The sequence below is a fragment of the Coloeus monedula genome, assembly GCF_965178545.1.
Source record: "Coloeus monedula genome assembly, chromosome: 14".
NCBI classification, from domain to species: Eukaryota; Metazoa; Chordata; class Aves; order Passeriformes; family Corvidae; genus Coloeus; species Coloeus monedula.
Genome location: NC_138794.1, coordinates 14,262,609 through 14,322,411, shown reverse-complemented (window position 1 = coordinate 14,322,411; position 59,803 = coordinate 14,262,609). Strand labels below are relative to the sequence as shown.

Genomic DNA, 59,803 nt, shown 5'->3' with positions numbered 1-59,803 from the left:
GTTGAGAGTGGCCTGCTCAGACATCTGTTTCCTGAAGTGAGCAGGGTGGACTTTGATGTTATCCAAGCATACGCAGAGTTCCTTCCTCACAATGCCTCCCCCACCACCCCTCGTGACTTTTTATAGAAGTGCTTCTCCCTGTAGCTAAATAGCACTGTCTGTGCAAAGGGCATTAAAGGAAAATCACTTGGAGCAGAGCCCTTCTGCTCATCCTCACCAAAGGTGCCAAATGGAGGTGGTGGTGGTGGTGGTGGTTGTGTTTAAATCTCTCTGTAGGAACACAGCCCAGAGGGGTGGAAATAATGCCTAAGCTGCTCAAATACAAGTTTCACCTATATTTTAAAATACAGGTGAAACAAATCAGTACATAATTTTTTTAGCTAATATTTGACATAATAATCCTTATTTGTACCTATTAATGTATTCGTCTTGCATGTCTTAATGTTTTGGGTATTAAATGTGTACATTCACCTCTGGTGTAGAAGCATATATAGCGTAGTCAGAATGGTGTGAGTATGACAAGGGCAGCAAAGTCCTCTTAAGCAATGAAACTATACCATACAGACTGTAAGTCATTGATGTAATTTGAGTTTTAATTAGTGTTCCAATATTTCTTTCAAGAAAAACACAAAAAGGAAGCTACAGGTCTTTATTTCTGAATATTGGAGGTTCATTATTACAGATAGGTGATGAAAAGGACAGCAGCCATTCTGTCATTCTGAGCTGTGCATGCTCTGACAGGAGTAGGCACCTGGTGGCTTCCAAGGTCTCAAGTCAGCTGTATGGAGTGAGAATAATTCCAATGAGCACAAAGTAAGGCACCACTACACTATAGGCACTTGAAATTTAGGTATGACTTCAATTTTATGTTCAGGCATGGTGACACTCAGAATATATTGCAGCTTGGGCTGTATTTCACTTTTATATCAGAAATTACTGTAATGGCTGTCAAAGCAGAGGGACAGAATTTGGATATTGGATTTGTGAAAATGGCATCAGAAGAAGTATCTTCATATCTGCAAGAGTTCAAATATTGAATATTCTTTTAATTTCCTACTTTTTAAAAGCTTTCAAATTGTCTTATCTGAGGATATACCAGCTTCTCTCAGTTGAACAGGAGAATGTTTTTTCACAAAAACCAGAAAAAACCTGCAGTATCCCCATTTCTTGAGTTTCAGCACACTGTAGACACCTCTGACTCTTCTTCCACCTGCTTTTCCTGAAGTAATGCCTGTTTCTCTTGAAGTTTAGGTCCCTTTATCAGCCTTCTTACCAAGTAAGTGATAGTAATTTGCAAGAAATGCCAATTCTTGCAATGAAATGCAATGTTGAAATGTTTCTAAGAGTGTCATATCTGTACTGGAGGAGAGCCCAATTCTTTTTAGCCTTTGTCTCTTGCTCTGTCATCCTTCAGTATCTTCTGAAAAAAGGTTTTTTGAGGAGTAGGGGGTAGGATTTGGTTCAGGAAGCTTACGAAATTCATAGCTTAGAAAGTTGGTGATAACTGATGTAAATGCAATTTTAGTGACAGTATTTAAATTATTCTCTAAATAGACAAGTGTTTTATAAAAAAAGAAAACCCTGAAACAGAAGTAAGTGGCAGGTCTTTAGCTTTTTGCCAAAGCAACAACTGAATTCTAGAAACAATCTGAAGAAATGCCTAATTTTGAGTTAGCCATACATGCTTCCACTGTTTACTCTCATTTTTCATTGTGCTTTGGAAAACTAAAATGCACCTGTTATCGTGCAGGACATGATCCACTGTAACTTTGTGCCCCTAAAAATGCTGTCACTGGGTCTCTCTAGCAATTGAGTCTCTCCAGTGGATTATAGCTACTACAAATGTAAAACAACCAAAAAAAGGCCTTGGTGCTTACCTAACTCTCAGATACTTTTGGTTGAAATTGCCTTCTGTGTATGCTCCTGATTTGACTCAGCTATTGTATTTAGGCAATTGATTCTTACACAAACACAGAACATACTACAGAGCTCTCATAAAATAATTATGTTGCAAACTTTAAATATTTGGGATAGCAACCTGAAGCAGGAAATTAATCATTTAAATTGTAATTTTTGACACTGAAGGTAGAAATACTTTTGTGTTTAAAAGACCAGTTTCCTTCTTTGAACAAAATCTTTCAGAGCACAAACCTTTGTTTTCAGTGAGTACCTAAGGATTCTTTTGCATGGAATTTGTATTTAAATATATAAATATTTATCTAATCAAGATGCTACTCCTAGGAGCCATTTTAAATATTGGAACAGCTTCTGGAATGTACACCTCAGGAAGTATAACAATTCTCATTTGAGATTTAAGTATGCTTCAGTTCCCATTGTAGTTTGTGAGCCTTTCTGATTCTGTATTGAATATTCCTGTTTGTTTAAAGGGATGGTAGTTGTTGAAAACAGCTTGTGAAAGTTAGAAGTTAATATTCGGAATGGTTGGCAGAGATGCCTGCATTCAACATCTGATTACTGTTCACTGCTTGCAGGATCTGCTCAACTTGTTTGTTTGTTGGGCTGTCTAAATAAATCCTACTTTATTCCTGATAACATCCAGATATTTTGATTCAAAATTCCCTGCAATATCTTGCTATGAAAATATATGCTTTGCTCCAGGTCTAAGTGCTTTCTTGCACATGTTTTTACCATTTAGAGAATATTGAACACAAATTACATTCAAAATTCCGAGTTCAAGACACTTAATTTTTAATGAATCTTGTGTTTAGCATTAAAGTGACAAATGAATACATATATATTGATTTCTGTTTCAGTATGCACAAACCATAGAATAAAACCAATCTGAGACAGTAATGTTTCTTTTTGTTGTATATTTTCTGACATAGGAAACAATGGAATTGTGTATGTTTGACCTTATAAAGTTTGGTTTTATGCTCTGAAGCTGTTTGAAGATTTCACCATTTTCATTTATTCTGGCAGTTTCAAGTCATGCCAAAATCTGGTATACAGAGGTTTAGAATCTAAAAATCTCAGATCTTACTTGAACAGATAAATATGATTTAAATGCAAAAAATTAACTGAACTTAGTTGTGCTAGAATTTTGTGTAATATATGAAGCATCATTCAAATAATTAAATTGCTAGTAATTTAAATCAGTTTTTTAATTAAAGTAGTTAAATAGCAAAACATTTTCAAAGAGAACAAAGCTTATTACAGAATTGTTAGATGATACTATTATTGGGGTTTTCATATGGTTGTTATGGCTCAAGCATTTTTTATTTTTATATCTATTTGGTAGTATTTTCTTTTATGAACTATTTAACTCCCCCTTCATTAGGAAATAATTTAGGAAAGCTTTAACTGATAATAGCAGCTATTAATATTTCAAAGTATTTACTGGGAAATGGAGTTTATTTTTTTCCCTTAAATCCAACAAAATTAACTTTTTCAAAGGCTTACAGCAATGATTTTGTTAAATAATATTTTTACTTCTGACAAGCAGATGGTTTTTTCAGACTTTAACAGTTGAAAATTGACAGTTGCCTTGATGAAGCTGCTTGTTGATCATTTTCAGAGTATGCTCCTAGATGAACAAAGTGTGTATTTCAGCTTACTGTCGGATCACAAAACCTGAATACCTCAATGTATTTTTTCACCATCTCTGAAACTGCTAGGATATTTGATGTAGCTGTGAATTTTTAAAACATTTTACTAGATGTATCATATTTTGAATATTTTGGAGAGGAGTTGTCTTTTTGTGTTCTTGCTCATTTTCTGTTTTGCTTCTGGAAGCGATCTTCACAGCTCACAAATGTCTTCTCTTGGGATGGATGAAGGTGAATGTTGTCAATGTTTTGGGGGCAAAATGTTTTTCTGGAAAGAAAAGGCAGCATGTGAATATGATATTGGTTAGACAGCATAATGTTAGTTGGAATCTCCCGTTCTTTAGCCAGTTCTTTATCCTGTCTTTTACAGGAAGGTATCTTACTGTTTTTATAGGCTTGTGAGGAAAGAGATGTATCTGCCTGCCAGACCATAGGTACAGAGGAGAGGAGGAGCAGGCAGCTCCTGGGTACTGAGTGCATTGTGCCTCTGTCTCCCTGGTGTCAACTGTGCATGATCTCCACAGTACACCCTCACAGTCACCTGGGCTTTATTGCTGTGGGGCACTGACATTGTTTCAACTCTGTTACCACTACGACTGCACTATTTGGGCTCTGGATCACTGGCATTTAGCTGGGAGGTTGCTAAAAATCAGCTATGTAGGATGCTAACATCAGCAACTACATATACTACAGAAATATTTGAACCCAAATATGTTGGAATCTGGTATTTTATTGCTCATAATGGTCTGTTTGTTAACTGCTTTTTAAGTTTATGCTGCTATATCTCAAGTGTTTGCCATTAGATAATCTAACAAAGGAATTTTCATCATGTGTACAAAGATCACAAACATCAAGAGGTAGAGATGCCTGGAGATAAAATATTGTCAGTTGTTCAAAGCACAAGAGAAGTCAAAATATATTTTGTGTTTACTACCTTTTTTAACTACTGAATTTCCAAAATTTCTAATTCTGCAATACACGATGTTTGGTCTTCTCAGGAAGGCAGACAGACCTTTTTTCTTTGAAGAAAATACTTTTCTTTGAGTGTCCTTTGTTTCTCCTTTTAGAACCACCTAATAATTTTTCATTCCCCCCCTAAACATTAAGGCAGTATTTGAGTGGTATCTGAACGTCACTGCCCAGATTGCAAAGAACAAAACCCAGCACATAATCGTGTCCACTAAAAGCTTGGCACAGACTGCTTCCACTTGCAGTAAAAAAAAACTTCTAAGGAACATTAAGTACCTGAAGATACCAATATAATTTTTTGTCAGTATAATAAGTACCCCCCTCACTTAATAATTTCCTAGGTAATGTAAGTAGTACATCAGCAGTAATTGGCTTGGTTACTGGCACAGCTGCACTGGACAAGAGCTTCCTGGTTAGGAAAATGACTTCTCACCTTCATACCTTTTTTGTCAAAGTACAGGAACCTGTACCTAAACATAGCTCCCTAGTTTGCAATGTATGCTTTGCTTTAATTTTCTTTGCCAGCTAGGTCAGTATTGATTTTGGATCGTGGCTTTTAAAATAGTAGATGTTACAGAAACTCATTTTATTTTAATGGCAGGAGCAAATGCCAGGTAAGGAAAATACCTCCAAAATGCATTTTCAGGAAGATTAAACCTGAGAGAATATGATCCTTCCTCTGCCCCTCAGCACACACAGATTGTTTTATGAAATGTCTCTTTAAATTGTCTAATTTTGTTTTTGTGTCAATATTAAGGAGATGCAGCTCTGCCAATAAGAGTTGTTCCACAGGAAGTCTGCACTAGTTGTGGTGGTAAGAAAGGGAGTGTACCAAGAGAAAATTGCCTTCTAAGACTAAACCTCAGTTAAAGGTAAGGTGTGCTTTTCTCATTAACCTTAATTAAACTTCTCAGTTAAAATTTCTCAAAGGATTAAAGCAGTGGGAATCTGGCTGAAATTTCTCTGTATGAGTAGGCATTTTCAAATGTGTTGTTAGCATTGCGGTATGTAGAGAACAAAGCTGCTCAGACTTGGTGATCCAGTTTCAAAGCAATAAACAGGAAAGAACACCAAAAAGAATCAGAAGACTGTGTAGTACAGCACATGATCCTTCTAATGAGTATTTTCAAAAATGGTGATGCTGAGTTTCTCTAGAAAGTAGGTATTGATAGTCAAATAATTAAGATTTGGCATATTTTTTGTAAGTAGGAATCTGAATATTTCATGATGTTAATGTTGGAATCAATATTTATCTTGCATAGTATCTTGTTTCATTGAAATTTATTGGTGTGACTGCTGGGACTTGGATGCTTGTATTTGAACTGGAATAACCTGTGTGCCAAACACCTGTGGTGTTGAGTGATCTCATTACACTTACTTTTGCTGTGTTTCCCCTGCTTTCACTCTTATTGCTTTCACTATAAGTCCTGGTCGACGGGTGCCTTTTGTCCATGGTATTATGGTTTGAAATGTGTCCCAGATATTTTCCCAAACTGGAGTTCCTTCCCACTTGAACTTGATCATTATTAGGTCACCAATATCAGTGTCCAGGGTGATGAGAAAGGAGTAGGTTTTATTCCCAGTAATACCTTCAACTCTACAGAAAGCAAGATAAGAGTAATGCTGTCTTAATTATCATGAATTAAAGTGAAAAAAATAGGATTTTTTCCCCTTAAAACCAGAGAAAGAGCTATGTTTCCTTCTCCAGGACAAAACATTAATGTCTCGAGGATGTCCTTCCTCCAGGTGCAAAAAAGTGGTGAAATATGACAATGTGCTAGGAAAGAAGCAGAAGTGGGAGAAGCTTGAACAGCTGATGAAGCAGTGGTGGTTTCTGACAGCAAAAGAAGAGGCGTCCCATAATAGCATCTATGTTATGACTTTTTCCTGCTAGAGCAAATGCTGACCCACACTGCTGCCTTTGCTTTCATTAATACAGTTAGTATTCATCATGATAAATACCCCAAATTCTTTATCTCAATTACAGCTGATTTTTTCATTTGTGTTTTAATTGATGACACCTCTCTGTCTTAGCAATGGGATGGACCAAAGTAAGCAGACAGAAAAAATTCCAAATTTACTGTTTGTTTTATAATGATTTTTTTCTGCACAAACTGTATGATCATTATAAGAACTTGGGACTTTCAGGGAGTATGACTGAAGAGAGGACAATTCCCAGTTCATGTTCACTTAGCTGTATAGCTAAATCATTTCACTCAAAGCATGATTATCAATGTGATATGATATTAAAGATTGGCATCTTTAGTCACTTGCACAATGACTTGATACAATACTCACAGTGGGATGTGCAGGTTTTTAGCATCCTTCTTAGTCCCTGCCAGAGACATGGTAAAAGTTGGGTCTATTGGCTTGCCTTGGATTTCGTTGATGATGTGGATCTTGAACTGATAGTGATACACTGTAGAAAGGAAGAATTTGCAAAAAGTGACAAAATGAATGGTCAACGAATCAACAGATTTCTTAGGCAAAAGAAGTTTGCCTTTCAGAGTAGAAAGTTGATGGTTATTCCATTTTAGCTTTCAAAGTAATTTGTTGAAATTAAAACATTATCATTTTTTCTGGTTCTTGTTGTGCTGTGTAGTCTGTTAAGAGTTTGAGGCCCTGTTGCTTTAAAGGATGGAGAGAAAGGTAATCAGTGTTGAGTTTCTTTTTGGGATAAAACATTCTTCCATGGCAAATACTTCAGCTTTTCTGAAGTTTAATTGTCAGAATTTCTGGCAAGCCTTCTGTCTAGTGACCAGACAAATCCTTGTGACTGGGCATGACTAGAGATGTACGATACAGATCAAAGACCTTATGCAGTGTGGTCAGGCTGTTTCTCTGATCAACTGGAAAATTGCCCTGCAAAATAGATGACTCACAAACTTTCCTTGACTGCATAATGATACGTTGTGCTTAACACACATCTGTTAACAATGTCATTAATGCTTCAAGGTCTGGTGAGTTTCTAGAACAACACTGTTTAGGAAAGTCTGAACTGAGTATTGTCAGCATGAAAAATGCCTAAGATCATTATTAGGATATATTAGGATATATATTGATATTTTGTAAATTATGAAAAAAAAACCCCAGCAACACACATTTAAAGTATGTGCATACAGATACTGTCAGCTACATTTGAATGTCCAAAACTCTTCTATTTGGTCATTCTTCCAGCCACCTTCTAGACAAAACTGATAGATTTATGTGTGAAGGAACATTGTTTCACACTAGTTTTTGAGTAGAACCTCTTTACCCACTTCATTCTTCACTACATACTGCTAACAGGATCATGTTTTCATGTATATGCACAGATAGTTTTGGGGGGGTTTTTTGTGCAGCTCAGAGTGTTCACAATGAAAGGTATTTTCTGGAAAAACAGTATCTTTTTGTCGTTTTATAGTGGTTGTATGTTAGTGAACAGTGTATTTTCTTTTGAAAACATGTCACTCAGTAGAAAACAAAATGGCTGATTCTATGCTGCAAACCTGATAAGGACAAAGGCAGAGAGGGTCGTTTACAGATCACTTTTATTATGAATCTTTCTCTGGGTTTTCTGTCTATGTAAAAACTGTTCAGTATATGATCAGACACAGCCTAAGCTTTTGCTGTGATTATGGTGCTCACTTCAAGGAAAAAACTCAGGGTACCATCACAGCTTTATTATAAATATTAACTTCTTTGTAAGAACTGAGGGCTTTGTTTGAGCTGGATTAATGTATGCTCCAGAATGTAATGTCATTAAGTTGAAAACGAAACATCAGATTTTGTGAAGACACAGAGAATTGTGAAGTGTAATGTTGGATTTCTCAAATTTCTTCTGTTTGTGCTTCTCACATGATCTTCAAACATTTTTTTAAAAAGCATTACAAAGATGACTTTGTAAGCCACTTTGTTTGGGAACTTTTGTGAAAGGAGATCATTGTCTGGGGTACTTCTATCCACGTATGTGCCAAGGATGGTTTTTTATGCAAAACCAGTTCTAAGCATAAAAATTAAACATGTTAATTGAAATCAAAGGCAACAGGACACAGATATTTTACCCCAAACTGAAACTAGCTCCGTGTCCAGAGAAGAATGCAACACAGGGATCACATCCTTGTGCCCCGGAGTGGGAGCAGCAGGCAATGCATCCCCAGAGCCTGTCAGCCCCTGATTCTGACAAGGACCTGACCCTGACTGTACTGGAGAAAGATAACATCAGGAACTAGACATAGCCTCTGGAGTTTTTAAATCTACCTCAAGTTTCTTCCTGTGCCATTTTAAACAGTATTAAGAAGAGATTCAGCAGGTTCAGCTGCTCTGAGTATCAGTCAGGGCTATGCAGATCCCTCTGGAGTCATCACTGAATGTTTCACAGCTGTGCTAGTGGAAGACTTCCAAAATTATTTTTAAAGTACCAGAATTTTTGTTGAGTTTTGGTTTGGTTTTTTTAATCTATGATAATGCAGCTGAGTAACTGGGCACTGTGGAGAGACAAGCCGTATAATGCAAGCAGCCTTTTAAAGCGTTTCTCCTCATCCCTTCAGCGTTCATGCCGGGGTGCACTGTCAATATTCGAAGTGCTCCCCAACCCCAGAGCCCAGGGCGAGGGGCAGGCGGGGACAGACCCCTCCAGCAGGACGGAGGCTCCGGCGCGGCACAGCCCCGGCAGCAGGTGCGGGGGTGCGGGACTCCTTTGGCCGGGGCTGTGCCGGGGCTGTGCCGGGGCTGTGCCGGGGACAGGCAGCGCCTCAGCCTGAGGGGAGCCTCCTCCGTGTGTGCGAGCCCTGCCCGGCCGCCCGCGCCGCTGCTCCCCACACGCCTCATGGCAGCCGGGAAGGAGGTGGTGAGGAGCAGCGCCGGGCGCCAGGAGCCCCTGCAGGAGCCCCTCGGAAGAGAACTGTCCCGCAAAGTCCTGCTTGTTCTCACTGTAAAATGTACGTAAACCTTGCCACTGGCAAGGGAATGTCTGCTCAACAGCAGCAGTGGGCTCTGGCAGCTGAGTGCAATGGAGAGTGGCAGGAAGGCCCTGCGCCCCCTGTCAGGCTGTGGCCCCTATGTCTGGTCATACAGCCAAAAAATCCATGCTGACTCGGTAAAGTAATGTAGTAGAGCTAAAGCCTGAGTGCCGGTCTTAATTTTAGTGCTACAGTTCAGCCCTGTAAAAGTCCATGCTATTCTGTTGTCTGTCCATTGTTTGAAAAGTAGTAATTTGTATGTCGTCTCATAGTCTAATTGAAGAAAAAATTTGGGCAAATTCGGAACAGGATGTTTCGGAACAGGCCTCCCAGAGTAATTGTGCTGCTTTTTTGGGGTTGGCTGTATGCCTGGATATGTTACAACAAACCTGCACAGTCCGGTTGTAGGAAAATCCTGCAGATCAGGACCCCATGCATCTGCGAGCCCTTGGCTCCACAGCTAGCCTGGGGCAAGCATGCAGTGTGCTTTTTCCCACAGAAATATGAGAGCCAGGATCTTGATGAAAGGGCATCAAGATGGCCTACTGGGATTCTCAGTTGTCTCAGCAAATTGATTATTCTCACAGATTTTAAAAGCTTTAATGAATGAATAAAATAGAATCATGAAGCTTAGGCTCAGTCTTCCACTTTGTGATCAATCTGGACACTGTAAAAAGTATTCCCACAAACCTTTGAAGGGCATATGTGCTCTTGTTTTCAGAAAGAGTCGTCTGCTTTTGGGCAGCCTTTCCTCCCTGATGTTGTAGCCCAGGGTGTTGCACCGGTTCTTCCTACAGCTGAGGCACAGTCCTTTGTTGAAAGTGTTGATGTCATTGCACCAGTAAGCTGTGCTTTGCTTGTCCACGTGCAGCAGAGAGTCGATGAATAAATGAACTGACCTCTCATGGGCACATTTCACAGTTTGAGTGATGCCTGAAAAAATGCAACAACAAAATTTTACATGCCCTTGTTTCTTTTTACCATTTCAACTGCAGAGGAGTACCGTAGCCAACTATAAACATATGTCATTGTTTCCCCCCCACACCCCTTTACTACCCTTTGCATTGTGGTTTTGCCTCAGAAATCACACATCATAGGATCATTGAAATATAGAATGGCTGAACTCCCATGATAATAAACTTGAATAATTTTCTGCTTAAACTTCTCTAGCCTGACTGTATCGGACTGTAAATATGAACCTTGATTTCATTGTTCTGGCTGCCTTGGTCAATAGAAAATAAATCTGAGTTGATAGGCAGTCTTTCAGATCATGCCACATTAAAGACAGCAGTCTCATTCTGAATTGTTGAACGCTGTTGGATTTTGGATGTTTAGGCAGCAATATCATATTTTGTCCCTATTACACTGACAAACTCTTAGGCTGAATTGAATTTTTCTTGCAGTTACTACTTGGAAAAAAGGAGAAAAATTTTATTAAACGCAAAAAAATATTGAATAGGCCTGCTATTATGAGAAGTATCTTTTGTTCTTTAGGTGTCATCAAATTACAAAAATTATTCTGTGCAATCAGGATGTATCACAATGGGCTGTTTTATATGTCCACTGATAAGCTTTTGAGCAGATGCTTGGTTTCACATTTGTCACAATTTATCTTCTAACAAGTAAGGCCCAGATTTAGGCATTGTGTGGTGACAGTTGAGAAATACTTCTGCAATGCCGTGTGCTGGGTGAGCAGGGCTCTTTTGGGGGTTTTCAGTGAGCACTTCTGGTTGTCACTGCACATCAGGACCTTTTTCAGTATGTTGCATCAGTTTCTCTATACGTTTATGTTTAGGTACATTGGAAATAAGCTTCTATAAATAAAAGCTAGCCTGGAACACTGGCCATCAGGTCCTAGAGAGAGTGTGATCTGTTCCTCTGAAGGACATGGAGTTGGGGAAAGGTGAACTATGGAGGTGAGTAGTACAGACCTGTGTTTTATTTGATTTGAAATAATTAATGGCACACTAGAAAAATCTGGCTTAATTAGAATAATTGTGCAGAAAAATTTCTCATCTTCCCTACTGGTGAAACAAATACCATTAAATTATTCAGAGGTGCTTGACAGCAGGATGCTCGTGGCCTCATTTTCAGGAGTGCTGGGCAGCTCAATTCCTTACTGGAGTCAATAAAACCAATATGAACTCAAGACACGTAAAAATCAGATAACTGATCTCTAAACAAGAAAATACCTTGCATATAAGGGGTGATAATAATAATACTTAGATGCTGTTTAAGACCACAGTTATGTAGTTTCTCAGAGTCAGTACAGCTGCCCCGCTACCTCCCACTCTGTGCCATTGGTTCTTACCAGTGATCCCAAATTCTGCAATGTGGTTGTACACATGTAGGATGTGACAGCCAGGCTGGAAGGTGCCTCCATTGGGATAAAAGTCAAAATGAGCCACAGGCTGCTTGATGCCAACACTGAGGCCCATGTGCTGTTTAGTGAAGGTATGAATTGCATCTACAAAGTTTGCATCATCTGGAGATAAACGGTCTGTTGGTGACATTCCTTCAAACAAGGGACCAGCGGGGTCAAGGCCTGCAATAAATGCAAATAATCCCATTGTCATATACTGCAGAAGGACTGTTCTGCTGCTGTAAATCTGTGATAAATGTCTGAAAATAGGCAGCACTGGTACTTTACAAGGTCTTTCTCTGATGGAAACAATAAGAATGCTTGTCCTGCAGAGGGTGGTTACACCTAAAGCAAACACGGGCACTGTAACAAACAGTAACTGGGACCTGCACAAAGACACAGGCCCAGAGACAGATGTGTACTTTCTGCCAGTGTCACTTGAGGGACCTTTACGTAATTTTGTTCTTTCAAACTATAGAGGTCATGTGTTTCAGGCCCTTTGGAAGATAACCAGACCCACAGCAAGGCTGACTTTTAGCCCACATTTGGGACCTGAAACTTTATAAAGCTCCACTTATTGCTTAAAAGGGCTAGATTTTATTTATAATAATTCTTCAACTTGAAAAATCTTCAAGGGAGATTATTACAGTATTCAGAAAAATAATACTCCACTTAGGGAGTCTTGCTGATTTTTGTTTTCTGGACTTTTTTGCATGGTGCTCTTCTTGGTTGGGAATTGATTTAGGGAGAGAACTTTGTGTTTAGTTTAAAGCTGCATTCAGCTTTGAGGACAAGCTTCCAAACTTGATATTCTTCAGTTGGTATTATGGAATCATATAGTTGCATAGATGTAACCAGACAAGACTAGTAATGCAGACCATGAGTAGGGAAGTGCCCCTGAAGGCATATATTTCTTTTTAGCTTTAATAACTTTTATCACTATGATTTTTTTGGAGCTTATTGTTACAAGTCTGAATAACTTTTGCTGAAGGATGCATATAGCTGTTACAATAAATAATGTGTTCTGAGGTTTTTTCTTATCCATTATCAAGGTTTTATGTACTAGTAAGGTTTGAACAAGCTGCACCGGGGACCTGAAGTCCTTCAGTGCTTACACTGGTGTAATATCATGACACATTTGTAAAATCAGCTTCTTGGCATGCAGGCACTGCCACAAGAGCTGTGTAAGAGGCTGTGGTATGTGGCAATGAATCCAAGATCAGAATTGTGACTTCAAAGCACAGCCATGCATATTTGCCTCACTCCTAAGTTTTCTAAATCTAATTTCTAAACCAATGAGATGAGACTTCTAAACTGTGCTGAATATTGCTATTTGACAACTAATTGTCAATACAACGTTGATATGTCAAATGTATTCATAACTTGATTCAGTTGGCTGGTTTTTTTCTTAAAGGTATAAGTCTTTTACCTGTAATTCTTCCAATCTTTTTTGTACCACTGATAAAACTTCCAGCAAATCCTGAAACATGAGCTCCTAGGCTGTACCCAATTAGATGAGCATTGCTTCTGGAAAATTGAATGGATTCCTGGAAGATAGTGGCAGCTTGATTTAAATGAAGAAATGTGAAAAGTAAACAGTGAAATATTAATTACAAGCTAGGAATAGTCTGAATTATAACACAAGAAATTTGTATGTTGATGGTGGTCAAATGAGGTGCATGAATCACTCAGTACATTTCTATTGGCTGAGTGTTATTCCTTGCTTCTTTTTCATGCAGCAGGAAAATGCCCCACATTTGGCCACTGCTCCTTATCTTCTGTGCACAGGAAAACCATCCACACAGATAATGGGATTTTTGTTGTTGTTTGTTGCAAGTGATGCAGATGTTCATTATCTTTTGTCTGCAGCATTTGGATTTCCTGTGATTATAAAATGGATATCTGTTCTTTAACTTCAGGGTAAAACAATCTTCTATAAAAAGTGCCTTAGGGTTTTTTTGCCTGAGATACCAGCACAAGCCAGACTAAAGGGATCAAAATATTGATCAGACATGTTAAACGATACAGCAGTGAACGATACAGCAGTGATATTTCTTGTACAAAGATGTGTATCTGATTTGTAACAAACCTATTGAAGCAGAATTGCCCTTCTTTCTATCTAATCAATGCTAGGTACATGTTAAGAATTTCACCTGAGCTGCAGGGCTCAAAATTTTTCTGACTTGAAAAGAAAAATGTGGCATATTTTGCTTGCAGGAAAGGCAAACCTCACTTTTAATTTCTTTGTGGATGTTGCCTGTCCCAGTGGAATGGCTGTGCAGTCTCAACACCCATTTCTTCAGAAGATAAGGTGAAACTTGGCAGACTTCTTTTGAGAGAGACAGCTCTTAGAAATCACAAGATCTGACCAATTTTCTTGTCAGATGATGCTGAAATGGAGGCTATTGAGGCTGTTACTGATCATGCCCTATTAATTCTTGGACCAAGAGCACTAATATTTACTTATTGTTTATTAAAATGTTGTGCAGCACTGCAGTTTTTGTTACATCCATGGGGAATCCTTGAAATAATCATCTGCCTGTAAGCAGACAGAAGCACAGGAGAAAGATCATTGTGGGAGTTGGAACAAAGGGGGTTTTGCTTCTCAATACTGGTTGGACACACACAATGGTGTTTTATGGTATATTTAAATTCTGGAACACATCACCGTACAAGAGAAACTACCTACAATACTGGAGCAAGGAGTCATTTATTCAAGCCTTGATTTGTTTGTTGACACTAGAGAAATCACAGAATGTCTTTATTGTTGACAATGTGATATGTCCTCCTGGGAACTGATCAAAGTCCACCATTTGATTCATTCAATAATTAAACAGCTTCAAAAAATTACTTTAGGCTCCAGAAACTTAAACTATATTTGACCAAGAGCTAAGGTTTCTTTTAATGTCGCAATGAAAAATGGTGACTCTGACTTTCCTGTCTTCTCTTTTGTGCCTGTTGTCCCTAACTGGGTGTGGTATCTGACAGCTTCCTCTAGCCCTGCCATTCCTGCTTAGACCTTCAATGGTATTTGCTACAAACATTTCAGCCTTGCAGTACATTTCTCTTCCACCTTAGGCCTCACCATATTTAAAGTAATGTATTCAAAAATTCATTGTCAGGCATAGAAGTATAATTTCAGTTCAAATTAAGTATCTTAGTATTAGAGATTGATACAGTAAGAGTTGCTTAGAGTTTCTGGTTTGTATGAGTGATTCTCATTCTACTGTTTGCTTTCTGCCTTTTCTTAAATAGTGCTGGAGACCAGTGATACCTTGAAGACTTATCTGCAGCCTTTTCAATCCAGCCATGGCCACTGCTCCCCATGTAGCAAGAGTTTTGATAAATAGTCACTGCATTAGTGTGGCTCTGTACTCACTGCAGCCTCCATGTCATCTGCTTTGTGAAGCATGTCTGTCCTCTTGAAAGGTCTCCCTTTACATTCTGGATCTCCAAGCCATTATTTTATCCTAATCTTTGGGAAATTACAGCAAAAATCAGACATGGTGTCGGGATTGAATTCTGCATTAAAAGTAGAAGTTGGGCACAGATAACATAAGCCCATTTTCCTATACTAATGATTCGCAAATGATGATATCTGCCTGATGATGAGCAACAGTGTCAGCTGTCTACACACATGCTAATGGAAAAGCCGGAGTAGCAGGAAACCATCTCACCTCTAAAGGTATATAAAAATATTTTCATAAACAAGACCACTTGCTTTTTCCTCTTGCATGATAAAAGTTTATGAAATCATGTGGAGGTTTATGGGAGAAAAAAATGTGCACTTCATTAAAGAAAAGTGAGTGACTGAAATGAAAGCATTACCAAGCATAGTATTTCAGAAAGGTTGTGGAAGTATAAGAACAAGTAAATAGGTCTTTTTCAGAGAAACGTGTGTTGATCTGGGAGTTCTTACCTCCAGCCATTCCAGGAATTGTGCTATCTCCTGTCCTACATAGCGTGTGTTCCGTACGGCGATGGGATAGTGCTGGTGAGCCAGTATAACCCAGTCTGCAATGATCACGTTCATTTGTTTATCCTGAGACTTCAGAGCTGCTGCCATTTTCCAAATCCAACTTTCTAATATCCCATCCACCTGTTGTAATTGAAGAAAACCCCCAAACGATGAGAAAACCATTGTTATGGGAAAGCAATATTTCTTGTGAAAAGCATAAGGAAACAAAAAAATGTAATATGAACAGGAAGGGATTAATGCTGGTAACTGGATTTTAGGGGCTTTGGCCTGCTTCAGTGATGAGAATCTTCAGGTTTTGGTGGACCAAAAAAATTAAGAGTCAATATAATAAGTGTATAATAGTGTATGTTTTGTAATATGAACTCTTATCAGTGAAAATGATGTCCCCAAAGACTTTAACTCATCTGGAGATAACTGGTAGTACTGGTTAAAAAGAAAGACAGAAATGCCCAAAAAAAGTCTGATAGAGCAGCTATCCCTGTAAGTATAAATTAAAATAATCGGAGAAGGGAAGCTGGAGGATTGCAGACCAGCAGACATTTGTCATCTCTAGCCATTCCATTTTGAGAGCTTTTTTTGAGCTATTATTTTTTGAATACCTGGTTACAATTTTCTTGCATCAAAGCATGTTTCTGATTCGATGGACTAGAATTATTATTTAATCTATCAGATTTAATTGTTATTCTAGTTGTATGTATTTCCTAAATTGATAAAATATCCTTATCTCTTCTAGTGTAACAGAATTTGGGAGTCTCAGGTCTGGGTTTCCACACACACTCCTCCAAGAGCCCAACACCTCTGCAAATTACATTAATATGAATGATGAACTTCAGTGGCAGCAGCTTCAGGTCTGTGGTTTGAGGAGGTTGTAGGTTTTGAACAGATTTTTCTTTGCTAGGCTTGGCTCTTATTTGCTAAGGGACTTCTGTGCATTACGGGGGGTGTTCACAGCTCCTCTGCATATTTGCAGATGTGCAAGAAAGATCCATTGTGCCACCTTATGTGATTCCATCGGTTCTATGAGAATTCAAGGATCTGTTAAAATTACTTAATTTCTTATCCTGCCTTTTCTTTTGTTTCTTTTTCAACCAAGAAGCTGATGACAAGTCACTCTTAGTATTGGTATGCTTTTGAGAAAGGTTTTTTCATGGTGAATTGGTTTTTTACAGTTTAACTGGAAGGAGTTCAGTGATAATTCATTGATGTTGAAGGCTTCGCTTTCAACTGAAGGGGCTTGTGAAGAAGTTCTTTTTAAAGGTGCATCTCTGAGAAAGATGTGGGGATATTGCGGGCACTTTTCATGAAGTCTGTAAATATCTGGCAGGGAACCTATCAGAGAAATGAAACTCTGTATTCAGCTCTCCAGGGCATAGCACATTAATTCAGCTACTTGTTCAAGCTCTGCTAGCTTTAAACCAGGGCTGAATTTAATCCTTGGCACAGGAGTCCCATGTGAAAAATTGCTCATAGACTGTTCCTTCAGAATCTGTTGGGAATATCCACTTTGTATTATTTCTAGCCATGATAGCTACCAGTGAAATCTATCATCTTTGTATCACAACCTTACTTCTGATGTTACTTCTGTAGCATAATGAGAAGGAAATAAAATCAGATTTAATTTGAATTAAAAATAAAATGTGAGTTCATACCGACCAGCCATGGACTATCATCACCAGAGGAAGAGAGGCATTGAAACTGCATTTGTCAAGAGTCTCCAACTGATTAACAAAAATCTGGCAGCTGCTTTCAGTTGTATCTGTATAGAGTCTAAATTTGGTTTCTAAGTTTTGCTGATCTTTCTTTGTCGTAGTGTGTTCACTCTGTGATCCCAGTGCCTCTGAAATGAAATTTGTGACAACAGTCATAACAGGAAGGAGTTGAAAACCTGGAGAAGTTAGTAGTGCAAAACAAAAAAAAACCGAGTAAATGAGTAAGCTTGGAACTCTTCCTATGTATAATTGTTGCCTGCTCCAGGTGGGCCTAAGCTGTACATTTTGGGTCAAAAAGTGATCTCTTTCAAAGTCTGAGATGGTTCAGATGTGCCTCTGAGTCCCTCTATGTGAACAATAGCAGTTACACAGGAATAGTGATCTGATTGCTATGGGCCTTTGTAGAATGCATAAGGATTGTAAAACCACAGTACAGGTGTTGTGCCTTCACCATGTGCATGCACAGACAGGCACATTCAGAGGCTCTTAACTCTGCAGAGCATTTCTGCTAATGTGCATTTGCTCGTAATTGCTGAGCAAGCATCATTACACTAAAATAACCATTTTATTGAGGGTTATAACTGCTTAGAGACCTGGGCAACTGCTTAAAACTATTAGACCACATCATAATTTTTTTTTTCTCTGAAAAGGAAAGATGAAATGTTGCTCTTTTAGCTGTAATATTTTTGATGATTTTGTTTTTAGGTAAAATAGCTTGGTGCATTTTAGGACAGCATTTTCAGAAATGTCTGTTAAGTAAGAAAGTGTGAACTGTGGTTTTATGACATGAGTTTAGAAGGAAAAACATAAATGTAGAGCAGCTGCTGAAAAATAGAGTAAAATAAAGCAGAAGCTTACAAAAAGCCACTTGTGACATGCAAACCTTTCTAGTGAGACTTCAGACTATTTATTTAGCTGAAAAAAACCCATGCAATAAATTATTATTTAAGCTAGAAAAAATGGGGTTTAGTAGAAGAGATGTTAAGGTGTGATGAGCTAGACAAGAGAGGTTACAGTTTCTCACATTGGAAACACTCAGAGTGCAGAGATTTTATTAATGGAATTCCTTGGGGACAGTTTTTTGGCTAATCTTGTTTTAGTATTTCCATTAAAGAAGCAGCAGGAAAGGTACAAGACTAACAAAACATGGGAGGCCCTTGCTGATACTGAGAAGACCAAACCATTGAGCGTTAAGAGCTAGATGACACCTTGAAAATACAGCAAGAGAAACAGGTAGAAATCTCCTACTGAAGTGCAAGGTCATACAGTTGATAGGAATTTGTCTATAAATGGGGCTCATAAATTGGAAGTGACACAAAGATAAAAAAACTTGACTGAAGTAATCAATAACAAAACTGACCATGAGTCACTGCTACTATTTGACTGTGAGAAAGGAAAGTATAATTCCAAGATGCATTAGGCTAGATGGTTTTGGTAGGAAGAGAGGATATCAGTTGTAAGTAAAGGCAGTTGTTAACCACATCCAGAATAGTGTGCATAGCTCTTGTTGCCAGGTGCATCTCTGAGAAAGATGTGGGGATATTGTGGGCACTTCTCAAGAAGTCTGTAAATATCTGGCAATGAATATATCAGATAAATAAAACTGGTAGTTTCATTTCAGATTAAATTGGTGGTTTAGGTGCCCCCAATTCCATCTGCAACAGCTGCTCACCAGCACCACTGAAATGGTCAGGGAGGAAGCTTTTGTTTTAGTTAGACCCAACAAGTCATGAAATATTATTGGAGGTGAAAATCAAATATTTTATTCAATGAGAAGTTAAAATTATCTGTGTTGGAACAGATCTGAAATTAGTTAAATTTTAGTTATTTTTCTTGCATGGAAGTTCCTTAATAAAACATTAATATCAGAAAGATTGTATTTTGTCTTCTAAGTCAGCTTATTTTTATTCTTTATCTTTTTTTTTATATATACATCACAACTCCTATGTCTATAGATGTTTTTAGAAAATACCTAAAATCATAGACTATTCATTTCTGTATTGTATCTGCAAATCTATCCTGGGGTTTTGTGATATTGTTGTCCTAATGAGATTTGGGTAGTTTACAAGGAACTTGTGATACATTTACAATGGAGTCTTTAACCTGCAAACATATTTTGTGACATGAAATCCCTGTGTTTAAATATTTGCAGTAGTAGCATCTTGTGATGCACAATACAAAGAACCCTAATGTGGAAGTATGCTGGATTTAGATTTTTGCCACAACAGTCTTGTTACAAACATTATTCAAGGTTTAATTTCAGTGTAATGATAAGACATGATAAAACAGCATATTTAGTTTGTTTAAGTGCATGGCAATTCTGGCAAGAAAACTCCTACAGTGACCTGCACTGGATGTGCAATGCTTTATATTTGTTGCAAATAATTGTTCATTCAAAGTAACTCCAGGCAATGTTGTTTCATAGCTGGGAAACATTTGTGAAGGAATTTGTTCAGCCTTGTACAAGAGTTGGAATTGAAAAAGCTTCAAAGTTACAGAAGGTTTGGTTGATAAAATTCGTAGCTTCAGTGTCGCACATTTTCCTCTCAGGCCACTTTTAACTCTCATAGGACTAAGTCTGATCATTTCTCTCTTACAATGTCCACTTAAGAGAATTTCTGTTGAATTTTTTTTTTTCTCTTGCAGAGGACTTAGTTTCTGAAGTAAGTAATATCAGGAAAGGGTGAATCTACATAAAGAACTGAAAATTAGAAAGAGCTTTAATGATGTTGATATTCTCAGTGTCTGGTTTATTCAGCCTTTGGTGAGTAGTCTCTACACAAAAATAAGCATTGTGTTCTATTTTTAGCACAAAAAGAAAAACAAAAAAAGAAGTAACTTGTGCCTGTTCCATTGTACACATCCTTTCTTTGTTTAATGCCTTGTTTTCATTTTCTTTTTGCTCTCTCAGTGTTTGTGCAATGTAAGGCGCTTTGTCACTCTGTACTGTTTGTACATACTACAGAAAACCACTCTGATAAAGAGCTGTTTTCTTTAGACACTGGCTGGAAAGTGCTGCAGTGCTTTAATGGCTGAGCATTGGTTTGCTGGTATATCTGGTAGAGGGGATTAAAAATACTGCTTGAACAACTTCTTGGCTGTCAAAAGTTAAAAGTTCCTGTAGGATCTGTTTCCTAGGAACTGCTTTAGTCTGTTAATCTGTGTAGTGACTTGGAGAAGGAAATAGTGTCTGAAGAGCCTGGCTTCCACAACAGACTCTTGCTGAAAGTGTCGTACTGGTGACTCAGTGACATGGCTGCAGGGAACTGGGAAGTTTCATAGGTCAGTTTGCAAAAACAACACAATTAAACTGCTAAAGATTTTTTTCATGGTAATTACAGTTAAGCATGCAGAGATCTTTCTGAGCCTCCAAAGAGTTTTGCTTTGGAAAAATACCAGGTGAGCGGGTTGCCAACTTAATATCCTTTTTCTCAGAACATCCCACTCTAACATGAATTCTTTCAGCAAAGCCACACTGATCCATGTGCTTCCACAAATTACCTTCCCACAGGGCAGTGCAGTAATCACAAGCAAGAAAAGTTATTGTGAATTCTTGACACCCCGAAGGAGGTTCAGCCCTTTCCTTTTACTTTGTATTAGTGATTTTTCTGTCAGGTGCAGTAAAGACTGAAGGCTGGGTTTGTAAATACTACTTCACTGCAACATGGCCACTTCTTGTAAAATGTTTTGGAGTTAGTTTTGGGCAGACAAACCATAGCACTTTTAGATTTGACCTGAGATAATAATTTTCTTACTGAAAAGTAAAATGAAGAGAGATTCCCAGCTGAACAAAATAAGCAGGTTAATCCAGAAGACTGACTTGGATTAAATCACCCCAAAAGATAAGAAGGTGTTCCTAACTATAGAATTTTGGAGTCGGTTCTGAAATTTCCAGATGTGATAGTAATGCTTTAAACTTGTTAATGAAAATTCTAGTGGAAACTAGACAAAGGTCTAGGTTCTGTCCAGGGTTTGAAACAGTAAATATCCTATGCTTTTCTGCAGGAGAGGTCCACAATCTAAATATGTTTCTATATTTTGTCTGATTAGGTATAAAAATACAGCTACAAAATATCTGCTTCATAGTACAAAAATTACCTAAACGTGTGACAGTAATGAGGATGGTATGAACAAAGTATGGTAGAACTATCTAATGTTAAGAGAAAAACTGTATTATTTGCCATGTCATACACTTTAAATTCATCTTACAGTATAGCATAAAGATTTTGAGTAAAATTGGCATTTCCAAGTAAGGAAAGCAGCTTAAGAAAAATAATGTTCAGTATCCTTCTTCCTGTCATGGAACCAGGAATGAAGAGGATATTTCAGTGGCACTCACCTAATCCTTAGGCAATTGAAAAATTAATGAAGTAAATCTGAACAGAAGTTAAAACTTGGGCTGCTGGTGTGTTAAGGATACATAAAAATCACACACATCAGCATGTGAACACATGCCACTATTTCCAGGTCCTGGCTGTCTTGTGACCTGAGCAGCAGCCTCCATTCGTGTTCATGAGTGGATTTGTCTGAGCCCTAAAAAACCTCCTGCATCTTTTGGATGGCTTTTCCTACTTACATGGAAATGTTTCCAAAAGAGTACTTATGTACTGTGATCATATTTTAATGTCACCAGTATCCAACACATTTCAGAAACAAGTGACACAACTATTCCCCACAACCAGAGAATTCTATTGTGAAACCGAGCAAAGACAGTGATGTGTTAATGATTTTTGTTTGTGCCATGGGAAGTGGAATATATCACAGATCCCCGCAAGATTCGTTTTTATCACTTAAAAGAAGAGCTAATGTCTCAGCAGTGTTCAAGTCTCTCAATTTAACAAATACTTCTTGTAGAGCTTTTCTTTTTAGTTGATTTTTATTGTTCCTGTCAGTTCAAGGTTTTGGGATGTCATAGACTAACAGTTGATAATTCCATCTCATGTAGTTCTTAGGGGAGAACTCTAAAACACGCATTTGGGGGGGGGTGGGGGGTGGGGGGTGGGATGGGAGTGTGGGAGAGGGGATCCTGAGCCTTTTTGGTTGCTCCAGAGTCTCAGGAAAGACAAAGCAGTGAAAACTAAGGCGTGTTGTGTTTAAATTTTTCATATCCTCATGTAGTTCCTTTGTATTTTCACTCTCCTTAACTTGCTCACCTTGCCAAATGAAAAGTAGGTAAAGTAGGTATCACTTAACAAAGAATGAATGAAAAAAAAGCAAGAAAAAGCTATGACAATTGGATTAAACATTAGCAGGTCTGTTTAGAAAAAGACCTTTTGAAAAAAGGTTCCCTTTCTCTTCAAGTTTAAATGAATTATGAGATTGGATATGAATAGGTATTGGATGAATAATATTTCTCTATCTGAAAAGTATAATAGTTTTCTGAGCTGTCATTTCTTGTTTCTTTTGTCCAATGTGCATGCAGGCATGCCAAAGGTAAGTTAAACTTACCATGAGTGTAGTTTGTACCCAAAGAGCCACAAAGGAGAGTAGAGATGATTACCTAAGTGTTGTTAGCCCTCTGATAACACACTTTTAACCCTCTGTTAAAAGGTTTTCCTCTTGGAAAGTCCAAGAGGAGAGCACATAAAATTGCACCTTTCATACTGACTGTCTTCTCTCTGTGTGTCCTGGCTTTCAAACCATCCAGACAGTGCTACTAGCAGTGGGTCTTGAAACTAGAGAAGGATGTGTCTGGAAAGAGGCCAATCCAAAATTCACTGGAGCTGGTACTGAGGTACTGAGCACGATGAAACCAGCAGTGCCCCTTGAGAGCTCAGCTGCTGCCCCAGCAGAACAATGCATCCGAATCTTTCTCCTCACTTGAAAAGTGCAGGAGGAGGCATCAGCCACACAACTCACATTGTTTGTGGAGTAATAGACACACTGTCCTCTTAATTGTCTCATCTAAAGCGAAATCCTTCTAAATATGAGCCTTTGCTCATTTGTATAATGCAGAAATGCTAAATTGAGATCAGTGCCCCAGTGCTTTAATCTGACCTAATCTGAATTTTCTTAACCAAAATCCTGGATAATGAAATGATTCTCCTTGAGACATGCAGTTAACCTGTGGAATTCCTCACTGGGTGTGATGTGGGAATGAAGCATTTATATAAGGCTAGTTGGAAACTGGGAGTGTCTAAGAGAAATTCAGTGAGGATTACTGATCACATAAACATCTCTGCTTAGTCAGGAGTTCTGGGAGCTGGAAGTGATTGTTGACTTGGGGGAAGTGCTGTGTGTCTAAACTTTGCCTGCAGAGTGTGCACCTTCTTTTGGCAACCACTCCTGGGGGTTGAACTGGAAGGGCTTGGGTTTCATCACTACAGCCACTCTTATGTTTGATGTAAGCTCTACCTGGCATTACTTTTGACTTAGATTTTGGCAGGTTCTTAAAACAGAAACAACTTGTGAAAAATAACAACTTTTGGAAAACGTGTCCGTTGAAAACTTTTCATTCCTTTTCACATCCAAATTATCAGTGTCAATAGTTGCTGTTCAGAATTATTAATTATCTGGAAATAGTTGTTAGTTGAAAGTAATTAAAAATTAAAATTTTTCCACTTCCAAGAAACCTGTGTCTTAGAGGAAATATAGGGAGAATTTTAAAGGAGATGCTCTTGGGAGCTATATTTTGCTTCAATCACCTTCTCCTCCCTTTCTTCTTGTCTCCTTTTCTCTTGATTCTCCAATACGTTCCTGTTTTTTTTCCATTGTGTCATTTGATTTTTTTAATAATTATTTTTTTAAATAGAATTGTTTTGTTTTACTGTTTTTGTCTGAAAGCCTTAGTTAAACCAAAATAACTGAGGGGAAATCCTGTTTTTGCAGCAAATAAGAGCTTTTTGCTTTGACAATCACTAGGTGTGTTCATCTAAGCAAGAGTTTGATGGTTTCACTGCTGCGGTATTAAAAGGCTTTGATCATTTTAAGTGTATCCTGAATTTCTCCAAACTGATCTTTTACAGTAGATGCCTGTAGATATTTCTTCTAAAACCTCTGCAGTGCACACTATTACAATAACAAAAATTATTTCCATGCAATTCTGTCTAGAAATTAGACTTTTTATCAAATATTGAATGAATTTGTTTTAAAATTAAACTCTTTAAGAGGAATAAGAATTTACTGGGGATGTATTTTAAGTAGATTCTGCATATAGAACTAGTCTTGAGAACTTTTGTTAATGCTGTCATGCAATTTTTGTTGCAAATTTCCTTGTTTTGATGAACTGAGCCCAGGGTATTATAACTGCCATCAGTTGAGCCATAGTTCACAAAGAATTTCTCAAGCAGATTTGTTTAGTACTCTAGTACAACCCTCTCTTTTAGTAAAAGGGGCCATGCAGCAGGATCCTACAAAGATTTGTCCATTTATGTTCGGGGTGAGCCATTTTTAAAATTGGCGAAGTTGTTGCTCAGCTCTGCACCCCTTTCCAGGAGTCCTGTGAAAACTATGACAGAAGATACTATTTTGTGGAATACTTGATACTATCTGCCTAGTACAATGCAAACTGTTACTGAAAGTGTTAACAGGATAGTAAACTTTCAATAGGAATTTTATCCCTTTTACCTGTGATGCTGGACACCTTTGCACACTGTGATTCCAATCATAGGGAAAATATGTATAAAATGATTAAAACTGCTTTTTAAAAGACATGATGCTAAGGTCCAGTGAGTTAGATGGCTAGACATGTGATTTGTGTCTCAGTCAAAGCCTTAAATCTCAATTTCAAGTGAAATAAAGCTGCCTCTTGGCAGCACTGCAAGGGCATGCAGTGCTGCAATTTTATCCTGTTACTGCAGTGACAGGGAGAATTCAGTTTCTGGGCCTCTGGCAGTATTTGAAGTTTGGGTGCAGAATTCCAAATTTGAGACAGGGAGAGAAAAAAATACTTGTTTTGTTTCCTGGTAACTTCAAAATTTGTAGGTTTTTAAGGTGTTCCAAGACCAAAACTCTGGAAACCAGTAGAAGTAAATATGTATTAGAGGGCAGCAAAGTAGTGCTATGTAATAGTATAATGATATGTTAGAGTATAATTTGGTTCATAATTGTCCATTATAGCTATGTAATTTATATAATTATCTTACATAGTGTTGTGTAAAGTGCATACACGCAGAGAAACGTGTATATTTATAAAAATATGTATACACAGTTGTTAAATACTATTTATAAATACGATGATGCTTGCATGCACTTGATAAAGCATATGACATTCCCCTCATTATTACAGCATTTAATGTGAGTGAAACATTACTTTGGGCATTTGTCTTAGAAGATTCAAGTGTTTAGTATTCAGAGACCATATACATAAAATAACAAGTTTCTAAATCTTTGCTGTGTATCTTCAGAGACCATATACATAACATAACAAGTTTCTAAATCTTTGCTGTGTATCTGGGCATTGCTGAGCATTTTTTCCAGGCCCAGAGCATGGTTCCTAATGCAGATGAAGGACATGTGAACCGAACAGCTGCAGTAGGTTGGATAATCTTCAAAATGCTTCAAGGCGTAAGTCAACCAATAGTTTTCAAGACTTTTTTTTTTCTAGATCATTCAGTATTGATATCTCTCTGACCAGATTTTTAGGGTGTCTCTAGTTAGATCTGTTATTTCAGTTCCTGTAGTCCTAGGAATCTGAATTTTGCAACAGTATGTCACATTGAAGGAAATTTTAATATTCATTTTCGGTTGAATTATTTTTTATTTATATGGGGGTTTTTTAGCAGTTGTAGACTGACATGAACCAAACTGGGAAGATTTAAGTTGATTTCCATATTTTGAACACAAAGAAATTGATGATGAAAATCACTGTGTTCCAAAGTGAACAACAGTATGATTGTTATGTATTTGATTTCTAGGACACCTGAAAGCACACAACTAAACTTATTGTGCTAAACCTATTGCAAAGCAATTGGGAAAATAAATGTATGATCTGTAAGTATTATTTGGAAATTTGGAATTCCAGATCCAAAAGGTGTCTCCCAATAGTTTGCACTAAGCAGGAGAGGACAGCAGAATGAACTGAAAGCCAGGGACAGATAAAGGGCTCTGCAGGGGTAGAACAACCCAGGGATCCTTCTATTCATGATGGTTTTGGTCTGTGAACAGAAAATATCAGTCTCCCAGTCAGTCAAACCCTTTTTGTGAATAACATGTTCCTGATGCTAAATACTATAGTAAGAAAAAAACTACTTACTATAGTAAAAAACTTACTATAGTAAGAAAAAATGTAAAAAAAAAACATTTTCTCCCCCCATTTGCATTGTTTTCCTATTTGGGAAGAGGTTTTATTTTATAACTAGTTTCCATAGCTGGAAATACAAACTTTCTTATTTCATCACCTGCCCTTGCTCATTCTCTTTAGACTTTCCAGCTTCACAAGGTTATGAATATCAGAAGAGAAATCATTCTCTGGAGTTCCTTTGATCTCTGCTTGTGATGTCTTGTTGATGAGAAATTTATCATAAACTAACTGAACTATGAATGAGTTGTTGAAATTTTTCACACATTAGATTTGCTGGTGGATGTTTAATGAAGCAGCCTTGTGTTCTGTCACCAGGAGCTGTTCAACAGAATCCAACAGGGCAGCATCATGAAAGTGTGCTGAGGCCATGTTTGCTTTGCAAAGCAAAATGGATCTGCTTTAGTGAAAAAACAACAAGCATGGACAATATTAAATTTTACAATAAGCTTGTGGTGTTTTTAAGTTTGAAGTATTAAACCTTTTCAAAAGGAGTGTCCATTTTATTAAGTGAGGTCTCAACTTCCAGGAGTAGAAATCTAGGGATTTTGATTGTGATATTTTCTGGGATTAAAACAGAAAAATCCTCCATAAACTTAAGGGTGAGGATGGAATCATTAAACAATGGATATATGAAATCTGACAGTCTGGAAAACACAAGCAAAGTCAAGAATTCAGGTGCCAGGTGCTGCAAGGGATGATGTTCAGAGTTGATCTCACAACAGCGAAGGTAACAGAAAACCTGCAAATTTCCCTTTGAAGAGATTAATTTAGAATATTGTGAGCAATGTGAAAAAGAAATGGATTTGTTTATGTTGTCTTGTTCTTCCTAAATGCTCATTTTTAGATTGAGCCTATCTATATTCTACTTGTGGTTTAAGATATTAATTTAACAAGACTTTTTGGACTCATGTAAATAATGCATGTAATGTACATATTAGTACAGGGGAGTAATTTCCCTAAATCTAATAACTGAGAGTTGTTATTTGCATTGTAGCTGTACGTAGAGGCCTGTTCAGGATAGGAGCCCCATTGTGGCAAATGCTACCAACCATCCAAGATTATGGGATCAGGTTTTTGTTCCCCTGAGAACTGAATCGATTTAGCAGAATTTTTTATAAATTTGGCTTGTGTCCTTTTCATGTCCTTAAGCTTAATTTCTGGGGTCTTTAATTATCTGTCCCTCTAAATCAAGTTTATAGTCTTAACTCTTTAAGTGTATAATCTTACATCTTTAAGATAATCATATGTGTTCTAGCTGGCATATTTGAGCTAATTTAAAAAACGATGCAAGACTGGACGTACCAAACCCCAGTGGGAGCAGGCATACATGACTGAGATTGGAGGCATTCAGAATCAGACATTATTGTTTCTCAAGGTGCTGGGTGCTGTGGGCGCTGAAGCTTTCCAGGGGATGAGGACCCCTGCTGAGGTTTGCTGTGCAGGGATGCTGTGCTGCCTCTTGTAGGGTGTTGTGACACCAAGCCTTGCCAGGCCGTGCACTGTCAGGCTTTGCTCTGTAGGTACATTAGACTCATGAAGATTTTGCTGGTGAGGGAGGAACCCCAGCTCCCAAGGCAGGGCCAAGGCCTGGTCCCAGGAGTTGTACATCCATGGAGGTGGTAACAGAAAATTCAGAGGACCCAATTCCCCATACCTGAGCAGTTCAGCCATGATTCTTGCACTCATTTGATTCAGTTCAATCAGCCAACATGTGAAAATGAATTTTTCTTTCTACTGGGTTAGTTTGTTGTTGGCTTAGCAAGCTAAAAAGACTCCTGCAGAAACTGCATAAGTCAGCGTAAGGAATAAGAAAAGAGATCACAGAACTGATCAGGCAAATTCTTCCGAAATCTCTGAATATGAAAATCAAATGGAAGCAGGGTGCATCTGAAGACTTAAGCAAAAGGTTTGTCACCCAAAGTAGTGATTGTAGACAAATTTACATTTTAATTTACTCAAGATTGTTCTGTGAAAAATAATACAGCCCACTTAAATCTTTTCTTATTTTTCTATTAGCATAAGAAAAGGTATCTATGAAAGTACCTGGAAGGCTGATTTTATAATCCCTGTATTCATTTGCCTAGCACAGAGTATGTAGCCTCAGAAGTTAAAAATTCTCCAAATAGTTACAGACCAATTGTATTTGGGCAACAATGTGAAACTTCATAGAAGTGGCTGAGAAAACCTAATGAGACGTTCCTCTGTAGTGCTTGAGAGCACAGCACAGCCAAAAAGCCTTGTGAATGCAGCGTGGGAGAAAGGAGAAGTTTGTTATCGGTCCAGAAATGGCCACCTCACATGCACAAGCCCAGAAGAGCCATCAGTGGCTCAGCAGAACAGCCAGATAGCCAGTTTTGCTGCTTGGTGAACAGCTGCCCTTGCTGAACATGGTAAACCTACAAAAAGCACCAGGGCAATGTCAGTGGCAGATTTTTCCAGCCCTTCTGTGCAAAGTTTGGGTGTGACACATAAAGGTGTCAAATAGCTGCATTAGGGCCCACAGTAGAAAAGGACAAGGCTGAACTGTGGGTTTGTTCCTGTAATTCTCTGGGCAGGGACACTCCACAGGGTGCAGCAACAGCTGGGTGCCACTGCAGATCAAAGCATTGTAACTCTGGTTCTCTGGGAATGGGGGGATACAGCAATTACTGGGGGGCTGGAAACCTGAGTGCACAACCATGGAGATTACCTTTCTGCATTGTTCTCTTAACTACTCGAGTCTGTCAAAAGCTGCTTTACCATATTGTGCATAGGTGGTGCACATAACACCATAGCTCATGCTTCTGACTTTGGTTGGCATGTTTTATCTAGAATCTGTCATATTTTATAGGACAAAGAAAGTGGAACTGCTATTCATATGCAAAAAATTAAAGACACAAAATGGGGGGGAATCTTGTGTAAAACAGTAGTTAAAGGTTCTTCCAGAGGGCTTCTTTCTTTTCAATTCACTTTGAGGTTTGAAAGCATCTTTTTTTTCCCTTTTTAAAAAAAACTTTTTTAACAAGAGAAACAAAACTTTTTGGATGCAGAGTTTCCTTTGTATATAAGAACCTAAATGTGCTTTAGAGTGTATTCAAATCATGTTACAGCAGTGGACTGGCATCCTTTTCTGCATCTGTCTGTACCAGCAAAGAAGTTACCACCTCCAGCTTTTTGCCACCTCCCACCTGCCAGAAATTACCACTCTTACTGTTCTGTTGCCAGTGCGCCAATGTTGCCCATTTGCTGCAAGGAAAATCGGCTAGGTTACCTCACGTCACCTGTTTTAACTGTTTACACTGGTCTAATTTATATTGCTTGGAAGAAATTCGGGCATGTTCATGTGAACTGATCTACTACAGGAATTGGATAAAAGTGGTAGCTGTCAGGAAATGATAAAAGTGGGTGGAGTGCTACAGGCAGTGATCCTTGACTGAAAAAGGATGTTTGTTCATGGCCTGAGACACATGCATGCAATCATTTGCTAACCTCTGGAAAACTGCCTTACTGGTATTTATTCTTCATTCCTTACACTTTCAAAATGGAGATCAGGTATATTGGTTTATGTGTAATGCTCACTCAGTTCTACTCTGGACATTATAATTTTTTTCACTGTAGTATAAATATACAGAAATTAGCTATAAATAGACAGAACCCATGCATTTTATTGTCATCTTCTAGCAAGCAGTAGTATCAATTTTTCAAATTTCTGTGGCCAGAAATAATTTCTAATTGTTCACTTTTTTAAACAACAGAAAGCTCTATAACTATCCCAAGGCTTTCTTTCATCTCTAAGCCATCATTTGGTTCATCTCTAGTGATCAACCTGGGAGTACAGTCAGAAGGTTACACAGATAAACAGAATTATTTCCCTCTGCATGTCATGCCTGGAGCACCAAGTAGGTGAATTTATCAGCCTTGTTATTTGGCACTACATTTGAGTTCAACCTAGAATTCTCAGAGCTAAGTTTTTACAAAAAACCAAAGCTATAATAGTCATAGTTTATGTGGCTAAGTCACAGAAGGTGATAACATATTATACACTGCCAGAACATTTTGTTTTCCATGTCTCCACTCTCCAGTCCATTGCATAATTTCCTTTTCCTTCTGGTCCATCCCTTCAAAGCTGTGATAATATCCAGTAAACATTCATATCAGATCCTAATTTTTAAAAAACACATTGTGTTAATATTTGCTTTAGAAAATATAGCCTCTTATTGCATTGTGCTGTTTTGTATGGACTGAGCAAATCCACATGCCCAGATAGGCAATTCAGATCTTCCTTGTCATATAGCAAAGCAACCAAACATAGCACATTGACGTGTGTTTTCCCAAAAAAGAAGCTGTGTGTGATGCTGCACATGGGACATTCATCCTGTCACCAGAGCAAGTTTTCTATAGCTGGAGACTCTTCAGTCTCCCTGAATGTCCTCATGACTTGACACTGAAAAACCAAACCAAGCCAAATTCATCATCACCTCTGCTAAGTTGGTCAGTGATAAAAACAGTGATCTCGGAGTGGATACTGCTTTTTAGGCTGAAATAATGTGAATGGTTCAGTGCCAGCTGCCAGCACTGCCTTTGTCCACTGCAGAGTCAGCTCCAGCCAAGTTTGTTCTCGTTCATGTCTGCATCTTGGCTGAAGAATGACATTCCTGGTAAAAAATAGGAAGTCAGTTGAGCATCACCAGCATACTAATGAACCCCAAATTTCCTCACGGCTGCTGGTAGACCAATGAATCCTGCTGAATGAACCCCACACAGGGCAATGGTTTTCTTGGGCTTATCAAAGGCTCATTAGTGTAATGAAACCAGCATGGACAGTTGGACACACAGCTTTTAGTTAAGGAAATGTGCAACAACTGCTTTGTGCCCTTTACTGACAGGGAATAATGATAGCAGAAATATTCTCTGTCACTCATTCACTGTTCTTGTGCTCTTCATATGGCCACGAGGAGAGGAATAGTTATAAAGTGCATCCATACTGATACCTGGGACAATGTGGGAATTAATGATAACAGAGAGGCAAAGGTCTGTGCATCCACATTTCCTGGCACAGCACGTCAGACTCTTGTCTGTGCTGCTGAGATTTTCCTCTCTAAGGTGCACATCATGCATCTCAGTTGTAATAACTGTAACTATTTTCTTTCTATTCTGTAATGAGAGAAGAAATGAACACAGAATGATTTTTAGCCAGGCAGTTACGGGTGTCATTTTGTTCTCTTTAAAAGCTAACACAGTATGTTTAATTTAAGAAAATCTGTTGTTCGAGATCAATAAAATGTTAAAAAAAAAAAAAGGAAAGAATGTTGCAAGCAATAATTTTTTTACTGCTTGACCAGACACTTGAAAAATTTATTTCTGCAGAAAAAAAAAGGATATATTTGAACCTAATTAATCAAAGAAATAGATCTTACTAGACTGAAACTACTGGGCAATAGATTTGGAGGATACTGGGGGAAATCTTGGTTAGTGAGTCTTTTTGTACTGAATGAGCATGTGAGTTTGGCCATGTGACACAGCAGACATGAGACCTAGCTTGGGAAGGTTGCTGCTGTCTTCTCTTTTTTCCAACCTCTGGTTTAGAAATTAAAAAGTCCCCAACTTTGTCCTGATAGAGTTTCTGATAGCTATAGCTATGGTAAACAAATTGATAGAATATTTGAATTATTAGATTTATAGAATTATTGATTTTCTATGAATTTTATGTAAATATTTCTCAATAGCAATTGAGAAATTATGTTTATTTTCCTGTGAATGAAAATGCTACTGTATTTCTGCCAAACTGTTAGGGGCGTCCTAAATTAGTTATTTCTATAATTATTTATTCCATAGAGCCTTAATAATTAAAGTGACTTTACCTTAACCTAAAGAAAGAAAAATAAATAACTTCAATCAACCATCAAGTGTGTGACAAGCCAGTGGAAAGTGGCAGAAGATGTTTTATGATAATTTAATTATAGAAAGGAACCCCCAGCTTATACTGAGCTAATTGATGAAAATAAAGTCAGAGAACTTTAAAGAAAAAAAACCTAAAACATCCCCCCCTCCCCACCCCCCCTTGCACACTCCAACCCAATTTTAGTTCAGTGCTATGATTGTTGTCCTGCCTATTTTGAGTGTTCCTGGTGCAATCTGGATAATGCAGAGAAAGTGAGAATTTATGATCAAATTCAACGTAGGGCACTATTTGGCTACTGTCGTTGGCAGCAATGGATAACTACCTCTGTTCTGCACTTTCCAGGCATCATGTCTAATATTGCTGATGGTACATTGCTGTGAATGCATTCAGTGATTAAATTGACGTTTCAGACTTTGCTGTTTGTGAGGTTGGTTTGGGGGTTTGGGTTTTTTTTTGTGGTTGGATTCTCTTGTGGGTTTTTTTTGGTTTTTTGGAGTTTTTTTAAGTGTATGTCTGATAATAGGTAATCCATATGCAGCTGTGTTGATAGCTGGTGTACGTTATTGCTTCCCAGGCCCTGTATCTATCAGCTGGAGATACATCACAAGTTTTTCATGGGGGCTGGCTTGGTTGTTAGAAATGAAAGTGAAGCTATTTGTTGCCTTTCTTATTCATTTTGTTTTGCAGCAGAGTCATGGGTTTTGTTCAGATTTATGGGAGACTGCCTAGACTAAACAACTGCCATTGCAAGCAGCAAAAGTCACACTTTACTCAGTTCATTTTGAATTAGAACCATCTATTACCCCTCTACAGTGATTTTAATAACTCCCATAATTTTCTGCTATAGATTCACATAAAGGGCATGTTACTTTTTAAAAGAGAAATACGTGCTCTTCTACCTGGACCTGACAAATCTATTAGCCAAACCTTCCATTAACAGAAGAAAGAGCTTCCTTTATTTTGCACAGCTTCTTTCCTAACCTTTAAGGTAATTAGCTGTAATTATGCTTCTATGTAATGACAGTGCTGATATTCTAAGTATTCTTAATTTTAACTTTATGCAGCACTTACTCTAATTTTTGTGGTGCTGTACAGGTAGTGCCCTGTATTGTAGCCACTTTTGGGTTACATTTGTTGAAATACAGGGAGAATTATTCCTTAAAATGGATGTTTGTCTTGTCCTAAGCATAGTTCTTAGTCTTTCAGCTTTATTGCTTCTTTTATTAGCAGCTTTACAATTTCCCTAATCCTGGACAAGGGCTTTTTGGGAATGCAAGTAGGGATTTTTTTTGGCTTTTATTAACAAACCTAATACTCTTACACAGGAATAAGCTTATTTTTGGGGACAGGCTCTGCTCCATATGCATTTTGTAGCTGCCACCCTATCTGAACAGAACTCTTCAGGACAAGTAGAATGATTGGTTAAAATAAAAGGTTTGCAGTTGTTTGTGCAACCTCTGTCATAGTGGTTCATTTTACAAAACCATCCTAGGAGATCCTCAGCCACTCCTGTCAGCTGAACTTTGCTAGGCTTACACACTTAATTGACCTGTAATTTTCACATCAAAATAATTTTATGCGTATTTCCTGGTATATCAGACTGAACTTCAGAACATGCTGGAAGCATCCCAGAAATCACAAGAGAGATCACAAGGTCAGGGCAGTATTTCTCATGGTGCTTCAGTATGTTTGCAGTTCCAACTAGAATCAAGTGGAAATGAAGTAACTAATAATAAATTTGTCAAAAATTCATGACTTTTACATTTAGTTTTAATTGTTCTTTATCTGTTAGAGACTATTCAGTGATTTGCAGAATGGTCTCTGTTTCCTTCACATATGCAGAGTAATTCGCTTATTCCCAATAGAGGTCTCTGAGCTCAGCTTTTCTTGGCCAATTTAGATAATAAAATGTTATTTATCTGAAATATATACCTGAATTATATGTGGAAGAGAAAAGACATGTAATTTAAATATTTCCCTTCAAATTCTAGATAGAATTAAATTATTCCTTATTTTTAGAGGAGAAGTGGAGAATAGAAGGACTATAAACATGCCATGAGAAAATGAACTTCTAGTCCACATTCACTTATCTCTTTTCTCCCTGACATAAAGCTGAAAGAAACAGTCCTTGTATGAGGTCAGAAGCTCTGATCACCCATTTATATTTCTGCTATCCTGAAGTCCAGGTGAAAACAGGTACGTAGTTCGTTCATCATCTTTTAAATGCATATTATTATCTACTATAATAAAGAAGAGTCCCCAGGCCAGTCCCTGCTGTGTTTAGAATGGAAGTTGAATGGGGAAAACTATGAAAAGTCTTCGTAGATTCCTCATTCTGTTTCTCCAACAGGTTATTAATAAAACCTAAAAACTGTTTGAGTCATAATCTTGCTATAGTTCTGTTTGGATCATATATTCCTCTGGACACAAGGCATGTTCCATGGTGTGTGCAGTGCAAAATCATCCCAAAGGGCAGAGATGGCCTAGGGCTAGGTGTGGGGCAGCAGCAGCCACAGCCCAAAGGAGCTTCTAATTCCTTTATTCCTTCAGTCAGATAGCTGCTATGTTCTGTTGGATGTAGTTTGGCAGTAAAACATACAAAGTTTACTGTAGCATTTCAGCCTAGGGTAGAGAGCTGCTCCCTGGCACTGAAGCGCCCTAAACCTCCCAGGCAACAGATTACAGTTGTGTCAGCCTTCTTCATCCTGTCCTTAGCTCTGCAGGATGTGTCAGCAAACAGAGACTTTGGCCAGCATGCAGAGAACATGCCCAGACAATCCAGCACGCTTTGCATATACAATGGATGTGGTGTAGGTGTGCAAACATACAGATTCCAATACAGCAGCAGTCCTGGGCCTCCTCCTTTCTTCCCACTCCTACAAGGCTTGTGACTTAACTGGTGCTGTGCTTTGCTCTGTGCAGCTTGGAAAGATAACTCTGTCTGGAGGCAGAAATTAAAAGGCAGTGTAGCTTTGAGATATGCATAAGAGCCTTTATGAGTTTAAATCCTGCTGCTGCTGTATTAGTTGGGGACTAGATGTGCCCAGGGCATGTTCTCTGAACATCTTTGTTTGAACAAGAGGCTGTAGTGGTTGTGCATGTGATGCTAGAAGTGAGTATTTAAGAAAGAAGTTGCTGACTCATAGACCTACCAGATAAAAGCAGTATTCAGAGAAGACACAATACCTGATCTTTTGCCAGTTTGAATATGAAGTTAACTTTCAGTAGGATTGTGCAGACTGTATTGAAAAGAAAAGCAGACTATCTTATGGAGAAAGAAATATGAAGTCTGGAGACGGAGACAAGCTTTAAGCGACTTAAGGGATCTCTGATAAAACTATTGCTCAACAAATAAGGAGTTTGTTTGGAGGATTCTCTATTTGTATTGTTCTGTTTGTCTTTTAATCTAACTGCAAATTCTAAAAATTGTGAACAAAACATGTTAGTACACGGGGCAATTTGACACACAGCACAGGAACTGTTAGCTGAGGCCCATAGTCTTGGTGGTGGAGGGGAAAACAACACCTTGGCCAAAGAAGCAAGAGAGCTGGAATCTGAGTCAATGGTAGTGAAAAATGGGAGAATAAACATCTCTTCAAACTCCAAACCTTATGGAGGATGCCTGTAATTTGCCTAGGTGGCTGGGCCTTCCTCTAAAAGCTATCTTGCAACAGATTAATTAAAGCAGACAAGCTTCATAGAATCACAGAATATGCTGAGTTGGAAGGGACCCATCAGGATCATTGAGTCCAAGGATCCATGTGCCTGAGAGCATTGTCCAAATGCTTCTTGAACTCAGACAGGCTTGGTTGGGTGTTTTTTTTGGTTTTTTTTTGCTATGGAGGCAAACCAGTCTCTTTATAACAGCTTCTGATGCTTCAGACAGCCAACCATTATGACAGAATGAAATACTTCTCCGTATTTAATTATCAAGTTTTTAATTTGAATTTATCAGGAGACTGGTTGAGTAGAGTCTGCAAAATTGTCAGGCAAAGGAATCTTCTAAAAATAAAATGTTGTTAGCAAGATACTCAGTGTGCATAAGATGAAGAAATTTATAAATAGATTTGGGAAGAATTGAGCTAATTATAAAATAAATCAAAGATAGATTTTTAGGGATATGGCCATGTTTCAAAGTTATTTTAAAGGAGCCTAAATCCCCACTGTGGAGATTTTGTCTCAATCTTTCTCTGGCACCAGGTATTCTCCAGCCTCACAATGACAGGCAATGATAGGAGAGAGCCTGTGTGGCAGGAAGCAGACACAGAGCTGTCTGCCAGCAGCAATCAAGTGATCTCATTATTAATGTGCAGCTTTTATCTCCTCCCATCTCCTTTTTGTTTTTGTTGTTTTTTGGTGGTGGTGGTTTTTTTTAAATCAGAAGTGTCATAAGTAGCCTCCCTGGAAAGTAAAGTGCATCCATCAGTGGGGGTGGCTCACAGGAATCTGTTGGCTGGTTTGTGGTTCAGAGCAGGAAGGTTTTGCAATGCAAGCTGCAATGGGAGCCGTGCCTGGTGGAGGGACACTGTGGGAACAAGCAGTAGCAAAGAGATGGAGTCAATGTGAAACCATTCAGTTTTGTGAGATCTCTGCTTCTGAGGTAATGCTACATTTCCTCAAACAAAATTTTACCTTCAAGGAGATGAAGGGGATTCTTTATAAAAATTTTTCCAGACATACCACCATGGGGAAGAATAAGGAAACAAACTGTACAAATTATTGGTTTAGAAAAAAAGGTTTTTCTGTTAATGATAATTTCTCACAAAATCTCACAGTGCTATGTAACTGTAAAGTATTGTATCCAATTACTTGCTGCTTGTTATGTTTCAGTCACAGTGTAAAATTTGTTTAGATATTGTAAACAACATTGAAAAAAAGAACAAAATTATGTAGATTTGACATACCAGGTTTTTAAAAATAGAGGTCCTGCTCAGCCTGGCTGTTAGCCATTCATCTTAGTAATGAGACCTTTTAAAGTTGCTTTTGAGTGAAAATATATCTGGAAATAAAATTATTATCTGAATTTAATTGTATTATTTCAATTTCCATTCCAAGACCCATGATTTACTAATTCCTCATAATTGGAAAGATAAGCCTTATTCTTATGTTCTCAATCCAATTAGATGATTAGAGAAGGTGCCTGGGCAAACAGTTTGTCTCTGCCATGAGAGGAGAACTGAGACATAAGTGGAAATACAAGTGAGATGCAGCTACGAAAGGTTTTCGTTCAGCACCAGGATGAGTGAACTCACCGGGAGTGCACTTTAAAGCAACCCCCTGATCTCACCATGCTTTGGTTTGTACTGGGGAGTGATCTGGGCACACAAAGCAGGCTCCTTACAGCGTAATCCAACCAAAGCCTGTGCTTTTGGTGTGTAGCTAATATGCTCCAGCTTCCCATGGATCCTCATCCCCAGAATGAGAGTAGAGCCAGTCCAGAGTGATCCCCACCACTCCCCTCCCACAGAGACCTCTATGGGCTCATTTTGGTGTTTAACACCAAATGTCTCACTGCGACCTGCTCTTATTGCACTGTAAGACATCTTGCAGTGACATGATCTAAATGTGATGAATGATATAATTATAATCTATAGCAGGATTAATAGCTACTAGTGAAGAAGAAATAGGAGTTGGAGCAAACACAAAATATTTTAAAGAAGAAAAAATAGATTAAATAAAACACACTTCTGCTGTCTTTCTTATACACCATATTCTTTTAGTATTTAAATTCATACTCTCTTGGAAGCTGAGGGACACCATGGATTACATATGAAATTCTTTGTTCTGTTTTCATATTTGGTCACAATACTGCATTGGAATGTGCACCAAAGCGGAAAGAAAATGTTCTTTTATTAATTGAATATTGGGGCCTTTTTCTTGCTTATCAGATTTTGGGAACTTATTTTCAGTCTCAAGTGAGATATTTAATAAAAATTAGTTTTAAACCCGGTGAAGAAGTAAAAAAAGAGAAGGAAATAAATCTCTTTCATTGCTTTCAAATTCCCTTGTTGGCATGCCATTTTCTATTACCTTCATTCATGTTTTGCTACCGTATTGCAAGCAGCATTGACAGCCTGCCTTTAGTTATTCTTTATTTGCAGTTCTGTTTGAGAACATGAATATTTTATCTGACTACTTCACAAGGCAAGAAACTTCTCAGGGAATTGTATCATTTAAGAACTTGGTTGGGATGTCAAGAGCATAGCTTGTTTTCAGGAGCTTAATCTTCATGTACTAATATGTTCAAGAATTGTCTTTCTGCTTTCTTACTATTCAGGACTGGAGATTGTGGGGAATGCCTGTATTTTACAAAACACCTAAATTTAATTTAAATCTCTTGAACGAATCTCTTTTTGTCACCTTCCTCTGATGGGATTATTTCCTTCCTGGTAACAAACTTGATAGAAATGGTGAAGTGACTGAAGTTTAGATTACATGTGATTTTTATGGAATGGAGCAAACTGCCAAAAACCACTGGGCTTGAGCAGATCCAGAAAACCGGAGTGGTCACATAAGGATGATGAATGTAGGCTTTTATGTAAAATTTTATCTGCTGCTCTTGAACACTTTTCTCCTGACTGTGGAAAGATACCTTGTTAAGAAAAGATTGTTGTAATTTATGAAGCATATGGTTTTGTATAACTCCTAATAGAGAAACTGAAAGTATGAGAAAGAAATACTATTTTTGGTTCAAAAAGTAAGGAATTGGAACATTTGGGTTTAGTAACAGTGGAAACTGCAAACAATTCTTGCCCTTTAGAATCCTGTTTACCATCTTATTCCATGATGAGTGGATAATGATCAGTGTAATTTCTTTTGTGTGGTGGCTGATATGTAACTGATGCACAGTAGATTACAGTGTGTCAATGCTGATGAAAAGGGAAAACCAATTTTTCTAACAGAAAATGTCACTAAGAGCAGTTAAGATTGTATTCTTCTGATATAGGAGAGAGATTTTAAAAGCATTATTTTAAACATGGCTACCTCAGCATTGTTTTCCTCCCTTTTGCATAGGTGATAAAGAAGACAAGCTGGTTATATATCTTGAAATTAGAGATTAAGTGTGAAAAGCAAAGTCTGAAATTCTTTAACTGTTTGTTTTCTATGTACTTCATAATCCCCTGTTTTTTCCTGTAGCCTTTACTATGCTGACCCTCCCAGTTCACCAGGAGATGTACTGGCTGCCTGGAAATGTCAGGCAAACACCAAAGTGTGCCAAAGCAGATTCTTACAGGGTCAAATTCCTCCTCTGAGATAACAGCTGTTGTTCTAAAATATATTTAACACCTTAAACATTTGAATTGATATATGCTAAAAGGTATGGAAAAAGTTCAAAGATATAACAGCAATACATGGGTCTCTTAACTTAGTGAAAGTGATTTAAAGTGAATAATCCTTAATAGCTGAAATTGTGAGCGAAACACTTACCAGTGCTCATACACAGCTGAGTTTGGTTGCTCATAAATACGCATTTTACATTTGGTTATTTTCATTTGAAAGTTCTTCAGTGAGCAGGGTGGTACACATGCCTTCTAGTCCTGAGATACCAGAATCACAATCCTTCATGTCACAACAGCACAAAGAAAGATTTTTGTTTTCAGTTCTCTAATTTTGCATAATTTTTTTGTTGAAGCAAGCTGAAAACCATATATAATGTCTCCTAAAATAAGCACTGCCCTCATTCTTTAAGTGTATCCAGCTCCTGTTTATTTGGTGAAGAGAATCTCTGCATGTATATCCAAGGCATCCCAGGACCCTGTTACGCTATCAGTGTCTGGCAACTTTTACTTAACTTTGTAACCTTAAAAATGATTTGTCAATGAGCCAACTGGGTTAGAATCATCACAATGAGTTAGAAAATTCTTCTCTTTTCCTTTCTGAGAGTTAATTATGAGTTAGTAATCCTTGTTTCTGTAGAGAGGTTTGTCTCTGTGAGGGAAAGCGGTCCTGATACATTTGACATTAATTTCTGTTATAGTGTTTAAAAGGCTTGATTCTAGTCAGATGTCCAGAGATTTACTTCCAGAATTCCCATTATCCTAATTAGTTTACCAGAATGAAACAACTCAATGCACTTCCAGGCAATTATTTCACCCTTCAGCTGCTGGCATGATACTAAAATAAATAGATCACGTCATTTATGCATTCCCAGAAATACACCTTGTTAGCTGTGCCCTGGAGTCAGGAAATCAAGTGTCTAAATAATGAAAATGCTACAAATGTGCATTGTTGAAAACTGTGAAAAAAGACTGAGACTCTGTTGTCAGCAAGTGTCATGTCTCAGTTTGTGGCACTTCCATTTCAAGAAGTGGAATACACAAATAAAAAAGGAGCGACCTTGATTCATCTTCATAATGTACTATCACTGAGCAAATGCAGGCCAGAATTTTTATGCTATTTGTACATTAGTTTTAGAGGAAATACATTGCTGCCTTCAGTGTGACAAAGAAAATGGTTCAAGAATGGAGCCAGGAGGCTGAAAAGAAGGATTCCAGTCCTCACACTGAATACTCTCATAGTACCTAGAGGCTTAGAGGTTTTTCGGTGTCTAATTTAAAGCAGAGGTAATAATACTGATCATGCTAAAATTGTGACCTTTGATGCTACTGGTGCTTGGGAGTTGGGGAGTTGTTCGTTAAAATATTGAGTGCTACTTTAAGGGTGGTATAAAATTGAAAGGGGCTGGCTGACCACTGCAGCCACAAAGCTGATGTGTTGTGTCACGTGGGACGGACTGATGCATATCCTAGGGCCTTATTCCCAGCTCTGTGAGTTGACACTTGGCTGTATGAAGATGTGTACAGTGGGAGAGTGCATTGCCAAGTGGAGCTGGTGGGGAAGCTGCAGCCTCTGTGACAGACACAAACTTGAACACAGCTCAGAGTGACACAGTCAGGTCCCAGTTTGGGTGAGGTTGTCAGCTTTCAGCTGGTGGGTTGCATGTCCAGCTAATGAAGAGCTGCCACTTGTCTATCTGTACTGAGCTGGGCCTTGGATTTTTTCTAAAGCAGTGTTTGTTATGTGTTTCTCACTCTCTGCTTTTCACTTTGAAAGGAATGGTAGTTGGAGGCACATCTTGTGTATTGTTTTTTAAGGCTTCCAATTGTTTCCAACTTCTTGCCATAGAGGATAGTAACTTGGTGTTGGAGGTGAATCCTTTATGTTCCCACATAGCAAGTTCTGTAACAAATATTTGCTGGTTTTATTTTGGATTATATGTTATTCTTTTGACTCCTGCTATAATTTTGCTTTTCTTTGTAGAAAATTTATCTCTAAAGGTCATACTGTCTGTTATCTCATACACCAAAAATAGCTGATTTTAACACATTTCTTTCTCCCCTCTTTCAAATAAATCCTTCAACTGCTCTGAAGCAGTGCTTTTGACTAATGAGAGCTATTGCCAGGCTTCCCTGTTATGACACTGTTAGAAATGTGCCTAACATACAAAAGTGATGGCTCGCTGGGCTTTCATCACTTCTTACCCACTATCACAATTAGAACCAGTGTTATATTTGGAGCTCAGTGATTCATTTCAGATCTCTCTAATTCTTGAGGGAGGCTGCTTGAGGGCAAAAATTCAGTTTTCATACAGACTTGTCTTCAAAGTCCTACATGAAACACTAACTTAAAAGAACATCACTGTAACTGAGGTGGGGTATGAATTGTTGGTAACCTGGTAGAAAGGTAAAATATACCACTATATTAAGTAAAACCAGATGCCTTCCTTTTCTGACTAAGAGTCTGTTTAGACATTTGTAGAATTCCTTTGTTTTGGAACAGTTTCATGGTATCTCTGCTTCTGTAGATCATTTGGTACATGGATCAGATACAATTTTATCTAAGGCCTATTCACATGCAATAGAGCAGTCCCGTGTTTCTAAAGAGGAGTAAGTTCTCTGATTCCTCCAAAGATGTTAGCAAATTCTGCACCATATTGAGTGCCCTTTGGCTGCAGGTGAAGAATTCAACAGCTTGTGGGAGTGCTAATTAGTGCTAATAATAACTTCAGTGACCTGCCTTGGCTTTAAAATGCCTGACAGAAATTGCCCTGTCCTTGAAGGATAGAGATTTTGTTTCTGTGTACGTCTGATTAGGGATGCTCATGCCTACATGTTTCTGTGTTTAGTGATCACACACAATTAGCAGGTGGGTGCTTGTGTGTGAATGAAAAAGAAGTGGGTGGTGTTAGGGAATCAAGAGGAAAAAAAGGCAAAAAAACCTCCCAAAAATACTATACCAGAATTCTATCATTAAAGGGATTTCTCTTGTAGGCAAAATAGCCTTATTAAATCAAGAATTAGTAATAGGAAAAGCATTAGATTAGGAATTGGATTATTCAAAATTAAACTTTGTCTCTCTAATTTTGGTACTTTTTCCATGGTTACTCTGCTGAAATATGTATGGAGGGTCTGAGGAAAATGAAAGCTATAATTTGAGCAAGTACATAAAAAGCTCCAAAGTATGAAATTTTCATTTCATCTGGATAATAGGTTGCTGATGATGCAGAAAACAATTGTGCTTTCAAGGGTATTGCCCTGGACCTTTCTAATACAAATTTTATTTACACTAGCCAGAAAAATGAATTACAATACTTTATGAGCTGGAATGATAAATTAGGGGGTTTTCTGACTTCCCTTTCTTTTGCTAAAGTGATTTTTGATGATCAGTCAAAATAGATGAGAGAAAAGGATCTTTAAAATGCTAATAGAGGCTTAATTGGATGATGGAAACCTTGGTAAGGTAGCAGATTTATTTATTTTTTAAACTGAGGATAAAAATTTAAAGTTTAAAAAAATGTGACTCAGTGTTTAGCTCCTAACTAGACATTTGGCTTCAGTGCTGCCCAAGCAACTCTAAGCAGACTTCTTCCCTATCTTGCTGCCACCCACTCACTTCTGACCTCCTGTAGTCCCATTGTCCCAGCACAACTGGTCACTTAGTTGCAGAGTGAACAAGATCAGGGAGCTTATCCAGATAAAAAGTAGGATGACCAAGAAAAAATAGGATTGTTTTTCAACTGGATCAGTTTCCAAGCTTGATTGGCAAGAGAGACTGTAGAATTATTGTATGACTCCAGGGAACTGTACTGGCACAGTGGAGAGCCTTATGAAGTACCTGCAGCAGTGGCCAGAAGCAAGGGCTTCTTAAGTTGTCAATGTCACCAAGTGTGTCATGAACTACAGTCCTTCCCTTTACATTAAGATGTCTGCCATCACTGGACACAGGTGAGGTATAAAGCTCAAAAAAAATCAAGTATTTGAGGCCTTGCTTTTCCCCAGAGCTGCACAGGTGCAGAATGTCTTTTGTCTCATTTTGGTTACACTGTTAAAGAACATTCTAGAAATCAAAGACCAAAGAATATTCACATTTGATTGCCTTATTACAGTCAATTAAGCTTTCTCAGGATCACAGTTGTGTATTGAGGGACTAACTTGCTGCACAGCAAGAGGGAAAGTATTGGTTAACTGCATTTTCCAACTACCCACACCCTCCCAGAGTGTGCAATACACAATCAATGCAGAAATACCAAGGCGGTATCAGCTCACAGAAAGTCCATGGGGAAAGCTACAACGTTTTAATGAAATGAAGGGGTATCTGAAACAAGCAGTCTTCCATCTGGAAATTCTAGGAATCTGGAGTGTTCTGTACTACAACAGTTAAGTTGTGTGGCTGTGTTTACTTTGAAAAACAGAAATACAGGTAGCCAGTAGCTGAATTGTGACTTAAAGTAGATTACGGACAAGCTGTAAAAGATCCTTCATAACTTGTTAAAGACCCAAGATTCATTTGTTTGGATTGCTCTGGACTTGGTCCAAAATGTCTAAAAGGGAGATCAGAAGCAATGAAGTGCTGGGTTTGCAGGGTGCTAAATGGTGCTCTGATGCCTGTGTTGTGAGACATCCTTCTCAGCTCAGAGTACCCAGTCCCTGAGCAGATGCCTGAGAATTTGGTTCCCTTCTGCACATCAGGATTATCATATTTAAAGTATCCAAAGTGATTTTTTTTTTAAAGCCAGTTTAAGAACTAGCATTGATACTTCATAGATTGAAAATAACTAATAATTTAAATATTTTTGGTAGGCCCTTAAATATCAGCTCTTTGATGGTATTCAGGGGAGTAATATTTCATTTAAATGAATAGCAAGAGACATCTTAAGGCCAAGCAGTTATCATCAATGGAATTAATTGACTAGCACTTAATGTTTTGTAAAATTGAACATTTTTAATGAATATACACAATCTTCATAATCTAGAATAGAAAGATAGAAAGGGGCATGGGATCATAAGAGAAATCCAAATTCAAAGTGTAAATCCTATGAATTTACTAAAATTCCAGAATCTCAGTGGTAGTTGTGCTAATTTCTGTTACCTAAAATTCCAGATAGAACACAATGTATTCAGCAGCCCTTCCCATTGCCACTTCCTATGATCTATGATTTAGGGAGATTAAACAGTAAGCAGCACAAGTGTCTCCTCTGGGAGCTGGATCAAAGACTCTAAGTTTGCTCCAATTCCAAATCTCCATTGCTTTCTTTAGGGTGACACTGACACTACCAAGCCAGAAGGTGCTGAGGGACACATTTCTTGGCTGATGTTTCTTACATAAGTTACAGTTCTTTTAAATTAACATATTAAAGTAAAAGATCTCGTTATGGTCACAGGGCATGTGGAAAGAGACTAAGGCTATTTAATGGCATGCATCAGGATCGTGCTGAACTCCTCTCTCCCAGAAACAGTGTGGAAATTGCTCTTGGGATGGAGGTAGAGTTCTGGCAGAGAGGAAAGGCACTTTAAGTTTTCGGAAAAAGTGAATCCTAAAGGTATCTGTGCACTAAGAAACACGTGGAAACCTCGCAACGCTCTGTGGGACACGCTGTCCTGGTGTAGAATGGAGGCTGGAGTGTAGTAAGCAAAATCTCATGTTTAGCACACCTTCTCTGTGTATTTCACTGTGTCTGAAATGCTGTTACCTTATTGGCTAGAGGAATGCTTTCAGGTTTCTTTTGTCTCTGCCGACCTTGGTGTGCCCCAGAGAGCAGTAAGTACAGGTCAGCTGAAGGCCCGGCTGCTCTCACTGTTCCATTGCAGAGCCCTGCAGTCAGCCATGGCGCCTGGGGATAATGAGGCACTCACTGCCCAGTTGGAGTAGAGATGGCTGAATTACTTTGTAGTGGTCAATGAAAACCAGAAGAGTAACTCCAGCACTGCACACTGAAATGTTTAGTGTGGGAACATTTTCAGAGCTTTATTGGGTAAGCTATGGACAAGGATTTCTGATAAAAACACCTTGTTAGTACCTCAGCTTTCATGACTGATGTCATCTACTAAGAAAACAATGATTTATGATGTTCCTACAAAGAAACTGCCCCAATTAAAAGAACAAGCTCTAATTTCTATTCCTGGGTAAGCAGAAGGTAAGCATGATGGATAGAGAGCACATTAGATTTTCAAATGATGTGCCAGCTGGCTTTCTATGTAGTTTCTAGTTCTGCAGAGATCCATTCACTAATGCTTTATGCTGGTAGCTGAATTTTTTATATTTGAATATTCTGAGTTTCCTTCTTTCTTTCTTTTAGGTCTAGACTCTAATTCTACAATCCACTCTGCTCATTTTTGTACTTATAGAAAACCAGGCCAGAGAATTAACTATAATATAGTCACAGTTCCCTCCATTTGCTCTGTTTCTTGAAAATATACAAAAACTGCTTTGGAGTTATTTTCAAGTGTCAGAGAAAACTCCATTTGTCTCCTGGTTGCAGTTGGTCCTTAACTTGAAAAGCAGATTTGGAGAATCCTGCACAAGTATAGTCTCTGAAAGTCTTGTTCTTGAGGGTGAACCTCTGCTCTGGGTCATGCTTCATCCAGTTTACTCTCATTTGCACAAACACATTAAATGCAATTAGGGCTGTCAGGTTTCCTTGTAGTTTAGCTAAGCCCTGTGGTATAGGTGGTAATTTATGTGTTGTCATAGACAAGCTATTTTAGTCAGGATCAGTTATGAAATTGTTCAGATATTTGAAAGGTCATAAAGGTGCTGCCTCTAGTGAATCACAGAAAAGGGATAGTGAAGCATTAATAGGGACTGGAGTCTAGGACGAGACATTAAAAAGGAGTTCTAGTAGATACTAAGGACTTGATTCAATACCTGTAGAAGGTTTTGGGGCATTTTTACATAATTTAATCCAGTAAGAAAGAAGAATAGTTTACAGAACATGTATTTGGCACAATAAACTGGAGGTTAAGCCATTTCCATATGTCCTAAGAGCACTGCTAATTCATATTGTTATTTCTTCCTCACAGTTCAGGCACTGAAAGTAGTGTTCTGCTTCAGTAAATAGTAATCAGTTTCAGAAATGCAGTAGCTTTCAGGTCTTTCTGAAAAAAATGATAAGGGTTTTAAATAGTATCCAGCATTCTTACAAATAATTAAACTTAAAATTTTTTTTGGAAGATTGTAAGCTCTCTGGTGAAAGCGTTGCCTGGATAGTACCATTCAAAATAATTTTTTTGTAGTGAATAAAAATTGCCCAAACATTTCTTCCTTAAAAAGAAAATCAGAATTTCTGCCATGTCCCTTCTTTTCCCAGTGTCAGATCCTTAAAAGCAAACCTGGAAGGCATTCGTACCGTCATCCTAAGTCAAAAGTACAAGTGACATAAATATGAAAACTAGCAGTACTATTTCACCACAACAGAAAAAAAAAAATCAAATGGAAATATAACAAACCAAAATACTAGCCTCTTTAATCAAAAATATAAGTTCCTAACATCTTTTTTTTTTACAGAAAGTCCATAAAATTTAATTATTTGTGTATTTATAACTCATAGAATTTCAGTCAAAGATAAGTTTTGGACAAGTTTTGGTCTCAAGACATGACAATTACCTGGATAGTATATTAATTATAGAGTGATTTGCCTGGTAAATAAAACAGAAGGTATTTTGATAGTTATATATATATATATTTTTTTTTTGATTGGTTTTGTTTGGTTTTGGTTTTTATTAATACAACCAAGGAACACATGCACACCACTGCCATTTCAATTTGACAGAACCTCTAATTAGAATGACTTTTGGAAATGCAGGTTGGCAAACATGGACTTAAGCTTTAATTTATGTCCTCCAACATCCCTTATGACCCATTGCTGATGAAAAGGAGAAGAGTGGTGCTTGAAAGAGTAAATAAATTCTTCAGTCCGATACTGCAGATTATTTTGAGCCTGAGATGAATAAAGTAGAGCAGAAGTAATCTAATATAGACAAGATTTTAAAATGAAAAATTTCCTCCCAGTGGTGTTTCTGTATAATGGTTTACAAAGTTAGCATTAAGATATGGGAGAACATGCCAGTGTAGCAGAATTTTAGGGCAGTTTGTCAACTCCAGACACAAAGCAAAATCAAACATATGTGTATGTTCTTATTTTTGTCCTTGGACCTGCTCTGTCATCATCTCCTCCATGGTTCATCTCCTCCCTCTGTAAGCAATATACAAATTTAGAAAATGCTTTTTGGAACAAATATTTCAAAACAGCAGAACTTTAAAGGTTTCTGTCAAAATTTGGGTTTTCAGATTGGACATGCTGCTTTAATTCCAGAGAGCATTATGTATATAAACACCTTGTTTCCCCACATTCAATATTTCTAGATCTCTTTTTTGTCATTTGTTGCACTTGGAGCAACACCAGGAACTCTGGATGCCAAATAGAAGCCCAAATATAAACAGTATTATTGATAAAAGATTCAAATAGATTTTACTGGACTGGGCAAGAAAAGCAGAGAATTTCTGTAATTTTAGCCAACAGCTCCTGTTTGTGCAACCATCTTGTTTTAGAAGCATTTCACTACCAGCAAAAGCTTTTGTTGGCTGATTGTAATGGGTATGTGGAAGGGTGTGCAATCCTATGCAGTTAATGCTTTCTGAGAATATTAGCAACTGTAACAACTTTTTAAAAATTGAAAAGAACAAGAAAGAAAGTTGTTATAGTAATGTAGTTTTAAAACCAGTGTATTTCTCTAAAAGAAAGGCTAAAAAGTGGGAAAGAAGTAATTTTAACTTGGAGCACAGACATTAAACATTTTTTTTTTTGCAAGAGTCATAATTCACATTTGGCTTACGGCCAAAGCAGTGAACTTTATCACCCAGTCTTGGCATGTGCAGATAGATGGTCCCTTCTGTCCCTTTTGCCAGTTATTGCTCATGTTGCCAGAAAATCTTAATCATGCTGCTTGGAAGTGGCTGCTGGCCCACCCACCTGCTGCCAGGCTATTCCGCTGTATGAGGAGTCTGACTTAGCTTCAGCAAATGGGCTCTTCACTCTATCTAACATATAGGAAAAAAGGTCACTGTGCTAAGGCCACCCAAGGGGACCATATGGTGTTAGGAGTTACATCACCACTGTTGCACTGCTGTTGATGCAACCCTATTAATAACCCTGAAGCTTCCCATGGACGTGGCATAACTAGGTTTTCTAAAAGGAAATGTGTAATATAAACCTAGAGTGAACCACAAAATAAGAAGAAAAGAAAAATGTTCTCTTTAGTAATGAGTCATAGAATTGTTTGTGTTGGAAGGAACCTTAAAGATCATCTAGTTCCAACCCTCCTGCCATGGTCAGGGATGGCCCTCATAGGTCAGGGTGCTCAGGGGCCTGCCCATCCAACCTGGTCTTGAACTCTCGCAGGGATGGGGCATCCTCAACTAGGCAACCTCTTCCAGTGCATCACCACCCTCTGAGTAAAGAATTTATTCCCACTATCTAATGTAAAATTACCCCTTTAGTTTAAAACCACTGCCCCTTGTCCTGTCACTATCTGCCTGTATAAAAAGCCCCTCTTCCTCCATTTTATACACCCTTTTAAGGGCTTATACTGGAAGGCTGCAATGAGGTCTCCCTGGAGCCTTCTCCAGGCTAAACAACCCCAACTCTCTCAGCCTGTCTTCATAGGAGAGGAGATCCAGCCCTCTGATCATCTTTGTGGCCTCCTCTGGACCCATTCTAACAGGTCCATGTCTTCCCTGTGCTGAGGATCCCAGAGCTTGATGCAGTTATGTTTTTATTGATACTTATTTTGCATTAAAACTGTGTATATGTATTTAGAAATAACTGTAGCCTTCTCTAGTTTGAGAGGAAAAGGAAGACAATCAGTTTAGCAGTTAGATCGCAGTGCCACATTACCAAGAACAATTCTGTATGTTCAAGTTTCTCTAGTGTCATATGTCAGCACTATTCAGACAGCAATAGTCAGAAGAATGTAATGCTCAAGTCAAATGAATTGCAATCCACTGGTGAATTTAAGCTCCTCATTAAGATGTTCAGTCACTTGCTTTAGCAGAAATATTGAAAGTTGTTTCATGCATGGATAGCTCCTTTGTCAGTCAGGTTCCTGTTATTGTCTCTTTTCATGGGAAAAGCAGAGGGCCTTCTGTTAGTTAAACTATGGTTATATTTTGGACCTTGTCGTGAAAATTTATGTCTGAAATTATGTTCCTAGATTTTTCCAGGTGACAAAAGGAAAAATAACTGGTTTTGATTATAGAAATTTTTGTAGCATTCTGAGACTCATGAGAGCAATGCAAATCTTGAACACAGCCAGTCAGAAAATGGCAGCAAATAGTTTTGCAGAACTTTTCCTGATAATATCGTAACATAGATCATTAGTGTAACTGGTATCTGAACTTTCAAATTCCAGGACTTCTTGGACCATTATTTTGGTATGTCGTAAAATTTAGTTCCTGCATCCCTCTTTAAGTGATCTAACTAGAAGTGATGTGAATTTAAACTTCAGAGGTGATCAATAAATCCATTGAAGTAACTAAGAAATATTAATGTTTTTTAGACTTGTTTCTATGGGCTAACTTTAGTTCTCTATCTCTACAGTTTAAATGGATTTGGAATCTTCTATGCTTTTTGTGTTTCTAATAGGTTTTCAGCTTCAGGTAGAAATTATTATTTTGGTAGCTTTTTGATCTGATAGGGTATACTCCAAACATTGCATTTGGTTGAGGAATTTTATATAGACTTTTATATATACATATATATATATATATGCTATACCAAACGTTTCTTTTATCTGTAATACACTTGGGGAATAAAGAAAACATAACAGCTATTCAGATTTCTGCATAATCCACTCCTATGGCCTATGTATAATACTAAGGTAATGACAGCCCTGTAGCACGTAAAACACGGCAGAATTGGATGGCAACTAAGATGTTACCTTCTCTTTTGGGCAAAAAAGTGCAGCTCAACTGCCAGCTGTGAGACTGTCAGGTAAGAAGTGCTAGCACCATGCATTTTCATGTCAACTACTGTATAGCTGTGCTCTGCACAAGGAAGTGGAATAATGGAAAATATTCCCACCTAGTTTTATGTTTACAGGAGAAGAATCAAAATAAATAAGAGCTTATGTTGAAATATTTTTCACATGCTTGTAGAAAGAATCATCTTGGCTCAACTTCAGGGATATTATTTTTAGGTGCTTATTTCTTGTTCTGGGATGCTACTTTTAGATAATGAACCTTTGCCAAAAATGCCAAACTTCTTTCCTGCTGTACAAATGTACAAGAAAACCATGGCATTTCAGAAACCCTCTGTGGTTTTTAAGAATAACCCTGTGCGTGTTTTAAATTTAGTGTTGTCTTTGCTTGGTAATGCACTCCATCTTATTCTACATAATTAAGTGTAAAATAATAACCTACAATATACATTTTTGTACATAACTTGATCAAAAATACTTACACACTTATCTAAAGTTTACCTGGTGCAGCCTAATTCCTATAAGTTCTGATTTTGTAATGTGATTTCTTTTACTGTGTAGGTGGATACAATAATATGGAAAAAAAATTGAAGCAGTTGTTTATTTTCTGGGTACAAATGAATGAGTAGGACCTTTACACAGTGATTGTTCTTTTAGAGAATGGCTCTCTCATACGTAATTGCGTGTGCTAGAATTATGTACCAGACACTCATCCCTGAGGAGGCTTTGCAGTTCCTGATAGTTGTGCTGTTCTGTGCTGCAGTTCCTGATAAAGCAAGAACAAACGAGATCCAAGGTAGAAGGATATCCAGGTAAAATAGATACAGTGCTCACTGAAAGCTGTCTCCACTTGACAGCATTACAAGGCCTCTTATGTAGAGCTAAAAGCTTTGCTCCCTTCCATAGTGTGAGGTAATGCCTTACTGTCTTTTGCATCTGCCATTGTGGCAAATGAATCTGCCTTACTGAGAAGTGAAATGAGGAAAAGGACTCCCTGAGGTTGCCAGGTGCAGCCAACACACACAGAACAAGCAGAGCTTTGCTGACAAGTCAAATGGTTACAGAAATAAGGCAAGCTTTTGAGAACTGGAAATTATGTTATCTTCTGGCCGTAGTTGGTGTGGCTGAGGTTGGACTGGAGAAGGATAACAAGGAATACACATTAATGCAAATGGACAGTTGGAATTAGAATTGCACTGATTTAAAGCTGACAAGAGATGAAGGTCTGAGTTCAGCATAATGGAATACCAGGGTCTTTAGCTTTGTAACTACCCCCTGTAGCAGATCTAGTTAGGCTGTGAGTAGCCTCTGGAAGAAAATAAAGTAGTTTTTTTTTTATTTTTAGAAGTAAACCTTCTCTGCTTCTTGAATCGGTCTCTTGCCTCAACACACTATGAGCTGGGCGTATCTGCTAGTGCAAATATGACATGTGACCTGTTGTTTGTGGCCTGCAATTGAGGTTTTAAACTGCAGATGCAATGAGCAAACAAGTGAAGTCCATGATACAGGAGTCCTAGGTCATGAGGGGAAAGGGGGATGGAGAGAGTGAAGTGACTGACCTTGGTATAAATGGTGCCACAGGTCGTGGGGGTAGGAAAACATGAGCTGCATGAGGCAGGACCTGTGACTGTGAAAGAATGGGGGGACAGTGGCTTCCTCTCTCTGCTTTGTGTATCTATGGGGAACTAAACTTTGACCACACAGTTGAATCTGAATAGATCCAAGCAAAGATGATGTGAGAAGCCTCAAACTAAAGTTAGTGCTCTGATTTTAGGTTCTCTCAAAAATACAAAATTGGTCAAGGTTTCTAAATAGCTTTTTAAGGTTCAGTGACTGTGAAGGATGTGCAGGCTTTGTCTGGTAAACCAGGACAAGTTATGGCATTAATTGAAATTTCTCATAGTGTTTTAATTCAAGGTTTTTATATTGTTCAAAGTTAAACCCAAGGGGAAATTTAATGTGCAGAATCAAAGAAAGGTGGTCGTGCCTCCTGTAGATTGAAATCATTATGCCTGTTGCATATAAAGCATTTTTATAGGACATGGTTTCTAAAACTGTTATTATAAATTAACATAAATACAAAACACAGCTGCTGTAAGGGGCCATACTTCCATGAATGAGCATATCTTACTTTATTTCCAGCCAAGGAGAAAATGACATTTATCCCCTCCAGACTTAGAGTATTAAAAATGCCGTTAGAGAAGAAAAACTAATGCTTGCTTTGTATACATCAATAATGAAGTCAAACACGGAATTGTCTTTGTCGCATCTTAGAGGTTTTAAGAAATGCAGTTGTTTGATGCCGTCTTACTCAGCAGTCACACAGATACTGACATGATGTGCAGTGTCACAAATGCATAGAAAATTGTTTTAAAACCATGCCAGTGATAAAGATCCTTTGCAGTACTGCTTGACAAAATATACTGCAGATGTATCTCTTTCACTCAAAGATATTCTTCCACTTGAGATGAAAGGCAGTCTGCATTAGGCAACTCAGAAAATGAAAGCTTAAACACTGTCAGATAGATGGAAATTTTGATTTATAGTAGGAGACTGAATCTATCTCACAGAATACTTCCAGCCCAAGAATATTATAACATTACCAATTCAGTGAATATTTTCAAATTAATACATTTTGAAAGTAGCTTCATCAGAAGTTTCATTAAAGGTCAGATTACCTTACTTTTGTAGTCTCAACAGGTAGGGATTTCCACTGGGAAATATTTGTGGTAATTATGAACAACTACATTTTCCAATAAATACAGACAGGTATAAATGCCATATTTTAAGGAACATAGCACCCAAACCCAACATGCTGATGACCAGACAGTCAATACTACTGAATTTTTATAGGATAAACATTTTTTAAAAGTTCATGATCAGTATTTATATTTGATAGTATATTACCTTGTTTCTTTCCTTCATATATATTTGCTGAGACGATGATACAAGAAAGCAATAAAAATGAAAGACGTTGCAAACTTTTCATTTTTTTCTTTCTTTGAGAGTTCTGCTAAAGTCTGCCAAGAGATGGGAACAGGAAAGAAATAGCAATGATTTGCAAAAAATTCTTTGCCCGTTAATCATTAACTTTGATTTCTTCTGTCCCCTGCTCTGGTTTTTCCTTTTATGGAAGTGAAATTGGAATTTGCCTGTTTCCAAACTCTTCATTTTTTTTATGCCACTTGTGGCAGAAATAATTTGGAGCTGGATCCTCCTACCTTGCTCAACAGTGCTCAGCTCTGAACACAGACTTGAAGGCATTTGTTCTCTGGAATGCTGCTAAAGGCCAGGGTAACCAGCTTGAATTCAGCTGGTCAATAGCTCGGTCTGAGCACATTGCAAAGTAAGGGCCAGAGCTGAAGGTTATTCTAAATATTTCATTAACATAGACAAATCCCAGCAAGGCAATCATAAAAATTTTATGTATATTAAACGCTTTTCTTACTTCAGTGGTTCAATCTGTACCAGAGTTTGGATAATCATAAAGTCTTTCAAATTAAGTGAACAATTTTTAACACATAAGACATTTACTAATACAGCACAATTAACCAACATCTCTCTCCACTTCCAGTAAAAGAATCATAAGAAAGTGTAGGTAGTAAATGTAGGAGTCATTTCAGTGGAAAGGTTTCTACTAAATTGGTATGGTTTATACTGGAAATCAGAGCAGGATTTTAATTACAGCACCATGTGTACATGCAACAGCAAGTAGGTACATATTGCAAAGCATGAGAAGATAAAAAGTACTCTAGGATAGGCAGCAAGGATTACACCCAGCTGGATCTCACACATGAGCAGGACACGATGCTGGCCTCTGTACCGTGGTAGCATCAGTCTGCAGCATCATGGTTTTGCCACGTCAGTAGTGGTGTTGAGACATGCTCTAGCTCATTTTAAAGGAACAAAGTGCCAACTAGGATGTAGCCATGGCAGGACAGGTCTTAGCATGGCTGCAAATCCACCTGCATTCCCACTAGTCACTGGATTGCCGGTTTATGTGGGTTGACACTGCAAACCTCCACGGCTACCTGTACACCTGAGCTAGTGTCTAATCAGCCAGATAGGTATACTATACCTCACTTACATGCTTTGACACCGTTGTGGAATTTTCCTTAGAAACAGGTCTCTGGCACAGGAAACTTTCTCCCATGTTCTGAATCATTAAGAAGCCTTCATGCACGAGAATGGGTAATAGTGTAAATTCTTTCCTAAACTTAGTTTATCTTGGATTTGCTATTAGTAATAGCAAATGGAGACAAATTTTTAAGAGCTCGAGGTCTGTGGCAAATTAAATGACTGAAACAGAGCTTGTAAACTTGAAAAAGTATATTTTGAGTATTCAGTGAACCCCAGATTCTTTATGAAGCCTCCTAGTTAGTAAATCTAGAATACGTGAAATGATAGCCATACCATCCCAGCCTGAGGAATTTTTAATTTTTCTGTTGTGTTTATAATCAAGAACTATTTTAAACTGTCCCAGATAAAAGAGTTTTCTCTTTTTTAAAGACTAAGTCTCATATGACCAATACGCTATAGCAGGACTGGTACGTTAGAAAAGAAAAAACATATTTTCAGCAGGGAAATTCTGCTGTCTTACTTGATCCATTGTTTAGGCATGTTAGACCATGCTTTGTGGAGTGGGGTCCATACTGCTGGATGCTGCATGAAGGCGGGAGAAAAGTGCAGATCACTTTCTTTGCTTGCTCATTCCAAGTAGCTGTGAGTCTAGGATACAGCAGACAGCTGGAAAACCCTCAAGCAATCTCTAAGGTCATACCAGTCACCACAGCAAGCGGTGATCTTGGCACACTAACATCTGAAGCACTGTCAAGACTGATTGATTATTGTGTGTCTGTAAGTATACTGAAAAAGAGGAAATACAGAAATGTGGTGATTGGATCAAAATTACTCTTGATAAATGACAAATACTGTTCACAGCAGTATTTTCAGTGAGCAAGAAAAGGAGAAAGAAGATGGCCAAGAATTTAGGCTTTGATACTGGACAGGAAATGCTGTGTTTTAGTGAAGTTAACACTGGTGGAAATTACTGATGTGATTTAGCACAGCCTTGCAGTGAGCTTAGAATAATGTTGGCTGAACATTATGTGAAGATGACAGATCTGACTGACAGGTTGAATGGTGACACCAGCCACAGTAACCAAGAAAGTAGAGAGCATTTAGAGGAGAAGATTGTGAGCTCCGCTTTCTGCAGACAAGAAGTGTTCTGGAACAAGGTGGTAGATCTGTCAGGGACAGAACTGGCTGTTGGATCTTTGCAAAGAGATTGCCTGAAAATAAAGTCTATAGGAATCAGTGTTTGGATTTACTTCTCACTATGGAACCCATGTAGGAACCAGGATGACATTAAGAGCATCTTACGAAGGATTGCTTAAAGTGGTAAGAGGGAAACTGGGAAAAAAGGTGGAGGAACCTGCCTTCCTTTGGCAGGCGTTACTTCATTTGACAATTCTGCGTCAGTTATTGCTGATATTTATTTATCTTTCCAGTGTTTACAGAATATCAGCACTAATGGTGAGAGCAGTAAGCAGAGTTGTGGGAATAATTGTACAGCATTTGAATGAGAGATTTCACAGTGCACGTTGAGGATGAGTTTATGTAGCACAAAATTGCCTGCTATGGCACATTAGTCTGTAGAGAGCAGATGTGATTGTGTTCCAGAGGAAGGAGCTGCTCCCAATGGCCTCTGCAGCATTGTCACACAATGTGTTTTCAGAGTGTGGCTTTGGGTTTTCTTTTCTTCTCAATTTGATTTACATGAGTAATTCCAATTACCTTTATTATCTGCTGATAAAGAAAAGAATGGGTCTTCTGCAAATGTAATGATCACTAGAGGTAGGAAACTCCTGGTAAATAATTTTCCTGTGAATCCAAATATTGAAATTAATTGAAATTACAATCTTTGCCATTTTCAACATGCTTATCTGGTCACTTGATAACTACTTTGCTTGATCTGCTCTCTCTTAGATGGGTTAATTGCTGTTTTTATTGTTATTGCATATCTAATATTCTATGAATATATAACCTAAATTATTTTAGGAATTACTTACCCTGATGCAAAAAGCATAACAAGAAAGTATGTTTGGCACATTGTGAGAATAGGAAAAGTGGAGCCAGGTATTTACTAGAAGCGACTGTGCAATAGCTACTCAGAGTTACTGGCAGCATGTTGCATCACTTACTAAAATGGCTTTTTTGGAATCTGCATGAGGTGTAGTGAGTGGGAGCTGTAATATTCTGGGTGAAAATCATTGCAGAAAAAAGAGAATCCTCTGGAAAAACAAGGGTGCTCTGGGTCTTCATGTTATTCCACTGGTTGATCAAAATAATGGTGCCTGAGTGAAGCTCAATACCCCTGAGACACTCCCAGTGTTCTGCCAGAGCCGTATGAACTGTAAGGCTGCTCTGCTGCAGTCCTGCACCACTGGCAGTGACAAAATGTACAACACAGATACTAGAAAATCAGGGAACAGACATCTCAGGGACTGTAAAGAAGGCTGGGAGGCTGATGTAGGAAAATGACACTTGGAATATGCAAGCTGCACTGTGTCCTGATGATGATTTCAAGAGTGAGTGGATTTATTCTTTAGAATTGCATATGTTTGTTACTCATGCTCTGGGTAAGGAAAGTGGATAATTTGGCATTTGCAAAAATCTTGATTCTTAAAAAATGTCTGAAATTAAGTTGTTCAAATTTAAGGTTTAAATATGGTTATGGTTAAATATGTTAATATTAAAATTTAAAGGATCCGTTGTAAAAAAAGTTTTTCTGTAGATATGATCTCTCTTTTCCATAACACCCAGCATTTGCAATTACTTCATTTTCCGCATTGAAATCACTCATACCTACTGTAGTGATCTGGATTCTAAATTTAGAAACAGATATTCCAAACTGCTCTCTGTGAAACAGACAGGGTACATGTTTTGTATTGCATGGAGGCTACTGCTTTGCCAACTTTACATGAAATAGAATCTTCTCTTAAACACACAGTGGCCACCCCAAGTTTGTAGCTTGTGTCAATGCGTTTGTATCTAGTTTGCATATACAGTAAGGGGGCTTGATAACCTTCTCTCTTCTGCTGAGCTGCTGCTTGTACAACATATACCCAGGAGGTAGACTCTCAATCAAAATCCCCATCTGCTTCTTGGCTAATGTTCCGGTTACAGTTAGACCTCTTGCACATACTCACATCTAAAATAAGATTGATGGTTTCACTATTGGGAAGCAGCATGTAACTAATGATGCATTGTACCATGCAAGCTTTTGTTTGAATATGTCTTTGTAATCAAGTTAAAGAAAGGAACACAGAGAGAAATTTGTCAGGCATACAGTCCTGCTTTTTTTCCTGAAACCACACTGTTCATCAAGATGCTTTTCAATCACCTGAAGACCAGTAATATTGTAGTACAAGATGTTCTTTCAGGTTTAGAAGAGATTTTATGGGCCAGAACTTCAGCTAGCATAAATTGGCTTCTGTGCAGCTCTAATGATTTTCACCAGCTGAGGATCCACCCTGTGTTCCTATAATAACCCACTAGCATCTGAAAAAAGATTCATGTGATGGTTATGCTAATATGTCTGAGGTTATAGAGCAAGAAAATTTTTATGTGGTTGAATTTTTAATGCAGTTTTTAAATCCAGTTTTTATTCTGCCTGTTTTATCTTGTCTAGGATTTTTTAATATCAAATAACTCTGAAGAGACATTTTTAGATGGACTTTTGTGTGTAGATTCATGGTCTATGTCAAACACACAGCAGCTGCACAGGAATCTGAAACTTCCTTTACAGCAATAGCTATTGAGTCATCAGACTTTTCAGTATTAAATTCAAAACTAAATAATTGATCAGCAAACTTTGTTTTCTGATGTGAAAGAAAACCACTAATTTGCATGAGAATAGTGTTGTGAAATAGGAATTTCTCCTGCATTTCATACCCTGTAGCTCCTGATAAGGTAGTCTACTTCCATGACTCATCACCGAGAATATTATCTGACTTTCCTTGGAAGCACTTTTGGGACTAGGAATGGCATTCTTGCAATTTCAAGTTTTCCCACAAGTTTACCAGATTTTGTATATTTGTGCCTTTTAATAATTTTTGAAATGTGCTGCAGTGAGTAATTCTTACTATAAACAGCTGTAAACAAAGAATAGAACCCAAATACAACTGCCAAGCATAAATATAGTTGTAAAGTAAGTAGGTCATCTGCTTCTACTTCAAATTTTTAAAAAAGGCATTTTTAATGTGTTTAATTCAATACTTGTTTGAGGAGTGCTTTTTCTAACAATGCATTATGTGTTTAATTGCCTTAGAAGAATGCTGTTTCTTGGCTTCTGGGTCTTTCTCACATGTACACTGTGTTCACATGGGTTATGTCTCTGAAAGCTTGACAAATCCGAAAAGCATGGAATTGATGAACCAAATAATAGGGAAGAACAAATCCCAATACATCTGGGCTGCCCATGCCCTTCCATTATCTGTAGAATATCGGGTGTTTGTATATTACCCCTGCCTTAAAACAGGTGAGGAGCTGGCCTACTCACTGCCTGCCATTACAATTAGTTCTGTTCTTCAGCAGACAGGATTAAATTTCTGCATGATATGCACTACTGGAAAGGGTAGTGAAGCTGCAGGCCTTTTACCCACCTGCATTCTGTCTTATTTTGGATATTTGCTGTTGTCAGTGTCCTGTTTCAGGGACGACCTGTAAAAGTTTGCATTGCATTTATTGCTGTTAAAGCAGCTTTTACACAGAGCTGTAACATGTAGGAAACCTTCCACGAATCAGCACTGGGGTGTCAGTAGCTGTAACTGTGAAGAGCGGATGTGCTTTTGGAAACCTCAGTGTGCCTGCTGAGGGCATTTCCCTTCATTGGTCTGTG

General features: G+C 38.0%; 1 protein-coding gene across 1 annotated transcript; it reads right to left on the bottom strand.

Moving 5' to 3' along the window:
- Positions 1–3,728: 3,728 nt before the first annotated feature.
- Positions 3,729–53,890, bottom strand: LIPC (lipase C, hepatic type; the record flags this gene model as incomplete). Its single annotated transcript, XM_082290543.1, has 9 exons — positions 3,729–3,834; positions 5,914–6,132; positions 6,834–6,954; positions 10,166–10,408; positions 11,787–12,020; positions 13,267–13,384; positions 15,757–15,936; positions 17,466–17,653; positions 53,809–53,890. The coding sequence occupies 9 exons, from the start codon at positions 53,888–53,890 to the stop codon at positions 3,729–3,731; spliced, it is 1,491 nt and encodes a 496-aa protein (XP_082146669.1).
- Positions 53,891–59,803: the final 5,913 nt, after the last annotated feature.